Raw genomic sequence first — 51,123 nt, 5'->3', positions numbered from 1 at the left:
TAGTGTTATTTGTCTCTAAAAGATGAATATGCTTTTGGCTCATGCAGCAAACAGAAAACAGAACAGAAAATGTGATTTACTCCTGTGTAATCCTGTGCTAATAAATCGAATGTTTCAATCACAAATAAACATGTGACAGTGTTTTAGGTTGCTTCAATCTCATCAGTGGAATGGAGTAATAAATGTAAAACTGCATTTGCCATTAAACAATTTTGTTTTAGTTATAATTAGAATTTTTACTTCAGAGTTCATAGAAGAAAAACCACTGAATGAATTTCTCTGTTAGCTTTCATTTGATGCACCATATACCATTGAGAAACCTTCCAAAAACAATTGCTGTATTTTTTCGGGAAAACAGTCTGCTTCCTGTTTCGTGTCATACAATCATTCACCACACTTCCCCACATAAAACCCAGTCTGTTTATAAAATACTATAAAAATCTTGAACCAGACTGTCTAAATGTCACTGTAAGGGCTCCGATCTGTAACTGATAAACCACTACCGGTCTTCCTTTTCTTGCTCTCTTGTGGAAAATGAAATTTCAGGACTACTTATAATAACTACCTACAGTGTAGGAATGTATTCACAGCACGTCACTTGTTCCATATTTTGTCATGTTATAGCCTTATTCCAAAATGGACTGAATTCATTTTTCAACCCAAAATTCTACACACCATATACTCCATAATGACAAAGTGAAAAAGGTTTCCTTGCAAATTTATATATGTACATGTATGCATTTATGGATGATACGTTTACGGATGGTGGAGGCCACAGTGCTCATTGGAATCTTCATTCTACTACGAAAATTTTTATATACATCCCCAGATCTGTGCCTTGATAAAATACAGTCTCAGGTATCTACAGACTATTTCCTGGACTTTGCTGACATGCACTGTCAACTATGGGACCTTATATAGACAGGTGTGTGCCTTTAAAAATAGTGTCCAATCAAATGAAGTTACCACAGGTGGACTTAGTTATAGAAACATCTGACAGATGATTAGTGGGAAAATCTGAGCAAAATTTTGAGTGTCATGGCAAAGGCTGTGAATGCTTATGTAAATTTTTTGTTTTTTATATATATTTTTTTACTTTTAATAAATTTGCAAAAATATCAAGCAAACATTTTCACTTTTTTGAATTAAAAAAAGTTAATCGATTTGGAATAAGTCTGTAACCTGACAAAATGACAAACTTTTTGGATGCACAGTACGTAGCTTCAACCATCATGGAAGTATATCACTCTCATTCATCCTGCTAATACTAATGTGCAACCTTTAGCTAAATAAATACATAAAAATTAGAAAATACCAAACACATATTTGAAGTCAAACAGTATTTGTATGTGGATATTTCCCACCAAACTCTGTGGTTTCCTTAATTCAGTGGTCTTTTAGTACTGCTTAGCTCAGTGTCTTAAGTTTACAACCCACAGTGTTACTGTTAAGTCTCACTGCTTTCATCAATCTCTTTCCAAACGCAGCAAGCAGTTGTTTAGAATCAAAAAAGCTCCAGCCTGCAAAAAACAAAACTGCTAATAGGCTTTGCGAACACAAAAATTAAAGTTTTCTACTAATAAATAACACTGAACATCAGACAGTTGGTATAGGTGGACTATTTGGGACTGACCACACCATTTCTCCCTTTATGACCAAAACCGAAGCTTCACTTTATTTGTTCTTTAGTTTAGTTTAGCCTTTTTAAATACATAATAATAAAATAAGATAAAGATAAAGCTCCCACACTGCATTGGCACCATAAAAAGCATCTTTAAATTTTTTGATTTTCATTTGTATTCATAAACACATAAAAACATTACATCATTTGATGTAATTTCAGATTTTGTGCGTCCACGGAGGTGTACATATGAAATACAGTAAAACAGTCTACCGCTGTCACTTCACTAATAACCCTGAAATTGCCTCTCACACTTCGGTGCCAGAAAACTGTGGAGCAGTTGATGCTTTAACATCTGCAGCACTGAAACCTCTGCCAGTTCATCTTACTGGCTGACCTACTGGAAATTAGTTGGGCAGATGAAAAAAGATTGGAGAGGCTTTCAAGCCAAAGGGAACTTTGACTCCCTAAGGACAGGAAATGAGAGACAGGTGACAGCAAGAGTGAGTGAAAATAGGTCAGAGATTGGTAGCATGAAAGCAGTTTGGTTAAAGACATTTTGTGTGCTTTAGCAATTCACCGAATAGCCACAGTTATGCTCTCTCTTGCACACACTGCATTCTTTGCCCTCTACTTTACACACAGCTTCCCATATTCATCCTTAAACCACCCTGTATGTGTTCTTCAATTAAATAAAATCCATATGTTTCAAATCATTTTCATTGCTCCAAATATTCATGACTGGTCATAAAAGGACAATTAAAGTAAAATATAATATTAACTTTATATTAAAGGTTTTTATGATTATATATTTACTTTTAAACACAAAGCAATAGACCAAGCAGTGTCTGTAAAACACAATACTTTTGGACCCACATCTGTTTGTTTTCAGCGCTAAAATAACATATCTATAATATGGCAGTAAATAAGCTAAGATCCTTTCAGGTCTAAAAATAAACAGTACAGTATATCAAGCAAACTAGATATTGTTTTGCAATCTTAAAAAGACACTTAATTCAGTCGATGTCTCACTTCACAAGCCACATAGTCAGCAAGTGTTCCAGCACTAAAGATTGTGATCAAGCTCCTTGTGAAAACTCCTCCTCAACCTGCTCAGAAAATTAATTGTTTTTCATGGCTGATTCAAAAGTGCATTAGCATAAATTGACAGCTGTGGTGTGCAATATGCATGCGTAAAATTGGAGTTCATACTCCGGTCGGGCATGATCCTTGAGATAGAGCCATAGTTAACAGGCAGAGGTCAGCTGAAGGAACAGACCCCGACTGGAGTGAATGTCAGCAGTGAACTGCAGCCTCAGCAGCATGGCTCACACTGGCTTTTTTGTGTCTGTTAGCAGAATTAAACAATCCCCGGAGACATAACATCAACACACACACACAGGGTCCCTTCTGAATATTCAATTAGCCCTATAGGTACTAAGAGGAGCCAGCTAGGCTTCTCTAAAATAATTCAGACTGATAACCATGAAAGCAGTACCTCTACAGACCTGTTCAGGTTAGGATTTAGACATAAATCACATTGGTATCTGCTAAATTGTGGCCTTCATGAGAGCCACACATGGCTCTGGGTTAGGAACTGCTATCAGGACAAGAGTTTGTGCTCAGGATAGTGAGCTGGGGGGTATTAAACACTGATAAAAAATAAAAATAAAAAAAAGAAGGGAAAAACCCACCTCCATGAAAAATGACTCATACTCAAGTGCTCACATTCTCTTTGTCTGTTATCCTTGACAAATTTACTACAATAATTTCACCAGGGAACTAAAATAATTTAAGTGGGTACAAAAAGGCTCCCATCCCATTTTGACCCTCAAGGAAACATGGCATATTGAATTTTTAATTATTATCATTATTATTTTTTGTCTTGTCTTCAATTTAATTTGGCATTCAAGCACAAGGAGGGCACAATGGAAGAGTGAATGAATGTCTTCCTGAGTATTGTGTTGTGTCATCTCTACTCATGCAGCGGACAGTGAGGGCAAGACTGTTCACAATAAAATGCAATAAAGCTGGACTGAAAAATACCTCTTTAATGGGTTAAGGGGCTAGTAAAAAATTCTATCATTTCTTTCCATAAATGAGGCGATAGGGAAAGAAAGAGGGGCTGAACTCTGAATACAGATTAAGAAGGTCTACAAGATGAACAACGCAATCAAGCAAGAAGACAAAAAGCCTGGTATATCCAGGAGAGAGAGCTTTTGTACTGTGGGGATTAGGTGCAAACTGCAAAGCGATATGTTAATTTCCAATTGCTATATTGCACAAACAGCAGGTATTCACTCATTTCCCATTGTAACAGTAACAACATTTGATAACTTGAATGCCATCCTTGAATAATCAAATCATGCTATTGCCATACTATAACTATGTCATACTATATTAAAATCACATTTGCATTTGTAGAAATAAGGAAACTTCCTTTCCAGGGACAATGCAAATTAGCAGAAGTCCTTTGGAATCACAATTAAGTTTAAAAAAAAAAAAAAAAAAAAGGTTATTAATGGTTACCAAAGAAAACCACAAGTGCCATTTTTCATCCAAGATAGTTTCTGACAAATTGTGCCAATTTCAAAGTTATAAAACCTGTGATAGCATTCAAAAGAAGAGTCAAAACCCACCAAGGTCATGGGATTCATCCTCTGGAAACAGCTACTGTCAAAATGTATTAACATCTAGCAATTTTTAGGCTAAATATTTCAGTCTGTACAAGGAACAAGCCAACATGCTTGTATGGCAAAAAGAAAAAAAACAATAGTTATACGACTTTATTGCGAGAACTCTTTCTGGTGTCTTATTTTAATTTCCATAGCTATAGTTGGATCTCAAAGCCTGGACAAAAACTTAAATGCACTGGTTGCTTTTTACCCAACAGTCCACAGTCACGCAGCATTCTGTGTCTAATAAAGGTATAGGACTTTCTCGACATCAACTTAAATAGAGGTTGCTAGAGCAATCTGCACGGACTGACAAGCAGAAATGCATCTTTGAGTTCATGTCCTTTCTGGATGCTTCCCATTTATCTTGTCTGTCAAGTAGAGAGGACATGATAATGAAAGATGAACACTCCAGTGAATGGCTCCCTCTGCCAGCCTACCATACAATGCCAAATAATGGAAACTCTGCTCATTGACCAGAAGTCTGCTAGATCTTGGAACCGTAGGACAAGTGGAGCGCTCACTCAGTTGATATCAGTTAACACAGTACTTATTTATAGCAATGGGGTTTAGGTAAAAGAAAATGTTGCAGAACAAGACACCAAAAAAATAAATAAAACCCAATATTGTCTTAATTTTGTAAAAACTAAGAACATTAAGGGGCACATGCTTCTTCAGATTTTGAGTAATTAATTTGCATGTCTCCAGTTTAAATGTGTTAAATTTGTATACTACTGTGTTCCATTTGTACAGTACCGGGCCACTAACACTGACCAGCAAACACTTAAATGCTCTGCTACCTCCCTCTGCTGGAGGATGGTAAAATTGCAAACTCTACTTGAAATAATAAAAATACAACAAATATAAAAACATTATGAAGGCAGACACCACTTCCATGTTAAGACTCAGTAAAACAAGGAACATTATTTAAAAGTTGTAAAGTTTGTCTCTTAAGTGTCCAATTTTTATTAAAGAGGTTACTGGTTTCATCTAGTTTTCATTTCATAAGGTAGATAACCACTCTGAATTTGCATGAACCCTTAAAAGCCTGAACCATTAAATAATTGCCAGAACTGCATTTTTTCTTTTTACTGAGAAACTGGAGTGTTTGTTGAAGCTTCTGGCAATTCTAAGTATACATACTTTTGCTGCATGGCATGTTCGCGCAATTACTCAAGACTGTTTTAAAGCAAAAAATACAAAATATTTCTTACTTAAAAATCTCAAGAACGCAAGCATGATAAACATGTCATTACAGGGCTAACTTGATTGTTTTACTTCATGTAAAACAGATTGCATAAAGACCACAAATCAGTGGGCCTTTATGCAAAGGACAAATATTAAGCTCAAGTTTTGGAAAGTTTGGAAGGCAACGCAAGTTTACATCCATTTACATATTTGTCCAAAAAACAAGTAGACATCCAAAACTACTTTGTGTGTACCCCTCTGTATGCATGGCAAGTGTACATGTAGACAAAATTGCTCCATGCTTTTGCAAGCTTGTCTGGAGTTAATGCAGCTGCTCCTTCTGTTATACAACTTACTGGCAACTGCGTGAAACACATGAAACTCCTTTTTCTGACAGTGTGTTGCGATCATTACCGGAGGACCCCTGTGGGATTAAATCACTTTGAAATTGGTACACCCTGTAGTTAAGACGTGCCATGAAGCAAAAACTCATTTTGAAAGTAAATTTTCAAACTAACAATGAATTACATATTTGAAGAGAAACTTGAACAAAGGAGTCATTTAAGTATTTATTCATCAAGTATTGTATTTACATTGCATAGAGTAAATATTTCCTTAGATATATGGCAAGGTGCTCTAAGCAAGAATTTTCCTCAACTCTCAAGTGACCTACGTTTAAGAGCTTGTTAGGAATAGGTGCACATTAAAAAGACAGATGATAATCAAATTCCGATTTTAAAAAAGTATCCTGGGAGAACTTGCAGAACAATTCCCAGTGTCCTCAACAGGCCGGGACAAGTGCAATACCACACAAGCACAGAGCATTGCTACCTCTCCCAACCTGCACAGAAAGGGATCACTTCTGATAGATTATTTTCAGTTCTATGATCAGTTTTGCATGGATTTGCACAGCAGTACATTTAAAAGCTGAAAGCAAACCAGCAAAACTAACCAGAGACCCACGTGCATAAGCTACCCCTGCAGTTTTCCCAAGACGACATAGTCTAGGAGTACTTGAAGTGCTCACATTGCAGTAGAATTTAAACAGTAATAAGACTACCTGCACTATAAGCACTTTAATACTACTGAAACCTTGTCTTTACATTATTGACAGAGGTGCACTGGAAACCAGACTGACTGTTCTTTCATAGACGATGCGCAAAGAAGATTTGGATGGAAACGCAGGCCACCGTCAGTTTTGCATAGATTTGCACAACTTATTTCTTCTTGCAGCGCAACTACGCAAAACTAACGGAGGACAGCCACAATTAAGATTGAGAGTGTCCATGCAAATATACTTCAAAAAAACCCAAACTCTCACTCTCACATGTATGCATACAGAGATACATGGCAGATGAGAGTCCCAGCCCCTTATGCCAGAAGGAGCACTTAGGGCAGTAGGTGCTAGTCTACTTCACTATCTGCACTAGATGCACCTTAGCATAAGTACTAGTAGTAGTCACATTTTGCCAGGTAACAATTTAAGACTCCTCTCCTCATACATAAAGCAAAATAAAAATACAAAAACAAATCAGCAGCTGCTCCAATTCTGTGCACTTTTCCACAGTGACAAGATATACAACATCTAACAACCATTTAGCATGTTTGCTTCTTACACAGCTGCTTTGCTCCAGAACATCAGGGGGCTGAGCCTCACAGCAAGACGACAAGGTCTTGCCAGATGTCTATTAACAAGTGTATGTGGATTCAGTCTACTTAGAACTTGCAACATACAGGCTGTGTTTGTGAACAAGTCAGCTTCCTTCAGTTAATATTATCAGAAGAGTGCTGAAAGTGCCTTCACTGCAGTAGAATTGAACAAAACTACCTGCACTGTAAGCACTTTGGCACTACAGTGACTGTAAACTGCTCGTGTGACGTTCTCCTCACAGACTGCATTACTGTGCCTTTAAAGCCACAGCGACGACTGCCCAGGAGACAGATGTGAAAGGGGTTCTGTAGGGATAAATAAGATGTAGCATTAACAGTAGGAATAACAAAAAAGATACACAAAGACATTGTACAAGAAGGTTTATACCCAACTCAAGCCTAACATTTATCAGTTTGTGGTTTACCAAATGTTAGAGGTTAGCTGCAGTTTGACAAGTTTTGACATAGGTAATTTTCTCTAATAAAAATTCAAAAGTTCAAACTCAGTATACAGTAACGATCTCATACATCTGCAGAGTCTTGACAAAGTTGAACGGGCAAAGAGTACTGTGATTAGTGTGGTGTATGAACTCACTCAGAAGAGACCATTTCCCTCCCAACTAGAATGGTCCTTGTAAGGCTAAACTTAATGACAATTTTTAGTGATCAAGATATTATAAACCCTTTCAGGCATGAAGTTTTTTTTAAGTTGCTGGAGAAATCATTAATTTAATTACACAAATACATGCACATTTATTGAGTGCTTAAATTGTCCTTGTAAATCCTGGACAATTATTCGCCATCTCTGCACATATTTTGAGGTTCCATGAGGTTCCCCCTCTGTATGCACACCCCACTCAATTTCAATCGTTGCATTAATACAACTTTCAGGACATTCTGCAAAAACTGTTATTCAAGAGTAGCTATACACCATGCGTCCGTTTAAACCCCCCCCCCCCAACCCAAAACTCTGTTCCAATTAATCTCAAGCAGCCAGGCTTTCCGCATGGCAATCGAGATGATAGCGTCAGAGACGCCAATAACCTCGAACACCTTAAAGCTAAATGATAAATCAGGAGTCTGAACCGGGACTGTTCATGGATACCAACACTTGTACTCCAGCCACATTTCTGTACCCCTCCCCCACCCGCTAACATGGCGCCCAGGAGTCCACAGTTTAAAAAAAAAAAAAAAAAATCTAATAGCCACTGCAAGAACACAGCACATGGGACTACATCGACGATGTTACAGTGTCCGTGCGCACACACGCAGCTAAAACTGGCCGCACGTGAGGCGTTCGCTTATAATGACTACTCTGTGGACCACGCGTGAAACCGCAACTGCTCCAAACTTAAAACGCAGAATCCAGCACACAAGCTAGTAGTTACACGAAGGCTCCATCAAAACAGTCTGCTGTAAGCATGCGCTAGCCAAACAGGCTAACGCGTGCAGCTTGCTACAGTGTGTTTAGTTGTTTAGATAATTATCCAATTAAAGTTTGTTCGCCTATCAGTATTCCTTAAAGACAACACTTGATCCAATACCCTAGTAATCTCACGAAATATGCTGATAATGTTTGGATATTCGCTTCCACTCCCCGTCCACTTCTAAGATTTGTATTGCCCCTTGTCTTAGCCGTACTGAAACAACTAAGTTGGCTAACTCACACATGCTAATTAGAGATCAGTACACGTGCTCCCAGGTGCTTGTAAACGCCGACAGCGGCGTTTGAATAAACATAAGAGAGCCCGCAAAGGTAGTGACAATCATGTTATTATTATGAATACACATTTTTTGTTGGCATATTAGCGTTAGCCGCTAACTCGGCAGCTCGCGGGATAGCAAAGGCGCGCGGCCTGCTAGAGCCCCATGTGCTGCTGCTGCTTTGTTCTGGAGGCACTTTTAAATGTACACCGCCGCAACCCGAAATGACTGAAAACTTAAAAATTCTACAAACAGACGACTGACAGCGCGGGCACGTGAGTATACAACTTGGGGCTTTTGCCAAAATTTGTAGCGGTTATTTAATTTTATCTTTTTACGAGTGTGGACCACTTCCCCGAGGTACCGACAAGAGGTGCAACAGCAGCGGCAACACATGCTTTTCAAATCTCCCTCATTCTCCTGCCATGGAGGAGAGGTTGCCATGCGCTCCTACAACATTTGTTTTTAAAAATGCGGAAACTTGACTATTAAAACGCTTTCTTCTCCCCTTCTCGCATATACGTTAGAGCGCACACACGTACCGAAGTCAACCCAGCGCATTTCACTTTCCCGACGTTTACCGCATCTCCCAAAAAAGGCTAACAACAGGTTTCTTGCCAACAACACGCGCCTTATAAGACACTAAAAAATCCACCATCTTCACTCACTTGTTCAGACTTACCGTTTACCCAGTTTCTTGGACATCTTCAAAATTAAAAAAAAAAGAACACAGACTTCACAGATTAAACATCGGCTAAGACGTGTAACCCCTCCAAAAAAGTGCACAACCATGTGCTACTATTATGATTTGCTAGGATTTTGGGAATCGTAGTAAGATTGCGAAAGTGGCGCGAGTAGACTCTCCTTTTAACCATGTGGTGAATGAAGGGCGGTTCCCAGCCAGCGTAGCGGAGCCTCAACTCCTTCATTAGCATAAATCCTCTACTTCCTCTCCAAGTGGGACTCTGAAGTTTCCCCACTTAATTCATATATTGTAGCTATACATAAAAAGGTGGTCACATAGATAAGCCGTTTCAATAGGGGGAAAATATATCAAATTGCCTCCCATTATAATCACTGGACGGGACGCCTTATGGCTCTCTAATTTGATTTTGGTGATGTTTACACGTGGAATAAATATGTTTTATGAGATTTAATACATTCTTAAAATAATTCGATCGAACGATAAAGAAATGTATTCAATTTGTTTAAACTGGATGATAGTATACGTCTGTGTGCTAAATCTGTTTACTACATAAATAAAATAAAATATTATTTTGGGAATTTTCTGGGATGGCTTTTCAGATTTGTAGCTGACCAGAATTTGACGCAGTGTAACCAAAACAGAATCTTAGAAATGAAACGAATAATAATGATGATAACATTTTTCGACTTTCTATGTTTTATTTTTTTTCGTTTTGTTTTTTATTTGACATTATTTACAATATTAGATAAATAAAAAAAAATTATAATAGATTTTTATCTTTAGTTTTAATAAAAGACTATACCACCATGCTTCTGTATACAATTTAACTGTAACATTTAGTAACATAAAAATATTCATTAATGTCAGCAACAAGTTTTACAAAGGGAATCCAAAGGCCACCTACATGGCTCAGTGTCTTTTGCTGGGGCTATACCTTCTCAAAGGACATAAGACCAGCAGAAATAAGAGAATTGTCTTGCATATGGCCGTAGGTCAGTGTAGTTCACCTCTAACCCCTGGATTCATTCATGTGTGAAGTCACACAATGGAGGCACAGATTTTGAAATTGCCTTTTCTGCTCAAACAGAAGAGAAATGCAAATGTAACAGACAGAAAGCATTGCATTGAAAACATATGAACGATTATGATGTTGCACTTTAATGAAAAATAAAACAAAAAATAAAATGGATACAATAACTATTTCAAAGAGGTGTACGTCTCACTTCAACTGTTATTTCTGTGACATATTTAACATTTCCCAAAATTCACTTTGAGGATTCAAAAAACAAACCAGCAAACAAAAACATGGGGATGGCAACATTACAAATCAATCTTTTATTTTGCTAACAGTGTTTTTTTGCAGGCATAGAATGTATACAGCATATAGTGGAAATCTTCAAAAACTAACAACAGCAACAACTGTTGTTTAAAATCGAGGTGTTTGAAGAGAATATGTAGAATCTCATGTGGTAAAAATGTGACCGCGAGCTTGCCTAAGTGTGATAAAACTAAAACACTTACTTAGAATTTACTCACCACAATTTTATAATTAAACTGAACCTTAGACAGTTTTAGTGTTAGGAATGAATCTTTCACAGAAACAAGTTGTGTTGCATTTAAGAGAAAGAAAAACATCAAAACCAGATATTTTTCTAGTCAACCAACTTTTATGTTTTTTTAAAAAAAATTGATTGATTAGATTGGTCATTTTCATTATCTGTAAAAAGCAAAAATTCAAGTTAACTGAACTTGAATTGTTTTCTGTTTTAAAAGAAATTAACAAATTTATTAATAAAAGAATAAAAATTTGAAACAACAGTAAGGAGGAGCAAGACAAGATCTATAGAGTGAAAAAACTTAAAGACTTTAAATGGCATCAAGTGTCTGGGCCCTTACATATCTTCTGATATACAACTTGTTTTAGACTTGGGCAGTACATTTTGGAATTAATAAATTATTATGTGTAGAAATATTAGAATAAACACACTTGAATAAAATATGGAACATCTAAACGGGACAATAATGGTTAACGTGGGTCATACCTAAATAAACAGAGAGGGAAAAAGAAAAGAAAAAAAATTGATAGATTTTAAAAATAAAACATGTTTTACAGTATAACCTAGTTTGATAGCTCAGCTTCTCACACAACAAATACGAAAAAGAGTTACCCCTTTTTTCTTAATATTTTGCTTCCAATGAATTAAATGCCAGGTTTTCCGAAGATATGCTAAACTTTTTCTTTGAACATTGGATGTTTTTATTCATTTTTAGTTCCGTCCTGAATCGTTCCAACATAAAAAAAAAGTTACCAAACTCTAAGGCTGAAGCAGTTTTGTATCTACAAAAAACAGACAACTTAGCATATAAATATGAAAAAATCTATAAATAATATCTGCCATATAAAAACATAAAATATAAAATAGTATTTTTGCACTAACAAGTTGACTCGCAAAGAGCTTGGAACACAAAAGAAGAAGTGGCAGGCCTTAAAAATGTTAGAGCAGATGAACAGTACATGAAAGTTATGTAATTAACAAATAAGAAAAAAAATAGTCTGAGTTGTGTTGAAGCATAAAGTTGGTCTTACCAAATACTGACTTTCAAGCTCTTTCCCATTTCCTAGCAACGAATTAAAAAACAAGGTAGCTCAAGACTTTTGCACAGTACTGTAACCATTGAATCAACATAAAATATAAAAGTAATTATCACAAAAACTGTTGTATTTCTATATTGTTTCTTAGTTCCAGAATCACATTTATTTATGTACTACTAGGTACTGATGTAAAATAAGATTTAAACAAGAATGGTTTTTATGGTATGCAAACATCTTAGGTCAGGTAGGGTGTTTTTTTGTTTTGATCAAATGTGATAATTATTATTAATTAGTATCAGTTAACACAACTTGTGTTATTGTTGATGTGTTCTCATTGCGGCTCGTTGAATGAGTAGTTTTGAACCTACCCAGCTGCCATAGGTCACACACTGCTCGCCACGGAAGTTCGATCAACCTGCCATAATAATATCATACAGTCAGACACGGTACTTTTACAGGCAATTATTATTAAATTTAAGGATCAAATTAAAATTGCGGCGTGCTAATACAGTGCTCTATATTTCAAATTGATGTATTGATTTGTTTTAGAATATGTATGCGTATAACATTGTAGCTGATAATATAAAGTTCATTTTATTTTGGAAATCATATTCACGAGTTCCGGTTTGGTTGCCGTAGGTCTGTCAGAGGAGTCGTTCTAATAGACTAATGCTGTGTGTTCCTGCCATGATTTCTTGAAGTTTCTCACCGTTGCACGTGTTGCTTTTGGATCGTAAAAGGTCAGTTCAACGATCTGGTTAAAATACAAACAGATTTGTGCACTTTTAGTTTAGTGTAGTTTGAATTAGCATCGTGTTTCCTGCTGTCTCATTCTAAAACGTGTCTGACCTCTGTTGGTTTACAGATGGACAGACTACTTTAACATGTAAATCTCTAAATAATTTAGATTTATCGTTTAGTTTAAACTGCAACTTTAAGAGAGAAATATCATGTATTGTAGTCAGTCTCGGAAAGAGCTACAAAGTGCATTATTATAGCCACCATAACAAAAAAATAGTGTATGGTCACGATTGACAAGCAGCTTTATGTTTGTGTCTAAAGTTTCAACATTTAAAAATTAACAAGGAAGCTCATCTGTATGCATCTGTATCTTTTTAACTGTGGCTTTAATACAAACAATGTATAATTTATTCATTTGTAAGATATGTTTTTGCTTGGCACATTACTTGACTTGGAACATGACTTTTGTTTTGCTGTATTTTGCTATGTTTTCTAGTGTGGTACACCCATGGCTGCCTGTGTGGTGTGTCGCTGGATGCCCAGGCTACGCCACCTCCCAGGCCTGAGAAAAGGCTTTGCCAGGGCTCAGCATGTGCATATCAAACCAGAGGATGAAGCTGATGATCTGGAGGAAAAGAGAATCTTATCGCAGCACAATGAAGTATGTTTAGAAGGTTACAAGCTCCGTTACAGCCCTTCTTCATATCATCACTCTGCATTGAACTCTGCAGCCTCCCATAGCCAAACAGACAATGATGAAGATGAGCAGTGTCTACCCACTCTCGCACCTTCTTTCTGGCAACGGAGCAATCGCTACAGTGTGAGTTGCTCACGACACCTCTCCAGCTCAAAGAACACTCTTCTGGACTTGGCTTTCAATAAAAGCTCTGAACCAGAGAGAACCTCAGCGTCCTCTTACCAGAGAAAACCTGTACTACCAGATGTTAAAGTAGAGACGCGTGCCTTCCACAAATGCAGACCAGAGTATGCCTCAATGAGACTAGACCTTAACCAAAGACCTCACCCACTCAAATGGGAGGAGGCAATGCAGCTGCTCCAAAAAGTGGCTGTTTTAAAGAGCAGCATGAAAGCGTCTGATGTGTCTCAGTTTCTTATGGAGCTCAGTCGATTGCACCCAGACAAGATGCCGTTAGTGAGGAGTGACCAGCGCTTCATCATGCTCCTCCGATATTCCGTGGAACACCTTCGCCACTTTACTCAACTTCAGCTGCTGGAGGTGCTGCAGTCGTTTGTGTGGCTGGGCATGCCCTCTGCCCACACTGTACTCGAACTGTACGAGACTGAGCTGAGTCGCCGGTCCAGTCAGATGACTTTGCATCAGTTGATTTTAGCTGCTGATTTGTGGCGCTGTATAGGGAAGCAGGCACCTCAGTTCCTACTGCACCTCTATGACTCTGTTCGTCTGCATCTGGGACAATTGGGCGTGCCCGAGCTGGTCCAACTGTTGTATATATTGGGAGAGGGTAGGCAGTGTCCAAAAGACTTGATCCGTCCTCTGGAGCAGCTTCTCATGCATCATTTGCTACAATTGCGACCTGAGGAGGTTGGTGTTATATGCTTAGGACTCTTTAAATCCCAAACTTCAATATCTGAGAGTGCAGTGACTCGCATTGTCGATAAGGCACTCTCTTTTGTAAAGGAGATGAGCGACTTTGCCATGGTGAATGTGTTGAAGTACCTGCGTTTCAGTTATTTATATCACAGGGCATGGCTGGAGGCCATGGCAGAGGAAGTTCCTCAGCGTGCCCACAGAATGGGTGTCAAGGGGCTAATGCACGTGGCACTGACCTGTTCTGCTCTTCATTACAGTAATGACAGTATCCTTACTGCTGTCGCTAACAGAGTACCCTTGCTAGTGCCACACTGCAGAAGTAAAGACTCATGCAAACTCTTGTGGGCTTATGGCACATTAGGGTTTCTCCCATCACGGAGTCCAAGCTTCTATCCAAGTCTTACAGAATCCCTGAGGCATAGGAAAGCTGAATTTCAACGATACCCAGAGCATCTGCTCACTGGTCTTTTAGGCTTGGCCTTTGTCTCACAGTTCCCAGAAGACCTAATTGCATTAGCCTTGAGCCCTGATTTTGTCAACTTAGCACTGAAATGCACACAGCTTGAGCTGAAGAAGGATTTGTTCACTTTAGATGGAGTTGTAGCTTTGGAGTTGCCTCAGTGGACTGGCACTCGACTAAGCAGTGAACTTCGAGATGAGGTTACAGAAATGCTGTGGAAGTTTGCTCAGTCAGATGTGTGCCAGAAACCTGAGGTTCAGGAGGCAGAATCTGCTCTGAAAGATCTGCTTGGTGGAGAGGAGTTTGTATGTAAAAGAATGATCCTTCCCCATACTCGCTCCATTGACCTGGAAGTGCACCTCAACTCCACTGGGCAGCCTGTACCTGTGAACCAAGCATCTCTAGAACAGAGCTCATCCACATTTCCTTCTAATCAGGGTTGGGGGAAATTAAATGTAGGAATTACAATAACTGATGAACTTTTAGAACAGTTGATAAATAAAAACAACACAAAAGCGCCTTTGGCTCAATCACCTAAAGTGAAGACTACATCTCTTCAAAGATTACGGCCCGATGAAAGTGGGAGACTCTTTGACACAGTGCTAGACTTGACCACTGATATTATAGAAACTCTGACCAAACCCAGTCACCTTGGGCCTTCTCGCAAGGACTCCAATGAGATAGTCAAAATTGCAGTACAGGTCTCGAACAGGAACCACTTCTGCTCCCAGTCACAGCAGCTCCTGGGACTTCATGCCATGAAGAGAAGGCAGTTAAAGATAGCAGGCTATAGGGTTGTAGAGCTTAGTTATCAAGAGTGGTTTCCATTGCTGAGGAAAAGCAGAGCCGAGAAGCTGGCATATCTGCACTGCAAACTCTACGACAATCTATAATGATTCCCAGACCTGTAAGAGCCATAGTAAAGTGGAGAAAATGTGGAGTCTGTTGCAAACTATATAACCATGAGGCTTCTGGAAAATCTTTACAGTGTGCAAAATATTTGCACATTGCAGAATAAAATATGTTTTATATTGCAAAAATGTTTTTTGTTGAGATTTTTGTAAAAATATATTTTTACATTTACATTTCAAGACTGTAAAAACTTGATATAAAAACTAAAGCATCAGCTTTTCAATGCCTGGCTGTAGTATAAAATACATTTGACATTTGTATGTTCTTGTGTGTTTACTTAAATGTTAAGCTTTTCCTGATTCAAATCAATGATGATAGCCTTTTCAGAGGTCAGTTCTTCTGTCTCAAGTGTGAACCTGCCCAGTTTGCACATTAAATATGTCACATGTGAATACGGAATTAAAGGCGATGCTTGTTTAGGAATCTGTATTACGACACCTGGAAAGCCAAAACTTGTTATATAACTTAATAAAGACAGGATTAAAATGGGATGCCACAACCTTTTAGCAAATGAAAACCAAAAATAACAGCATTTTATGTCTAACATGTTTTTTCAAATTCAAACATGGATCTGGGTCTTCTTTCATTTTCACAGCAAAACTGTTCTGCTCATGCAAGCAGCTTGTTTATTCAAGACCATTGTGACAGTGAATTAAAAAGTGTTCAAGGATTCAAGGGTTTTTATTGTCATTTCAACACATCTGTTCACATGAGGTCAAACAGAATTTTAGGTCCCATTTAAAGCCAACAAGAATAAATACACAACAGGAGAAATGCATACAAAAACAAGTGCTAAAAACATTTACAGTGTAAATTAAGTGGAAACAAAAACGTGACAGTAGGAAATTCAGCTATTCATTCATCATGTGGGCAATGTAATTATCTTTTGCATCTTTGGGGAGTGTTTTTTAAAGAACGCCTCATGTTGGATATAATTTTCTATAATGTTGTAGTTCAACTTTAAAAAAAAAAACTTTAAAGTAAAATTTAAACAAAGTTCAAAAGATTAACAAGACAAACTGGCATCATTAAATGATGATGGACCTAAACTGTCGATAAAATGCACTTTTTATTTTTTTTGAAAGTGAGTGAAGACCTTGAATGAAATTAACCTTTATGGATAGAACATTAAGTACAGTTATGTAAAAGCTGAGTAAGTCAAAATGTACAGCCTTTAGCTGCTCAGCGATTGCTTAATAACTATGAAATCAACTATATTCACTTGCTTTTAAGCCAAGATTTGTGCAACCATCTTACTGATAGGCTTAAAAACGACATTTTAGAGTAGTAGGATACACCATTCTTAAGCATTATAGCATTTGCCCATTAATATGAAGAATTAATGTAAATCTGGTGCTGCTCAGAATTTTCAACCAGCGTTACCTAATAAATAAGTTCGAGTCTACAAGTCATAAACTAGTCACATAGCCACTAAACCTGGGAAATTATTCCTAATAGAACTCATGTTCTCAAATTCAGCTACTTTTGACTCCTCCGAGCTATCCGAAAATGGCTTTGTTCCGCAGGTCATGTTTTTTTTTAAGGATGAAAGAAATTGTTAGAACTATTTTCTGTGACACCTGTTTGTTTGCCTTGTAGCTGTAAACACAAAGTGGTGTAGCGGTAGAACAGAGTGCTTGCGGAACCGATTTTTTTATTGCAGAGTTTTTACATTCCTGTTTTCTTTGCCTGTAACTCAAGAGTGTGTTTGCTACTGACAGTATGGCATTTCAATGCAATTTCCTAAATTCCACTCATGGAAAAACGCTGTATGCATCACTTTTCACGGTTAAAAATTATTAATAAAACATGAATGGTGAGTATTTTCACATTGGATATATGTTGTAAGAGTTTGCAAGTTGATTCATGCAATCTATCGACATGCATGGAAATCAGTGCAATGCCGGAAATCATCCAGTTTTTGCTTACATATCAGTGTCTAGGAATATAATAAAAAAAAAGCTGAAATGAGCCCTTGTGTGGTGAGACTGCAGGTGTGCTGTCCATTCTTAAAATGTTTGTTCCTTCCCGTTCTGTCTCTCCTTTTCTTTGTGGCTCCCTGAAGATGTTGTTGGTGCTTTAATCTTGCCAGCTGCCCTAAACAAAAAGCCGCTTCAAGGACTCTTTGTTGGACTGTGCCAAAAAGAAAGGCAAAAAAACACAGCTGGTTGAAATATTTTAACAGTAATAATTCCCAGATGCACTGAGCAGATTTAAAATTGAAGTGTGTGATTATCTGAATTTTTACGCTTCAGGAATTAAGGGGGAAAACAAAATAAACCTGAAGTGAAGCTCAGGCCACAAGCAAGTACCCTAATTCCTCTCTCTCTCATTTTGTCACATCCTTTAAGTCCCTTGCTGGGGAGAGAAGAGTGATATGGGGTGACAGGGGTGGAAATGAGCACTATAAAAGACAAATTCAATCAACTCTACATCTGTCTGCATATGTGGGAGTGCTTGATGATGTCCCAGGAGGAGCTGGAGGACGCAGCAGGCCACTCTTATGCCACTGCCTCCTGCAGGGGGAATTAGAAGTGAATGAATGGAGGGAGAGCATTGTGCTATGCCTGAAACTTGCCAGCAGAGAGCATTCTTCCCTTAGGAAACATCACATTCTGACAGAGTAGCAATGGTGCAATATTTCCATGGCAGCTTGATATTTTTGAGCATTTGAATATTTGCAAGACACTCACATTAAAGAAATAATTAAAATGCAATGTGTGCACGTCATAAGATCACTGGAAACACAATTTTAAAGTTAAAATAACACACAAGGAAAATTTATTTACATTCGATCAACAGCACATAGTGCTTATAACAATATAACCAATCTACACACCCATCAAAGATAAAAGAAGCACATTCAAAGGGAGTTGCTGTTCTGTCATAAGGTAGAAAGGAGTCAATAAATACCTTCCCTTTTCTTCACAGATCTGAAAAAACTATAAAGAGAATTCACATTTTGGGACTTTCAAGTCAGTGCCTTGCCCGCAGCTACAAATTTCACAGTTCTGGGGTTGCAGGAAGCATGCTTTTGAAGTTGATATGATTCAGTTTCTCATTTAGCACCATTTTCTCTGGATTCAAACGTAACTCATTGGATAGTCAAATAAATCCTTTATCCATCTAAGGAGATAACAAAAATAATGTTTTCAGGTTAACCCTAACCAGTGCAAACGTGTTTCAGAAATAGGCGCTCTCTGCCACAGAGACACAGTTTAATAGATTGTGTGGAAAAAGTACAATTATTATCATCTTAGATTGGATGATTATGCACAATGAATTCTGAGTAACAGTCAAAGCAAAGTGATAAAAATTCTTCTATTTCTTTCTTCATATCTCACCAATAACAAGATATTTATTGAGTCATTACCCTGCTATAAACAAAAGTAAGTAAAGAGAGAATAATCATTAGGCTTAGACACTTTTCAAATGCAACCAGTATTTCAGCAGTTAATCGAGGAGGCTCTGGTAGAGTGAATGCTCTCTCAGTAATCCTGTCTTATTTGCATTTCAATTCTTTTCCTTTTCTCAACCTAATCCATTGCAGTCTGAAAGTAGCCTAAGCTCCATCAACATTTCTTAACTTATCTCAACATAGGCATATAGTACTCTCTGTCTGCTATAATTCCTTAATTTACCTTTCAGTATAAACAGACAAATCCTAGTGTCACATATTCTTTAAAAATTGATGAATTACCTGTACAGTTACTAGCCAAGGGAGAAATCTATTTCATAGACTCGAGTCTTGAATTGGCTCCTTGACATTGTCAAGTGAGGGGAATAGGTGTGGATTAACCAGATATATGCAAATGATTTCCCCTGCGGCGTTATGTCAAATGATCCCCATCACAGTTTTGAAAGGACTAAATACTGCCTGTGTCTTAAGTGTTTCTGTATCACTCTCTCTCACTGTCACTTCCTTTCTGACCTCTTCAGTGTTCAATAGCACGTGTGGCTCCTTGCCTTTAAGATTCCAAACACATAGACTGCGCTTAACCAACTGCTTCAGGAACACGGCTGATAGGGAGTGTTTGCATTCCTTCCTCGTCTCAGCTTCTATTGATAGACCTTAAAAAAAGTGAACGAGGTGAGGGTTTGCTGCTTGGTTCCACATTTATTAGGAGATAAATGTTTTCGCCTGAAGAACACAGTGAATTTTGTTTGATGTGTGGTGTAATTTTCTTTATTTTCTCTTTATTTTTATTTATTTATTTAGTTTTTATCCCTAAGAAAATAAAGAGAATGTTTTTCATGGGCTATACAAGCTTTAATCCATGCAATTGCACGAGCCAGCACTGGCCCACGGACCATCTTAAATCTTCCCCAGAAATATTCTAAAACTCAAGCAAAACAACCCTCAAAAAAATCTATAAGAAGCCTGATTATGATAAGAAATCCTGAGGCTAATGAATGAGGCTATACTCAAATCCACTCCACTGTTTTTCTCATCCACCTGTGTAACAGTCAGAGAACTGACAAGATGTAGCCTAATTTAATTGCTGATATAGATGGATGGTTTTTATGTTGTTCAACATTGTTTTATATCGTCGTTGTAGCTATATTCCATGTTATGCTCTGTTACACAATATGTGGCTCTAATTTTACTTTAGCTATGTCAGTATGGCCCTCTGGTAAAATGTATATTTCCCATCTCTGCTTTAGTTTCACATGGACAGAGAAAAATAATCACTAAACAAGAGGTGATACTATTCTGTTTCAGCCTTTGACATGACAAAGCTCTGGGATGCTACGATTTCTATTAGGTCAGTTTCTCATGTATGGTGGTAGCAGTTAGTTGTTCCTTTCCAAAGAAAAAGATTGCAAGTAGCCCAAGAAAATATCCATTATGACTAGAAGGGCCTTTACAAGGAAACAGTTGAACAAGAGAAGCAAAACAATGATAATATGCAGCTTGGTTATTCAGTTCAAAAGTTCATCGGGAATAAAAATTTGCAAATGAAAAACTCCTGTAATTAAAGCATATGCTGTTGCAATTAAAATCTCCTTGATCATACAGCAGGGACTATTTTTAGCAAGCTTGTAAAAGCGTAAGGTACTGGGGGAAAATGGTTCTTTGTTTCAATGCTAATTAATATTATTTGTCTTCCTCCCTGTGAGAGATAAGTTCAAGATGACACTTGCGCAAACAGAGTTGCATAAGCACAACGCTGTCCCTCTACACTCATCACTTGGTCACACAGATCATTACAGCGCAAAGCAGGATTGATGCAAGCTCACAAAGTCAGTGGAACTGTACAGCAGAGTCACTGTAATACAGTCGCACCATGGCATTTGCAAAGGGGTCATGGCATTATAAAACTTCGTAATCATGCAAATTCTGGCTAGCACGTCACAAAGAATTTCAAGGTCAGTTTTGGTTTACTTCACTGCAACGGCCCTGAAACTTTTTTTTTTTTTTTGTTAATAAAGCGATTTCAAATCCCCATTTTAATACCATTTATGTAAACACTGATGAAGATTGCCACTTTATGGGTGTAAAATTGGCTACCCACACACAAATGATTACAACAAAGTGATAGACATAGCCTATATTTTGTGAATGATGTGACAAAAGCCGGTGTCTTTTTTATCAAAACAGCATGCAGCTCATGGTTTGTTCAAGTTCCTCTAGAAATAAAAATAGTCTTGGAACCACACATGCTCCTAAGTCATCATATATTCAGCAGCTTGTTACCATGTATGCCTGTCTGCCTTTTGGCACGAAGCAGGTAGTGCACAGATGACTGTTGGTGCAGGAACCAAGGGTGAGGAGAGCAGTCAGTGAGCTGAGAGATCAAAAAAATTTCCATTGACCTGAGGGGAACTGGAGACTGGTTATAATTATCTATTGGTGTGACATCTTTTATATTACCTGTAGCCTTTTATTTTTATTGTTAATATAAAACATAGATAACTGCCGTGTGAATAATGAACAAAAAAAGCATCAAAGCCAATTGAGTCAATTAAAGAAATATGCGTTTGGAACACCAGATTTTGTGAGTTCTTTAACTGCCACAAGGTAACATGGAAAAAGACATTTTCATTTGTTGCTTTTGAACAATGAAATCATAAAGCCTTAAGCAATATCTACAAATCCAAGAGCTTATAAGCATCACATTGAATTAAAGCACTGATGTATTTTTTTACGTGGTTATATGGGTTCAGTTATTCTCTTTCAATTAACAGGGTCTAAAAACTTTCAGCAACAGCTGAGTCACAGCACTGAAACTTCAGCCTGACACATATCAGGATTCAGGCTGCTTATCGTGCAGGATGGGTGAAGGTGAGAAGAGAAACGGCTGCAACAAACAGAACAGGAGTTGCAATTTTGGCACAAATCAATGACACCCTTACTTTGGGCGCATTAAGCAAAAGCTCAGTGCACCAACAGCTTATACACAAGGATAAAGATCACTTGCAGGTTTTAAGTATCAAAGTCCTTGAGAGATGTTCAAAAGTCAATGAAATTACCAATTAATTATTTATGTGCAAAATGTCCTTCCAAATACTACTCATCACTACGGTATCATACACATTTCAAGTTAAAACTCTTGAAAACTTATTTTGAAAATCTTGTTGTTTCCAAGTTGACTCTGTTGGTGTGAGTTGGTTCAAAGTTGCCACCTAAAGGATTCAGATAAAGGATGTGAAGGAATCATATACCATTCACATACCATCTGTTTAACTAGCCAGTGCATTTATCACCATTACTGCTTCTAAATGTGACATTTCTGTTGTCCCATTTGGGCACTTTGACTGAAGAGGTATACATTTTACAATTTACAGTTTTAAATAAATGCTGAAATACTGAAGGCACTTTGTCCCCAAAATATAATGAATGCTGACACCCAAGAGCTTGTGTGCCATTTATCTTTTTGACAAACTTGAACTCCATTTATGTCATGTGTGTTGAAGTCAGTGACAATTTCTGGACCCAGTATATTTAAGGTGGCAGAGTTGAAGATGAAACGGGACTGGCAGAGCTCACAGGGCTGATGGTGGTGGCAGGAGTCACCATGACAAGGAAGACAGAATATACGGGCAGATGAAGCAGGGTGTGGAGAAGCAGAAGGACTGAGACTTGGGAAGAGGACAGAAGCTGTCACTATGTGGAGAAGCTTGGCTGGACTGGCAGGTGAGGTGGTGGAGTAATCTAAGAGAATTGTTCAAATGTAAAAAGAAAAAAAGAACAGAACAAAAAGAAATCAAGACAAGCAGAAAGACCTGCAGTTTCTATCACTTAGCCAGAAAGAAGCAGAGAGTGACTGAAATGCTGAGTTAGATATACTGCCGGTGATGAGTTAATGAGAATCAAGATACATGGGAGAAGTTTTCTGCCAAGAGCACTTGGAAGGTTAGACTCTTTTTTTTTAAGTATTCCTAAAGTTCATCTTAGCACAATTAAAAATGACTGTAGTAACTGTTGCAATGATAATGCATTTTAGTATTATTTGTCTTTGTCCCTAAGCAGTCACAACAGAAGGCTGCACCTCTCTGAGCCTGAGTTCTTTCTGTTAAAAGGCAGTTTTTCCTTCCCACTGTTGCGAAGTGCTTGTAAAGGCAGCTTTCTTGCCACTTTGCTTTTGGTCCAGGTGTGTGGCAGTCTAGTTTTTCCACTGTGTGTACTGTAAAATGTTTACTTTATTTGCTTGATGTTTTGGTGCACTGCCTCTGTGTGGTTAAGAAGCAGAAATCCTTCCGTGCATGTTTTTTTGTCATCTGCTTTGCTGCAAATAGTTCTTTAACTTGCTTTGGGAAATTCTGGGACACGTGATGAAGCCTTTGCCTCAGGCTTGCTAACTAAAGGGTCCACCGTCAAACCAGCCCATTAAATTGAATCTGCAATTATTCTCCTGAATTATTCTTAGAAACTACAATGAGCCATCCAAGTAATTTGATTGCATTTGAAAGAAACATTGCAATACGTATTCAGTTGAATTAATGTTTGCAGAGATGTAATGGATTGAACATGTTTGCTAGCAGCATATGCAATTATTTATGTTCTTAAAAATTATTTATGGCATAAAACCCCTGATGCTAAGAGCAATTTATTAACCATGCTTGTTTTATTAATATATATATATATATATATATATATATATATATATATATATATATATATATATATAAATGCACTATATGAATGGCAGCATCATTATTATCATTGGGAGCTGCCTAAAAATGTCCTGTCAGTAGTGTAGTAGATTAGTATATTAGAATTTTTATTTTTAATTTTTATAAGTTAGTTAAGAATGTTGCAAAATTGCTGTGTAAAAGATACCATTCTAAAAACTTGTAGAGAATATAATTTAAAAAGGGAAAGGTTTTAAGTATTATTTGAAAAAAAAAAAACATTTAAAAAAGTTTTTGGCAGGAAGACCTCAGGGCACACTTCCCCCATTAACAGTAATGGGGAAAGTTGAAGGGAGTGCCATGGCTATGACTCACATAGAGAGAGAAAAAGCAATGCAGGGAAACAAAACAAGAGACAAAAGGAAAGGGATTACAGAGGACACAGAGGCAGAGAGGGGGATGTACAACTAGCGATAATCACTGTGACTGTAAATATTAATGCTGTCATAAATAGAAGGGGAAATGCCACATAGTGATGATGAAATGTTGCAACACCATGAACTGAAGCAAACATCGAACCCTGAAAGTTTAATCCTACATGTCTGTGATATAAAACCTTTTCTCTGTTCTCAGCTTCAATGGATCAGCTGTTTGGACTTCAACTTGTGTTTGCATGAGGATAGAATTACAACATCACAAAAGCATCACGGTAATCTGTCTCATGCAATGCAGAGGTATATTATTCTTTAGTGGTCCACCACAGATTAATGAACATGCAACCTTTGAGAGGAAATTAAACTTGTCCGCATGCTTTTAAGCATAAGGAAACAATCTTCTGCTTATTGGAAATTTATATTTTAGCATGTAATTATACCCCAGTAACCCTAATAGACACATTTAAAGTGATGCGCTAACAATTGCGTAATGATTAATTATATTATCTCTAACACTTAGGGATCAGGTATTGAGATGTGCAAGGGGGGTAATTACAGAGACAGAGCAGCACACTAATAAACACACACTTGAAAACGCTACACCCACCGCTGCTGGTTAATGAATTCTGTCCTTGCTTGCATTATATCATCAAGAAGTATGCTGCCGGAGACAGTTGATGAAAGGGCTAGTGGAATTTAAAATCTTTCCAGTGTTCCAACTTCTATTTATAAATAAGTGATGAGTTGTACATTGTAGCGCATTCACATTGCTTTGACAATTGCAAAACATTGTGCTCTGCTGCACATTATTGAAGAGCCTTTCCGTTTCATGACCTTGACGTTGTGAGAAATAGAGGATGTAAAGTGTGAGAGTGTATTGTATGCAGCTCCGTTAAAGGGTAGCCTCAGTTAAATCAAAAACAAGTTGCTTCCTTCCTGAATTATATCCACCTTATCGCCTGATGGCAAGCAATGACTAATGGGCGTTTTGAATGAAGTGGTGTGCAAGAAGGACAATTTTTTTTTTTCCTGCGGTGCAACAGTGGGTGCCAGAATGTTACTGTCATATTGGAAAATAAATAATGAATAAAATGAGTGGTCAGTCAGCAAAAGGCCAAAGTGAGCAGTAAATAAGAGGATATAGCAAAAGGGGGGACAGGTGTCATGACACAACAACAAAACATAAAAAAGGAAGATTTACATTCAAAAAAGAGATTGAAAAAATAATTTTAGGTTAGCTATAAATGTCCGGTTCTATTCCAAAGGTGTCTTGTGTTGCACAGACATTTTTTCTGTCAGAATGGGGGGGAGGGGGGGAGTCACTTTTCTTTTTGTTCCCTTACTCTCTGCATGTTCACCAAGCCAATGCATCTTTATACAATTGCCTCTAAAGCCATTTTTTTTAAAAATAGATTTGACTGCATGCAAATCCAGAATTACTGACGTCATTCTTAAGGATTGATGCGCTGCTGGACCTTCTGATCAGACCTTTTTTAAGTTTCTGTCTTTAATGCTTATCAACATATCCTGCTGCTGATTAGGATCCATTCCTGCTTTAATCTGGACAACTTAATTATACAGGAGATGTCAGATTTCCAAGAATGCTCTTATTCTCAGTGTGAGTAAATGCACAATGTCAATATTTGATGTTGCCATCCACCACAAACAGAAAAGTTCAGGTTTTTTGAGAGGGGCAGAAACACATGCATGCAAAATGCAGTTAATTCATATAACATAAAGCCTTTTTTAAATTATTAAAAAACACATTATATTTAAAGATTGAACTATATTATATATATTTAAGCAATTGACAAAACATAATAAATAAATAAATGGATTCAGAGCTTTATAATTTTTCTTTTAAACCAGCAGCTTCGGGGTTTAGTAGTGACACACAAAACTGAAGCTTAGGAAAAATAAATAGTATTCCAATATGGTGAAACTTAGGTGCAAAACAAGGGGAAAGCCCAACTTAATATTACCCTCCTGTTCTGAATCAAAGCACAAATTACTAGTTCCTTTAAAATGATTATGTTAGTTTAATATGGTGGGTTTTTTACTCTGTGAACAGCACTAGGAGCCCTCCATAGCGCTGTATTTAAGAATAATGAAGAAGTGAAATGTCCATCCATCTTCCTATACTCAGGCAGGTTCCACCCTGGACAGGTCGATAGTCTGTTGCATGGCTAACACAGAGAGACACACAACCAGTCACACTCACATTCACACCTAGAGCCATGCAATTCAATTCTGTTTCCTTCACTGTACCCTATAGGTACCTATACTACATTATATATTTCCAGTTTTGAAATATTTGATCCAGAGAAACTGCTACTTCTTTCTTTTCCATGTTCTTCTTTTTCCTCTGCAGTACCTGAATTTAAGTTATACCACCCAGTATTTCAGTGATACAGATCCATTATTACCCTTTAAACAGCAATGTGTACAAAACCTGCTGCTGCCATCTGCAATCATCCCAGCAGGTGCTGGTGGAGAACGGGATTACCTTGATTAATGTAGTTAATATCCTCTGTTCTAATTATAAAATGTAGTGCGTACTGTAAAAGAAGTGGTGTGTGTTTCTACAGCAGCTATTTTCCACGCTTGACTGTTTTCCTCTGAATGAATGTTGCTTTGATCTGGTAGCCAGTGGCTAGGTGGGGAGTTTAACTGTGTTAAAACTAGTGGGAGAAATCTCGCTGTGGGAACAAGAACCCATCAAGATTGCAATTGCTATCAGCACCGCAAACACTCAAGAGAAGAGGAGGAGGGAATTTAGTTCAGTAATCTGCTCATCTGAGGCCTCGATTCATTCACCGCACAAGATGCTCATCACATCCAGTGACAAGAAAGACATTTGTCTTCTGTTTTTAGCTGCATTTCTGTGTCAAATCTGGAATTTTGAATATGCATGTAAAGCCCCACACAAATTCAGGTGTTTTCAAGTATGGAGGATATGTGATGAATTATTAACAGACATTGTGAGATCTAAAATAGTGCCTTTAAATAATTTACCCAAGCTCTTATGGGTTTCATATTGTAAACTAGTGTAGGGATTGATTTGTTGTCTCACATTGCCAAGGTTTTGCTTTAATAATTACAACAGCTGTTTAAAATGATTGCATTTTAATTTGTTTGCCATTCAGAGAAGCTGAATGTAGTATCGACATAAAACAGCATGTCCTCTGACCAAACAAAATGGTCTCAGCTGCAGCAGGTGGATTTGATGTTCCAGAGTGTATGCAAATATCAATTTTCCTGCCTACTACTTTGTGTGTGCAGCAATACAAATCTACTATATTTTCAAAGGGTCTATCTAGAGTCCACAAACTTGCCTTGGGAGACATGTAATCCTAAGGCCTTTTAATTAAAGTAATCAAAACATGTTTTTTTTTTCAACTACAGTTCACATCCCTTTGAATTATTCTTAACATTGTCCTGATTGTTATGTGTTTTGTGGATGTGTGGTGTCAGGCTTGCAGTCACCTCAGTTGCTGTTCGCTGATGCTGCAGTTGCAGATCCAGCTGTGTTCAGGATTCAGCAGGGATTGTCAGTGTTCTCTCTTAATGTTCTTTTACTCATTTTAGTGCTAACCTCAGCTATGTGTCATTTTTTTTTGTAATAGCCCAGTTATTTTTTGCTTGCTTTTTCTTTTGTTGTTTCATGCGAACAATCATTTCAGTGTCGTGTAGCCTTGCAAGAGGCTACGGTATTATTGGTCTTTCAGTTGTTTTGTTACTGTTACTTGTTACAGTGATAAATAACAGTAACAAAAAAATGAAAGACCAATAATACCGCCTGGGGAACTGCACCCCAGGAAAAGAACCCTTATTATCTATCTGTCTGTCTGTCTGTCTATATAAATACAACTAATTGTGGGCCACTTGAGAAGACAATTTGCACAGAGTGCCCAGTAGGAAGGGGACCTCACTAAATATGACCAGCGTTCCAACAACATAGCCCTCTATGGTAATAATAGGAAAAACTAGATAAAGACAAACTGAGAGCTCCAATAAAGCCAAATAAACAAAACAGGACAGGGAAACTCAGTTTAAAATACACAACACTTGTGTGGTTGTATTTTGGCCAATACAAATATAAGAATCAAGTTAAAATACAATAAAGGTGAAATACAATAAACCAGGTCTAAACAAGACAGCAGCAGGGGAAATCTATAAAGAGCAGAAAAAGAATTGTTTTCCTGGGTCCACCTTACTAGTCCCAAACTTAATGCTGTGATCCTGCTAACCACAGGCAGGCATTTAGCAGCTAAAGACAGTCACAAAGATAATGAAAAATCTGCTTCACGAACATAAGGATTAGACTGTAACAGCAAGAGAGCTTCTAAATGTACTCTAAACACTTTAAATCCATTTTCCACATACCTGCAACCATCACTGCCATCAGCAACCAGAATAAGACCAAAAAGTCAAGACAGATTTATCGGCTACAGGTGCTCCTTATGATCAAGCTCTGCTTGGAGAAATAGGCGAGGTGTCGGGGTTAATGCTGTTCAAAAGCACTACTCAGATAAGAAACATTTTTCAGTAGCAATTCTCCACTCTGCAAGCACTACATGTTAGAACAAGACTTGGAGTCTGTAACTATGATAATTCTTATATGGCTGTGTTTTATGGCAAATGCTACTGAAAAATGCACACAGTGACAATGCTAACATGTCAGTGTTTAACAGGTAAAGTGTAAATGATTGCGCAACACAACATAAAATACATCCAAGGCTCCAGCTGACTGAAATGATCAACCAATAGAGGAAATGTCAGTTATAATTGTTACAAAGGTGTCATATGAAAGTTATTGGCTGTCTGTTGAGGCTGTTAGAGTCAATCAATCCACAAATGTCAATTTAAAACCGGTACTCTGGGGGCAAAAACTTCACACACACACAAAAACCACACAGTTCATTAGGATCCATCATCTGAGGACCATGGATGTGTGAAAAATATTAGAGAAGCGGTAGACTGAAGGATTTATAACACTAACATTGCAACCTAGAAAACAATAACACCAGCCTTTTCAAAAATATTCATTATTATCATTTAAATATGCACATTTTCACTCTAGGCTGGAGTGGAAGTGATAATATGAGAGTAATGGTACAGATAGACACTCATATTACTGAAAAAAGAAAGCAAATATATATAATAAAATTTAACAAATGAGAGCCTGTAAGATTTACTAAGGTGATGGAGTTTTGAATGTGAGAAAATAAAGTTGAGGTTGAAAGCACATACTGTTAAAAAAGTTATTCACAAAAGAGCATGACACACTTCCAGGCTGCTGTTTGTTTAGGTTTTGTGTTCTTATGACATCTTTCCAAGTATTCTAAAAGCATACTCTTTTGTCAAAAAAAAGAAACAATCCTTGTCAAAATATGTGAAGTCTTTTAGTGGTTGACTGAACAAATTTGACACATCTCTTGGGAAATCTTGGCAGTCAACCAACAATAGCCTGTCAATTATCCAGTCAACAGTGAACGACTGAAGTTGTGTCTTACATAAATCGTTATGAGCTTCATCAGTATTAGCAGAGCTGACACATGCTTTCAGAAGGCCTTCTCAGTCTTTTGACTTGTTAAGAGCTGTGTAGCTGCACGATACTTAACACAAAGGAGAAACTTGAAAGAACTGTTTTGATGCACTTGCCACCAGCCTACAGTACACAGCCTTCAGCAAATAAAGCTTCTCAGGGTGGTTAATGAGGGAAGATATGAATGGTCAAATGTAATTAATGCTGAGGCACTGGGTTAGCACTCTTTGAAGTGCTTCTTTTTGAATATTAATGTTATTCATGACCTATTTGCTTCTTTACTTTATGGAAATTCCTGATGGCCTTGTTGCCCTGATGCATTCATAGAGGATATGAAAATGCTGCTGGCACAACAAAAAAATAATTATATAATTAAGGGAGTATATTCACAAAGTTCTTAACAAGAGCACACAATAAGGCAATAACACTGCATTCATTTTCTTTTGGATGTCTGCGCAATTGTGCAAAATTAACATCAAATTCCGGATCTCATTATAGTACAACAAATACAATTCTGAGTGAAGACATTTGTTTGACAGCTTGTATATGGCAGTACTCCCTGGGGTTCAGTAGATGGTTACCCAACACCCCCACCTTGCCATCTGTCTGGATCCATTGTAGCTTGTTGTAAATCCCACAGGATACTCAGAGGGAAGAGAGACAGAAACACAGAAAAGTGCTTTTAGGAACCACAGTACACCATAAGCCTGTCATGAGAGTTTTGAGTAGTATGCCTTGAACTATACACTGTTTAAAAAATTATCTTCAAGTTTAAATATAAAAGCATCTCAGACACCAACTTTATTCCGGTGTTCGTGGCACTCACATAAATACGCCTTTCTCAGTGACCGAAATGCACTGAGAAATGCTGTTCGCAAAAATATGATGATGATTAAAATAACAGTGACACCTAATTTAACGTTGGTGCTTGAATTGCTCTTACATTTCGTACCAAGTCAGGTTAAGTACAAATAGCTCAGAAACTGCAACACATGGATAAAAAAAAGAGATGAAAACAGAATAATATCTAGAAGGTGTTTACATTTTTTTTTCTATGAAACAACTTGAAGAGAACAGTGATTTAAGTGGACACTAGCCTGTGTCTGACATGCCAGGGGTTATGTTGCAGTTTTTTTTAAGCTTGCCTCGTGCTGTGAAATTACTGAACCAGATGCCAAAAGAACATGTGGAGATGAAGGCCACAGTAGGTTCTCCTGTCACCCATAGTGTCTAGTCAACTGCAGTGTCCTTGAGCAAGATCAGTGGGTGTAGCATTATTTGACCCTGTGCCAGAGCAAAATATTGCCGTTTCCATAATTATTAGCTCTTATATGGCCCGCCTTTATATTGCCTGATTTCACTTTACAGCTTGGTTATAATTAAAGAAGACAGGACTCTGTAAAAGATTCAGGAAGCCCCCTCATTCATGCAATTTGCACCAGATAAAGCAAAGATGCTCTACGCAAGCCATTTTAATACCCTTGAACCCAAATCTACAGCTACTTGTGCTCTACCTTTAAGCACACTGCTGAGATAAGAGGCTGTTAATTGCTGCTGTGTGCCATACTTTTTTTTCTTTTTCTTTTTTCATGCTGTATATCAAGTTTGCTCTGTGAGTCCACAAAACCTTGATATTATGCATAAAAAATTAGAAATGCAATGTTGAACAAACATGACTTAGAAATTAGGATTATGTGTACATTATATGTCCAACCACAATTTAAATCTGGATGCTGTGCAAAAAGTAGATAAAAACAGATTGGAGTGATTTCCAAATATCAAAGCAATAATTCATTTACATCAGAACTGTCAGGGCTCTGTGTGCAGGAGGATGGAGAGGTGGATCCAAATGCGGGATTCAGACACTAAATTGAAACTCAAAAACCTCAGCTTTATTGCTGGTGACAAAATAAAACATGAACTGACACTGAATCACTAGAAACTGAAACACACAGGCAAGTCTGATGGTACGACACGACACTGAGCACAGGAAAACACAGGACTAATATACACAGGGTGGTAATCAGGGAATGGGCAACAGGAGGAAGACACAGCTGGGAGAAATTAGACTAACAAGACAGGAGGAGCAAAGCTGGACACACTGACATAAGACACAATCCTACAAAATAAAACAGGAAGCATGAAACAAATCACAAAAACGCAGACTACACACCAGAAGGCTGACTGAAAGAATATAACACATGAAACAGAGACGACAGTGACTTGAACTAAAGGCCAGTACACCAAGTAATGTAAAAGGAACAAAACCAAGAATAACCCTAAATACAAAAGCACAACTCAAAACCCCCAACAAATCATATGTTTAGAAAAACAAAATAGAAACAGAAAAAGCTGAACCGTGACAAGAACATAGAAAACATGGCAAATGTTCACACTGAAGAAAAAAACAAAAAAAAAAGCTCATTTTGAATTTGATGGCAGCAGCAGGTCTCCAGAGATTTGAGTGAGGGCCACGTTCACCACTCTGTAGCATCCCCACTTCTTTTAACAACATTCTGTAGAAGTCTGGGAAGTGCAGAGACCAGATGATTGAGTTCTGGGAGAGGAATGGTGTGCTGTTCAACAATCGTGGGTCTTCATTGCATATTTTGCATTTCGTGATGTACCAAATATTTTCAACTGGTAAAAGGCCCGGACTGCAGGCAGGCCAGCACCCATCCCTTCAACCACAAAGCCATGCTATTGTAATAGTTGCAGCATGTGCTTTTGTCTTGCTGCAATATGCAGGGGTTTCTGTGAAAAAGAGGTAACCAAGAAGAGAGCATGGCTGCTCTAAAACCTGTATATATATATATATATATATATATATATATATATATATATATATATATATATAGTCCAGAGCACATCATGTTCATGTTTTCCAAAAAGAATTTCAAAATTCAATTTGTCTGATCACTGAACAGTTTCCACTTGGCTTCAATAAATCTTAAACAAGCTTTGTCCCAGAGATGAAGTTGCTTTTCTGGATCACATATGCTTTGTTCATTGCATGACAGAGCTTTAACCTGCATTTGTGGATGGCATGGTGAACCATGCTCACTGACAATGATTTCTGGAAGTGTTCGTGAGCCCATGTAGTGATTCCCATGCAGAATCATTCCTGTTTTTCATGCAGTGACAGAAGTGAAGATGCTATTTTTTATACCTAAACATGTAATTGACCTGTTACCAATTAACTTAACTAATTAACTGTAAAATGTTTCTCCAGCAGTTACTTCTTTACTCCCCCCCCCCCCCCCCCCCCTTAATATTTTTGTGGAGTGTTGCTGCCAAATTCAAGCTGAGTTAATATTTTCCATTTAATAGCACAATGTATTACAGTAAACATCTGACATATTTTCTGTTTTTCACTCTGAACAAAATATGGGTGTGTGAGGTTTACAAATTATTGTATTATTTTCATTTAAATCTTAGCGTCCCAACACTTTTAGTTGTGACTTGTAGTGTATCACTTGTAGTGTCTAGTCAGCTGCAGTGTTACTCAACAGGAACAGCAGCTCATTGACCCTTTTCCATGGAAAAAATATTGGAATTTGAATGAAGATTAGCTCTTATATTGCCCCTGCATATATTGCTTTGGGTTTGTGGCTTGGTTATAATGAAACAACATCAAACTATGTCAAAGATAACACCAAATAAATGGAAGATAAACCACAAAAGTCAGTTCATTACCCAGGCTACTTGTGCTGTACCTCTAAGCATAATGGTGAGATAAGAGGCCTTTGTACCAGCTGGTAATGTACCCAGCCTTCATACTGCAGATCAAGTCTCTTTTGAATTGTCCACAAAACCTTGACATTATGCATAATAAAAAAGAAAAATCCAGTGATGACTTAACAGTTCTGTTCCAAAAGAGAAGCATCTCAGTGGGAATTCATCATTTAAAGAGATTAAAATCTGAGCACAGCCTTGTGACACTAATTTTCTAATGTTTAGCTGTTATCACTTTATAAATCTGGTACAAAATGTTCCACTTGAAGGTTTGCATTAAGGGTTTAATTATGGACTGAATGTTAGCCTATTAGAAAGAATGCATAACTGGAGTAATATTACACACAGTTATTAAGTGCACTTTTTAATGTGATGTTTTTCTGTCCAAGGAGAAATATGCAAAAGGCATACGGTATGTGAGAGGCCTTAGTCTTTTCAACGTTAAAAATGTTTGATCTGATTCACTGTTACTCGTCAAAACAAACTAAACAATCACACATTTAAAGGCAAGGGTGAGCTACTTCCCCCAGTTGTCTATTTGACTCGATGGCATGGTCAGGAGGAGAAGAGGGAAATATGCAGCAGTGAAGAAGTACATCTGCATTTAAATTCAGAGTGCCACAGTACATGGACAATCTATAATAGTCGACTCACGCATCATAGAGCTCCATTGAGCAGTTTCACAGTCAAGTCAGATTTATCTTGACGTTTTAAATTTTGGAAGTGTGACACATCTAGAAGAGACTGTGTAAAATAATCATAAATATGATTACAAACTGCTTTAGCTGAGAGAATGTGTGTTTTCCATTTAAAGCAGACCAGACTGTAAATAAAATGTATAACCTTGCCCTACAGTTTTGTTTGAATGGCTTCTGTAGAAGCAAGTGTCTGATCTTAAGAACACTACCATTGTTCAGACACGGATGCTTTTTCAATGTGAGGTTTATGTCTCTCCTTCTCCTCAACTGAAGGAGGATACACGAACAGGGCCCTTTCAGGTCACATCTTTTTCAAATCACTGGGAGACGTTCTTGTAGTGGCTCATGCTGGTGTGCTGCATTTAAATAAATGTATCATGAAACCAACAAACAAAAAGAAGATGTTTCAGTATAGTGACATACTTCATTACATAATAAGGGATATTCTCAATGGCTTGTGTGTTGTTGCTATAAATTACAGGTCAACAAGCATGCCATTCTCTTATAGCAATTACAGCAGCACTTCAGGCCAAGATATAGAGGAGGACATGCCCTTGATGCAATGAAGAGCCAAGAGGAAAAGGGGCTGGAAAAAAAGAAGTGGTTGAATATCGGGGCACAGACAGAGGTTAATGTGAGATGAGCCACTCTGCAGGCAGCAGAAGTATGCAGTATGCTTGGAATTGAAGGAGAAAAACACGATAGTCAGAGGGACCCACATTTAAAAAGTCCATTAATTTTAATTTGTTTCGTTTTGGCAGGAAATCTCAGAGAATTATATTATGCATACAGCCAACAAGTCTGGCATTGTTAGAATTCAAGAGCTATGAAAACCTCCTAAAAACATAAATTCACTGTTTTCACAGGACCGGATTTTAGCTCGCCCATTGCCAAAGCTTTTCTCTTTTCTTGATGTAAAATATCACTCTTCTGTTTAGTGTGAATACTATTAATGGGAGGATGAGGGAGGATTTTGTCACTTTTCTTAGGTTGGCAGTCGTAAGCCTGGATAAACCCTCATAAATATTAGCCTGTCTCAGACATACTGTTTCCAGTTGTTGCAAATATACTTGCAATACCAAGCAAAATCTGGGCTTGTAAATATCACCTTATCCCACCAACAGCATGCCATTTCTTTAGAAGTCAGTCTAAAACGGACATTACCCTGGCATACATTATTAAACAGCACATTGGACATAGATAAATGGCAGTTTATGTTCGAGAAGGAATACATCAATTATTACTAAAGACCTTTAGTTTGGTGGTGAGTTGTGTGAAGCTATTTTTTCTAGACAAAAATGCTGAAAGATGAAAAGAGAGGAAAAAGGTATTGCCACGTTGGTAGGCTAAAGTCCTTGAGGCAAGCATGAATACACTCTGAGTCAATAATTTATGCGCCTAGACACACACATTCCAATCCACGCACACACATACAAAGTGTGTGTTAGAGAGAAAAGGAGCATTGCTGCAAATAAGACTGAAGAATCTTCTGGGACAGAAACACAGAATGAGAGCAACAACGGAAAACCACACAAAAGGTGAGAGATTCAAATCTTCACCATCAAAGAAAAATTCAAGGAGCTCTGAATCAGTTTGCTATCAAGTTTGCTTCCCCGATTGAAGATAGCAAAGGTTTTTCCTTTGGTGAATGCTTACAGTCATATGCTGCCTTCACAGTGCCTGACACATCTCTTCAAGCTTACATAATGTAGATCTGCCCTAATTTCCCCCTGCCTCACAAAAACTGGAGTCTTCAAGCAGCTAAGAAACATAACACCATCAATCTGACAAATGGCGTCAGTCAAACGCTGATCTGTTGTTACTCGTCTTATTAGAACTGACAGTTTTCAGTCACATTTTTGTCTGTCAGTTATGGTTAAATATAATGCAGCAGCACATGTATCCCACAAATCACCTTTTTGTCTATATGCACAAGGTGTGCAATTTAGAGATGTGCGCAAGACACAATTCACTTAAATCTCAACTCTTTGAGTTACAAATGTGTTCAACTCTGTGCTGACATTGTACCTCTTGCTCTAGATTGTTTTTCTGTGTCAGGTAATTGGATGTTTCCATGGATACTGGGCTTCCAGAAAGCTATTTCTGCAAAGTGTATAGTTTCTCTGCTAGTATAGGGATGTGTTCATATTGCAGTTACTGTAAGAATTTCTTTTTTTTTAGCATTAAACACAACGGCGGCAACACAACAAATACATTTTTTGTTGCTGCGAGAAGCTCAGTGTCAAACATTTTGTTGTCAAACATGTACAAGAAACTCTAGTTTTGCAATAGCACCAAAGGCTTATTCTGGCACTGCTATTTGTGCAGCTGTCATAATCCTTTGGGGCATCTGATAAGCATTTATAGATGGCATAATTGATCATTTAAGCAGTTAGTTGAAATAGCTTTGAATGTGACTGAGTAATCCTAAGGCATTGTGAAGTAATAAATATTCCATCTTGGTGTTGATTATATAACATAGCCTTCTCGTTATTTCCAATTTGTCCGAATGAAGCTATGACAGCCTCTTGATCGAGACATTTGAATTAGATATAACAATTTTAGCAAAAAGAGAAAAAAAAGAAAAAAAAACTGCCAATAGCTTTTGCGCAACACTTTCTCTCCTCCGTGTGCACTATGACATTTGCTGCAAAGAACATGGTTTAAAGGGTGAAGGGAAAACAAACACGAGTGTATCAAATGAATGCATATGTTTTATTCATTAGCTAGCAACTAAAGAAACAGCACATTGTAGATATATTTACCCCACATATTCCTAGTTGTACTGTGTTTTTGCAAGAAGAGACCAGGTTTTTGCTTTTCAAAAAAAGATGCAAGTTTGCATGAAAAGGCTGATGAAGTGTTCTATTTACAAATCAAAGGTTTACACAGGAAATCACTGTTTCATATGAAAAGCAAACACAATCGAATAAGACACTGACTTCACCTTGTCTTCTTTGCAAACTGAACATTTGCACATATACACAGGACAGTCACGTTTCAATTTAACACAATTTTGGATGATCAATATTTGTAGTCTTACATGTGACGAAAAAATGTGCATTTGGTCAAGGATTACAAAAATCTGAACAAGAGAAAACAGATTACAAATTTCTGTTATATACAGCAAATCCTGTTGTTTGATTATGCAGTTTCTTTTTTGCAATATTCTGTAAAAAAAATAAATAAACAAAAAAATATATATAAATAAAATTAAGTATGGAATCTCCCACACATTACATTTTCCTTTTAATACTGGATTATCCACTCTTTTGTCGCATTAGTTTGGGATGTAAAAACTGACACGTGTAAAAAAGAAGTTTGAGAACTGAAACAATCAATTAAATGCCAGCCACTGTTCACAACACAAACATTTTTTGTGGATCAGTCTGTGCATGTCTGCAGTTTTACATTGTTTTCAACACTGACTCACAGCAATGTAATCTTTAAAAACAAACCTGCTGTGTAGGTACATGCTTTTTTATTTTCTGTGCAGACTTCAGTTCATTTGTTCTGCTGAATTTCTAAAGCACAGCGACAGGTCAGGTGACAAAAGAATCACAAAATGACTGAACACGTGAAAGGCAACAAACCCAGACTGTAAACAGCATGGTAAACAGCATGACTAATACTGCAGTGTAATATTTGGTGACATGCAGACCAGGTCCAGAAACACCATGTCCTGTAATTAGCTGAATTAAAATGACAGGTTCAGTGCATAATACTGCATATGATGTGAATTTGCTGCATGTTTGCAGGGAAAGTCACATTTCTAGGCATTCGCTATTGACCTAGAAACTGGTTAGGTGGCGTTATGACTACATGATGTGTTTAGCTTCCTTTTGAGCATTAAAAATTTTATGTGTTTTATCCATTCAATCGCTGCATTCATTTGTTGTGATTTTCAGTCTAATAATGCTAAAGCACTTGCAGATTTTTACACAGTTGTTACACTAACCATCAATCCCTCCCTAAGAAAGAGACAAGCGGAGACTGCTAATTGCAGTAAAACTGTCTAATTTCTCGCGACCCCGAACCGAACAAATGAGACAAACAATGCCAAGCAAATCCACTCAGTATTCCCCTAAAAACACATGTAATTAAAAATATATTACTTTTGCGAATAAATGAATTATCCAAAATGTGGTACAAAAGTACCTCTGAATATTCATGTGTGCTGAATTCCAAATGAGGAGTTATGGGATGTGATAGTATTATTAAATTTTGTGTTTATGGATGCTTTTGGTGATGGAGAGGTGAGCGATGGGCAGGTTTGTAGAGATTGTCTAAGGATAATCAATATCTATGCATAGTGCAAGAGTTTTTGACAGATGTAATCTTTATGTATGAAATTATTAAATCTATTTCTATGGCTATATGCACACTACTACATTGTGCATTTCAGAAAGTGACATCATTTTTGACCTGTAAAAGTCATAGTGCATTCTTTTTTTATATAAAATAAAACATAATAAACCAAATTAACTGACAAAAAGCTTGATAACCGTATTTGTTTGCATAAGAATTTGCAGTTACTCAAATGTTTATAATATATGAGCCTAAGGCCAAAACACTGAAAAATCTGAACTGAGTTTCAGACAGAAAACTTTGCAGATATCTCATTGTATTGTAAATTCACTCAAATGTGTTGTAACTGGGATACTACAGTAGACACATTCTGACACTTACAGTAAAGAGTTATTATAGGTTCAATATTTCACAGGACTGTATTTTGATGTAAAGTTGTGGTTTTAAAAATTTGCATATATATATATATATATATATATATATATATATATATATATATATATATATATATATGATTCTTTGTGGACTGCTTTGGTAGTGGTACACGTAACAGATGAGGGTGTAAGCGTGTGTTTATGTAAAATGCCAGACACACTGTTTGCACACATTTGTAACACATGACAAACAACGGCAGTTAAAGCTCATTTTCTTTCCTTTACAATACACCTGAATACAGTTGTGATTATAATGTTTTAGTTACAACATTTTTGAGCAGAATTACAATGCATTAAATTTAACTCCAGCCCAACATGCTTTCATAATCATAATCACTTAGTGCTGTCAGGCTGGGGATAGGTAGTCTTTGAGGGATTTCATTGTACTGGTTCAGTTCAATATATTTGTAGGATATGAATTATTGTGATTATTCTCTTTAGAACCTCCCAACAAGTGAGCTGCGATTTATGAGTCTCATAATCTGTGGTTTGAAACATTTAGAATTTATTCCATGATCTAATGCATTAAATATTATCACCTCCGAGCTGTGACTCCTCGAGGACTGCATAGCTAAATGGGTTTGGCTCAGTGCTTAAGTGACTTTTGTCTACCTAAAAGGTCAACTTCATGGCTATAAATCTATTTGCAGGACAAATTTGTTTTAGTCCTATGCACGTGTTTCATTTTGAATAAATTTGAAAAGGCAGAACTGGCAGCAATACATGTATCTGTGACAAAAAACCTGGTTTATTTTGGGACAAGTACATGTCGTCTGCACGGTTCATTAGCACTCATAAAATGAAGCTAATTTGGGAGTTAAAGCTCAGTCTCACATTGTTGTCAATGATACAGCTCCAGGATAGAGATGAGTCATATGAGCCCTGAATCTGTGCTTTCTTCTTTATATTTTTAAAATGAAACCAAACTGTTAAACAAAACAGGGATAAAGTGTTAAGTGATCATTTAAAATGAAGCGTGTTGTCTTTTCTTGCTCACTTCTGTTAGGCATGACGCCGAGAAGTGCACGCTGTAACTCCCAATGCACTGTACTAAAGTTGAGAAAATAATTATGCCTATTTTTTAGGACATGTTACGACTCCTGATTAAAATAGATACATCACAGAAATCCGTCCACTCTGACCATCTGTGGGCCGCCAAGTCTCTTAAAACTGTGTGAATGTAGTTCGTTTTTCAAGAACCTCCAGGTAATCTGGGTCAATGTGAAGCTTTGCTTTCAGTTCCCAGTACTCACTCCTGTTCGGCTCCACATAAACAGTACTTGGCGAAGTACAATACAGTATTGTCTGTTGTATTCTTTCAGGGGGAACATACTGATGCCTCGCATCAAAGTCTGTGGCATACTGATTTGATGAATGTGCTGTATGCCTGCATGGCAATGTATTGCTGTAGCGTGCGTGCTTGTCAGGCTCAAGTACATCCCTGTAGTAGCACGGGTCATTTTGGTGAGGGGTGGAAGGCTTGTTAAGAGGCTCTGGAGTGGTGGCACTGTATTCTGAGCTTATTACATTACTGGCTGCCTCTTCATCCGAGTTACCCAGAAAAGCGCCACTCAACTCATCAAAGTCTCTAAATCCGTCCGCTGATTTATTGTCCGGTGGGGTGTGAGCAGTGGTTCTGCATGTAGATTCTGCAGGAGGTGGGATGTACTCGTACACATGTCCGCTGGATGTCCTGACTTTGGGGATGGATCCTTTTTTGTAAAGGCCATATTCCATGTTGAGAGAGCTAATGCAAGCATTCATTGAGTTATTCTGCTCATTTTGACTCTTTTGACGTCTCTTTTTCATCGCCACAAACAGCCCTGCAGCCACAAACACAGACATAATGAACATGAGGAGAAGGGCAAGAATCATCACAGATAAAGGAATGGTGCTGTACTGAGTGTCAGAGTCCAAGGATGTTTCTATGGTGATAGTGCTTCCAGGAAAAGATTCTTCAGACGGTGGAATCATGGAGGCAAGTATATCAGAGTTATTAGGGCAGAAATTAGTCGTCTTAATGTATCTCATATCCTCTCCAGCTAGTTTCTTAGGAGATCCACAGATGACATTGTTTACAACTGTGCCCGTGCTGAGCTGCTCCACCCACATCTTCAACTCCAGTATGCTACACGAGCAATCCCAGGGATTCTCAAACAAATCAACTTGTACCAGTGCTGTAAGCTGATCTAGCACACCCCTGACTGGCAGATATCGAAGATGGTTGTTGCGAAGATTTAGTCTGGCTAACGTCAGGCCAGTAAACGTTCCCTCTGGTAAAGTTTTCAGTAGGTTATTGTTTAGAAATAAAAGCTGAAGTTTAGGTACATGCTGAAAGGTGTCAGACGTAACCTCTTTAATTACATTATATTCTAAATACAAGAACTGCAGGCTATCTAATCCATAAAATATATCAGCTGGAAGATGATCTATTAAATTGCCATTAAGGTATAGTCTTCTAAGATTTGCCAAATCAGCAAAAGCTCTGTCATATACTTGGGCTATTCGATTGTTACCAAGATGAAGCAAGTCTAATCCAGTTGCATCAATAAAGTCTGATCTGCGAACCACAGTGATGTAATTCCCAGTGTAATACATCTTTTTGGGATTGTAAGGTTTGGGATTTAAGTCGGAGATCTGCTCGATCTTTCGCTCCTGACAGTTCACGTTCAGGCCAAGGTCTGAAATTTGAAGATTGCATGTGCAGGCTGTTGGGCAATCTAAAGGCACGGGGGATTTGGTCTGATATGAAATAATTTGGCCATAAATTTGTGGTTTATTGGATAAAATGCGAGCTGTGGGTCTTGATTTTAATTTGGCTGACTGTCGAGGTCCCTTAGTGGGTCTTGATGAGGACCGTGCGAACCCAGATGAAGTGAAGGAGGCTGTAAGAGCTGGCGTGGTTCTATAGTATGCATCGGTGCTCAAATGCGGCAGGGGTGGCATCTCATATTCAGCAATGGCTCTCCTCGGGCACAACTCTTGTTTTGAAACTTCATCAAGGTCTCTCCCGTGAAGCCGAAAAGGGAACTCACAGACAACATCCCCAACTAAAGCTGTGTATGATATGCTCTCGAGCCAGGTTTTAAGAGCAATCAACTCACAGGAACAGTTCCACGGATTCTCCTCTAGCTGCAACTCCACAACACTGTTCATGTGCTCCAGCAGACCTGTGTAGGGAAGTACTTTGAGCTGATTTCCCCTTAAGTCTAAGTGGGTCAATGGTACATGCTTGAAAATGTTTACGGGCAGGGCAGATATTAAATTGTCATTTAGAATCAGGACCTCCAAATGTTGAAGTCTGCTGAAGGCATTTGGCACAATATGAGTGATATAATTATAATCAAGTTGTAGATATTCCAGACTATCAAGGCCAAAGAAAAACTCTTCCTTCAAGGCATCAATTTTGTTATTGTTGAGATGTAATCGTTTTAATTCCTGCAGTCCATTAAAAGCTCCTGCTTCAAGATCAGATATTTCATTATTTCCCAGATGTAATATTGTAAGTCCTTTGTACTCAGCGAAATCATTGGTGGATAGCTTTTTCAAAAGATTTCCAGTAAGCAGCAGATGATACTGGGAGAAGTACACTGGGCTTATGTCTGAGAGACTTTCAATTCCTCTGTTTTCACAGCTCACTGTAAGCACCCCTTCTCTCTCCTCACAGGCACATAGTCCTTGACATATTTCTCCATAATGGCTCAACATCTCAACAGTGCACACTGACGTTGCACTCAGCAAAACATATGGAATCCAAAGATGCATTTTTCTGCAAATGACGGCCAAGCTCACAGTCCTGCTAAGGTATCCTCAATGTCATCTAGAAATAAAAGACATGATGATGTAAAACAGGCGGGCTGCGATGAAAGCAACTTCTAAACAAGAGAGCTCTAGTCGGCATGAGTCAAAGCTTTGATTGCTGTTACCCAGAGGTAACTTCTGTCTTTGTGCCTGCTGATTTAAAACGGCTAAAGAAAAAAAAGAAAAGAGGAAAAAAAGAAGGAAAGAAAGAAACTCCTTCAAGCTATGTCAAACAACAAAAAAGCAAGGTCAAAGGAAGACATAAGCACAAACAATAGTCTAAATCCACTGCAAGGGGGGAACCCATATCATACTTGCTTGTTAAGACCTGAAGTGCTGTTAAATAGGCTGCCGATTTAAATGCAAAGCTTTGCAAATTACAGAAGATTAGCAGAAATTCTGTATGACAGCGCCTTCCCTGAGATAAGATAGCCTTCATAATTTCTGTGTAACTCTTGGTAGGAAATACATACCTCGCGCACATTGATGAAGATGTAGGCTCGCTGGGTATTTCGGCGCGTCTTTTATTTTTAATCCGTCAAAACGAAATAGGAAACGGGCGCTATTGTACGCGAGCACGTTCGTCGTCACTAATGCGGGATGAAAGAAACGCTGATCAACCATAACTGTCAAATGATTTTTTTTCTCCCCCACGCTGTTCCTGTAGACACAGCTATGCTTGGTCACAAAGTTGCTTATTCTCTCTCTCTCCCTCTCTCTCTCCCTCCGTGGACGCTCAGGCACACGCGCACTGAGTCGCACTCGGTGGTCGGGAGGATGTCAAGTCATTTCATGCACAAGGAATCAGCTCACTGGAGCATTATACCGAGATACAGCCCCCAAAAGATGTTGACCTAAAAGATGTTCCAAAGAAAAAAAAAATAAAGAAAAAAAATCTAAATATATAAAACAAACGATGTCCACGCGCTAGGCGTGGCCCCGTGTTCAAACGGTTGATTTAACCGTTTTTTTGTTGTAACAAAACCCTCACCGGGATGCCAAGTTACATCAGCTTTTCATAATCTGTCAATCCCATAATGGCAGGTGGCTTTCCAAAAACACTGTGTTAGTTTCCCCTCTGACGTCCCAGCTGCTATATTTGGACATCACACCCGGAGACGCAGTTGATGAAGACACAGGGTGCCTTGCAAAGTGCTCGACTGATCACCTTTCTGTCCATATCACTTCTGTCAGTGAGAGGTACGGGGCTGTTAGATTTTTATGCTTTTAAATATTTTGGCAAAATCCAGGTCACAGCATGAATGAACTATCACAGTAATCCCATTTCAGCTCTTTGAAACACCAATGAAGTGCTTATGTGATCTGCGCAGAGCAGTCTTAATAAAAACCATGCCATTGGCCATCAGTGCATTAACACACTGGGACTTTGCCACTTTTGGGATATGTATCTATGATCCCACAACTGCCAGTAGAGAGCTTGAAAATGAAAAAATATATCATTATTCTTAAATTATTCTTAAATTTGATGTGATACTTACTCTGTTTGGTGAAAGCTGAATGGCAAACTATGAGTCACACAGAGCATGAGTCATTGTCCTCACTGACTGTGTTTTCACCTAGCTTTAATGAAAACCAAACAGTTCTGGAATGAGTTCTCACACCGCTATAATTAAGAGTGAATTATTCATTTCTCTCATTTTAATTTATCAGATGTAGCATCTGAACTGGTGGCACATGGTGCGTGCAAAATTTCATGTTAGTTTAGAGACAATGCACAGGATAAAGAAAAAGACCTGTCATGGCCTTCTCAACCTGATGCAGTGCCATTCATGTGGAAACATGTCAACTATCATTGCATACTGCTGTATCCTCATGGAACTATATCCATCATCCTTCCCACTTGGCTCTTGCTCACATGGGAGGAGAGCAGGCACATCAGGGACAGTGCCTGTGGCTCATATTAAAGAGTATGAAGGCTGCATTCAGTGTTCGTGCAATTCATTTGTGCGTCTGTTTCCTCTGCCTTCAGAGGTTTTCTCCTTATCCGTGGCTAGGCCCTCAGCATTAGCTAAACCCCATCATTATACCACTATTTCTGAATAAATTAGCATTTATGTTAATTGATGTATTGTGCAGCTGACTTACATCACATTACACTAAAAATGCCATATATTCAATATACTTTCAAATGAATGTGACTTTGTGTATTTGCATTTTGTTTATGTTCACGCATATGTTTACACTCCTTGCACTATGATAATTAATTTCTGTCCATGGTCACAATGTGTAGAGGGAGCACATGATATGAGGCTCATTTAATATCTCTCCAAGTCTTCCATGACACTGAACATAATCTTCACCAACTGGGAGCAGAAAACAGTGTTCTCCCCCTGCACCCTCTCCCCCTCCAAACACACACGCACACACACACACACACACACACACACACACACACACACACACACACACACACACACACACACACACACACACATGCACATACACAGAGAATCAGCATTACAAATAACTGGAAGAAAAGGATGATGACTAACAATGTGTATGTGCTCCAAGGTCAGAAATACACAAACAGAGTTGGCGCAGTGCCACAGAGCATGATGGGTAGTGCTTCTGATGTATGTTCCTTACAGATGGAGCGCCATACTTTGTCATCTGTGTCCAGCTGGAGCATACAAGAACATTCGGTATCCCAGTGAAATGTTCTGCCTTTGTCCGGCAGAAGCGTTTCTGTCTGACTCTGACAGCCCTTTGTTACAACAGAAGGGACGTTACATTACAAACAGCTAAACAACACTGACTTTTTTTTCAGGATTGTTATGTCAGCGGATTATGCAAAGATGTTTTTGTACTGTAATAGTCTTGACCTGAGTTTTATTGAAGATAAAATATACTAAAGCTTTTGATCTACAGTGTATATCCCATAGTTCACAATTTAATTTCAATGAGTTATTCCAGTTCTGTTAATTACTGGGAACTTATTCATTCTAGAGAAAACAAAAAGTAGTAGTTTTTATGCTCACTGGTCACCTCTTTAGTTACTTCTGTTTGCATGCTTGATAAAAATGCAGAATTATAGTCAGACAATGATGAGAACAACGCAGTGCATTTAGGCAAGTACAGCAGATCAAGGCAAACAAGTTCAAACTGAGCATCAGAATAGGGAAAGAAGGTGATTTAAGTGACTTTCAAATTAGCGTGATTTTTGGATCCAGATGGGCTGGTTTGATCATTTCAGAAACTGTTGATCTACTGTACTGGGATTTTCCATTTTGAGGGTTTACAGAGAAAGGTTCGCAAAATGAAAAATTTCAAGTGAGAAGCAGTTCTCTGATCAAAAAGTCCTTGTTGTTTTTTTGTTTTTTTTAATTTGGCAATAAGAGAATGAGTGGACTGCTTTGAACTGATTGGAGGGCAACAGTAAGTTATGCAGAAGAGCAATACAACAGTGTAACAGATGGGCTACAGCAGCAGTCCACTCTTGTCAGCTAAGAACCCAAAAGCTCAAATCTTATCAGACTCATTTCTTGAACACAACAATGGTCTCAGTCCAAAAGAGCACCTTTGAGATGTGCTGAAACAGGAGATTGGGTTCATGGATGTGCAGCTGAAAAATCTGCAGCAACTGATTCATGCTATCGTGTCAACTTGGACAAAATGAGGAATATTTCCAGCACCTTGTTCAACTATGTCAGAAAGAATTAAAGCAGTTCTGAGGGCAAATTGAGGTCCAATAAGTATTAAAAATGTGAATTACAGATTTTAGAGTTCCTTTAAAATTCTCAAGTAGCCAGGCTCCAGACTGTTCTAACTTCTTACCAAACACGTTTCTGCTAGTACCCTTCAATAACAGGCTCAGAGTCTGCCGATTGTCCCATGTACGAGACTGAAAACTGGGGGGGGGGGGGCGCAGAGCTTTTTATTCTGTTGCACTAAGACTCTGGAATAATGTTCCACTTCTGTTATGTTCAGCTGACTTTGCTGACTCTGTTAAAAAAAAAAGTTAAAAACTTTTTTGGTTAGCTAGGCTTTTTTTAAAATACGTTTACTGACTTTCATTTGTTCTTTATATTAACTTGTTTTTGTATAGTTTGGATGACTTGTAATTATATTTATTTATTTTACTTTATTTTGTGTCTCCATTTGTGTCTGCTTGTCTGTGAAAGGTTCCTTATAAATAAATATTAGTTACTTACCTAAAGAAGCAGCCAATTAATGTAAGTTGGATAGCAATAGTGTATTGCACTTGTAAATTAAAATGAAATTAGGGAGAAATAAGGTTAACAATAATGATATTCTTGAGAACCTGTGAAGTAATTATAGTGTAGTATACCTTTCCCAGGCATGATGTGCTACAAAACAGCAGGGATATAGAATGCAACAAAAAGGGCTTGTTAGTTATTTATGGAGTAAAGCAATATACTTACAGGAGACCTGACATGTTAAGCACTTGCAACTCCACAAGCAATTTAGTCAATGAGGTTAAGGACAAATTACCTCTATGGCTGTTCAGGTTGGAGGGCTTGCTGGGAAAGAGCTGGACAAATGGAACTTTGAGAGGCCACCTTAACCACTTCACGAGAAAATTCCGACTTCAAGATGATGATGTCGCAAACAGCCTGACATGCTGCATCACCAAGTAGATAATGAACTAAATGATCAACTAAATGACAGAGACAATGGGAGTAATAATTAGTACAGGATGAAGACTGACTAAAGACAGATTGGAGCAGAAAATGTGAGCGTGTTTGTAGGGGCATGAAAAAACATCTCTGGCTACAAGCACTCTTAACAACAGGCAGTCTGTGTACATGCCTCCGAGGGTATCTCTGATCTCTCTTGAGAAGGTGGGGGGTGGGGTGGGGGTGGGCTGGGAATGTTGGCCACATTATCAGCCATCATGGATGACACCTCTCACCTTCTACATGGTTCCCAAGGCACCCAGGGCAGCTGCGTATGTGGCAGGCAGATCCATTAATAAAAGGCATACTACACCACATTTTCCATCCCCACTGTTCTAAACAATTTACATAATCACAGCATTTGCTCTAATGATCTAATGATCTTTTTATTACCATCCATGATATCTGCTCTAATGTACTATATCCTTAGATTTACTTTATTGACTATTTTGTTTTAGCAAACATCCGTCATATGATGTTTATCAAAATTGAAATTGTAAAAATATTAATGGTGGTTTTTCTTTTTCTTTTTTCATTTTCCATCTACCGTATATTCTACTCCTTCTTTTATTTCATCGCATTTTTTTTTCTGGACTCACTCTATGTTTTTTAAAGTCAAAATATTTACTACTTCAGAATGTCAGCAGTTGCATCTAACCTTTTTGCATCAATGGTCTGTTGGTAGCTGAATATTGATTCTAAATAAGTATACCCATTTAAGCCCTCAGTGGGGCTCATCACTGAGTTTAAGGCCCCACTGATGAAATCATAGGGGGAAAGAAAGAATAAGCTGCAGCTTGGAAATGCTCCAGTGACTTTCCACGAATCTCAGCATAGATACTGCTGATCATGACTAGAAACAAAATCAGGACCAACATTTTATTATTTTTTTCTTTTCTAGCTGCTATAGCCCCACCTCTTGGCCAAATTTGAGAAGTGCAGTTGAAATAATAAGAGGCGGCATATAAATAGCTCAACAAACCATGGATCTTTCCTGCTGATTAATGACACTGCAATTCATACACATCCATATATGTTAGCAGTGACACAGCCTCGTTTATTACCCTCCCAGTTCTCTAAAATGCGCTAACGTCATTGCTGTTATTGCATTCTCATAATCTAGCTCTACAATTGATAGTTGACTAGGGAAAAACCAAACAAACAAACATACAAAAAACCATCAAAAAATAGGAAATATTCAACTATGTCCAAAAGCATCGTCTAACAAATGCGATGAGCGTGAAGTCAGTACCATATGATTTCCATCCTTTTTTTCATATTCATCAAACTGTTCAGAGCACCACTCTGCTCTATGTATGTGGGGGACGTTGTCATCCTTGAACAGAGCACATACACCAGGGTAGGAATATTTCTTCACAGGATAAAGGACTCAGCGTTGTATTGATTTGCAGTGACCCTTCTGTCTGAAGCAGTGGGTCATAAAGTTTTAAGGAACCAGCGTATGACTGGGAGCCTCACAGGCAACAATGCACACATCAAGTGCTTTTAGTTTGTGCATGTCGTGTGTCTGTTATTTTTATACTGGTTCATAGTTCATTTCATAACATTTGCAACATCAGCTACAGAAAAGACACAGCAGTGCAGAGGGGTTCATTCTGTGCTGCTATGTAATGATTATGTATGAGTATGGTATGAAATGCAGATTACAGTAATGTAAAGAAGTATGCTGGTTCACACTTACTGTGTGCATGATAATATGTTACCAAGTGCCACCTTTAAGGGGTTAAGTGGATCCAAGTTGAAATACCCAAAACAACATAACAAAACCATGAAATCCCCTGAGTGTTGTTCAAGAGCTTGGATTTGACCTTTTATTTGTCACTTGTGTCCTTGTCTGAAGTAAGGTCAGGCTCAATGGGAACAATTGAGATCAAACAGATAATTAATTTTACTGTCTTGGTTCAGAAGAGAAAAGCTATAATATCCCTCATTACACTGTTTAATTTATAGGAACAATTTTAAGATTTTAGGATTTTTGTGTTAATTGTGTCCAACCAGCTATTTTATTTTTCTTGATTTGTTATATTTTGATTTTCGCTTCTTGCTTGCAACCATGCTCTTACTCCCATCAAACATTGCTCTTCATTTGAGTGTTTATGTTATCATACTATGAGAGATAATCCTTAATCCATCTAAACCGATCAATCTAATACCAGCTGTAGTTTTATGAAAAGCCTTAAGGTGTCACTGTTGGCTTAGGAAAGAACTGTTTCGCGCTTCCGTGTTGTTCCTTGCTATAAACATTAAATATGTTTTGATGAATATGAAAGACAACGGCAATATCAAAATTAATTGATTGCAGATGGAGGGAGCTCAGAAACTACCATGGCATTAAATGTCTAAATGCATGTCTTGATATTTTGATTTGCTTTTTAGAGTGATGGTTACTGACTGATCAATAAGAGCACAATGCAGTTAGCTTTTGCAGTGATTCCTTCCTTTCAATCTGACAGATATTAGCAGCAAAGTTGTGGAAATACTCTTAATTTGATTTTCATTTTTTTTTTTAAAAAGAACTTCACACATTTCATTTAATTTCAGTCTGCCACACATATTTTGAAGTAAGGCATGGCGAAAGATAATTTGACTGTGCAGAAAAAAAACCCCATGACTCACACTAATTAGCATTTAGGAATTTTGGAAACACTATGACAAGAAGCATGAAATAATGTTGCCTCACTTGACTGAAAAATAACATCCAAAACAAACACTTAAAAAAATCCTCTGTTTGTGGAAATGAAAAAGCTGCCTTGCAGCAAAGCTATTCACTGTCTTCACAACTCCTGCTGGGAGCTGATGGGAGCAAGATAAAGTCTTGACATGTTCACTAAGGTCAATTGCTGTGTGGTGTCTGTATGTACGCAGATACCAGGAAGGCTTCCTACCCACGTCTTAATTAAATACTACATTCACCTTATCTCAGTTGCTCATGCTGACAAGACTGCTGTAAACCAAAGACAACTCTTCTTCAGCTGACAGATCAAATCCTAATGAATAAACAAACAAGCAGAAAGCACCACGTTAGTCTAGAATGAACAACTGTTCTGTAAGTCACAGAAGCCTGCAAAAGCCAATCTGCTAATCTGATGCAGAAATATCACTGTGGGGCTTTATCTATGACTTGGACGACTCAAGAGCTGAGGTAATTACTTTGGCCAGAGAGGTCATTGTGGTACAAAATGGCAAAGTGTGAAGAGTTAGACTCAGACATTTAACCAAGCTAGAGTAAGGACACTGAATGAAACTGCAAATGAGGGAAACAAGATGTCACCTTTGTGATTGCGTTAAATCAGTCAGTGAAGGAGTGAAAAGAGACATCATTGTGTCGAACAATTACCGTCAAGTAGTAGTGTGACAATCAAAATTTACCAGTTTCATCATTTGCTTTTTCTTTTTCTTTTCTTTTTGTTCAGTGATTATTTTAAAATTAAATCGCAGCTAACAGGGAGCTACTTTGATTGTGGAGTGTTGACACTTTGCCTACTTTCCCCCCACAGAAACAGGTTGTTACAGAATTCCCTAAAGAGAAGAGACAAACAGTGGATTGTAAAAGTGTGGCAGCGGGGTACTTGAGCTTTATTTAGCTA

At 37.9% G+C, this 51,123-nt stretch overlaps 2 protein-coding genes across 2 annotated transcripts; one reads left to right on the top strand and one right to left on the bottom strand.

Annotated features, from left to right (window-relative positions):
* Nucleotides 1-12,778: 12,778 nt before the first annotated feature.
* fastkd5 (FASTK mitochondrial RNA regulator 5) lies at nt 12,779-16,493 on the top strand. Its single transcript, XM_006788406.3, has 2 exons — nt 12,779-12,877; nt 13,375-16,493. The coding sequence occupies exon 2, from the start codon at nt 13,387-13,389 to the stop codon at nt 15,802-15,804; it is 2,418 nt and encodes an 805-aa protein (XP_006788469.2). The 5' UTR covers nt 12,779-12,877; nt 13,375-13,386; the 3' UTR covers nt 15,805-16,493.
* A 22,646-nt stretch (nt 16,494-39,139) lies between these two features.
* On the bottom strand, nt 39,140-43,560 carry slitrk5b (SLIT and NTRK-like family, member 5b). The gene is made up of 2 exons (XM_006788404.2): nt 43,331-43,560; nt 39,140-42,876 (listed from the first exon to the last, which is right to left on the bottom strand). The coding sequence occupies exon 2, from the start codon at nt 42,819-42,821 to the stop codon at nt 40,221-40,223; it is 2,601 nt and encodes an 866-aa protein (XP_006788467.2). The 5' UTR covers nt 42,822-42,876; nt 43,331-43,560; the 3' UTR covers nt 39,140-40,220.
* Between the last annotated feature and the right edge of the window lie 7,563 nt (nt 43,561-51,123).

The sequence above is a fragment of the Neolamprologus brichardi genome, chromosome 16, assembly GCF_056152115.1.
Source record: "Neolamprologus brichardi isolate AB-2024 chromosome 16, ASM5615211v1, whole genome shotgun sequence".
NCBI classification, from domain to species: Eukaryota; Metazoa; Chordata; class Actinopteri; order Cichliformes; family Cichlidae; genus Neolamprologus; species Neolamprologus brichardi.
This window is presented reverse-complemented; position numbering and strand designations above follow the sequence as displayed.

Bases quoted from the DNA above. Each gene is read 5' to 3' on its own strand.
- slitrk5b (XM_006788404.2), bottom strand. From the start codon at position 42,821: ATGCATCTTTGGATTCCATATGTTTTGCTGAGTGCAACGTCAGTGTGC.
- fastkd5 (XM_006788406.3), top strand. From the start codon at position 13,387: ATGGCTGCCTGTGTGGTGTGTCGCTGGATGCCCAGGCTACGCCACCTC.